Genomic DNA, 72,089 nt, shown 5'->3' with positions numbered 1-72,089 from the left:
ACTGCACACACACATTTTTTAAAAATGTACCTAGAATAATTTTTTACCACTTACCTTTAAAAAATATTATATATTTCTTTAAGTCAATGCAGTGGTATGAGATGACATGTGTTTGAGCAATTACTAGCTAGCAGAGCATCTTTTTATCTTTTTTTTTTCTTAGTTAGATTTAACATTTATGCAAACCTAATGACTTTATGACTAATAAGTTTAAGTTCTAACCTGTAAGTTCAATTTGTTACTGATTACCTCAATTTCTTTTAGTTAGGATGCAGCCAAAGTAGTCTGCTGTATATGAAATGGACAGCACGGCAGAAGAGAGGCCACACAAGACTGATATAGGCCTAGGCACATGTTTGACACATTAACCAACATGATTTCCTGCGTTTGTTTCTTTAATGGTGAACATACTTGGGGGCTGACTTTAACAAATATTTTTACATCTTTCCGAAATCTCCAGCAGCTGTGTGTGTTTCCTGAGCTCTGTCTGAGGATACCTTGGGCCAATTTTAATGGAGAGGGATTTGCTGGCATTCAAAGCCCCCACAAAGTAAATGTTTGTCATTTTGACTTCATTGAGAAACTGGAAGAAACAGATTGGAACATCTTTTTTTCAGTCCCTTCTCTCTCGGAGAGATCTCATGTCTCTGGTAAACCTCAATGCATTTTCCATCAGGGTAAGACTAAGAGGCAACCCTTTCTGCCCCCACCCTTCCTTATAAAAATCCTGGGGTTATTTTTATTCGTCTTTCTCCTCTGTCACAAAGGGTCAGAGCTCCACTCGTGTACCCGCGATTCTTCTCTGGTTTAATGCATTGGCATATTAGCATTTAGATAACCCTCCTGAATATGGGAGGACAGGGAATTGAAGGCAGGAACAGAATAAATACAGTGAATAATATATCGTACATTTAAAATGAATGGCACAGGAGGTTTTTTCCAGCCACGAATTTGGCAAGAATAAGAACCGGAAATTAACAGATGCCCCAAATTTTCAGCACTGAAGTGAGAATTGCCCAACACGATTTAATATATTCCTTGACCATTGTTTGGTTTTGGTTAAAATTAGCTGTCAGGAGCATGCAAACTACTGTGGATTTGCCTGTTATTATCACCGGATTGATTTCTGTTTATCCACATTAGTTCCTTCCACAGTCATTTTCCCAGTCATCAGCCCCGTATTGTGTTGATACTTAAACACTTTGAAACCCTTCAAATATGTATTTTCTTTTCAGAAAACGGGACATAAAATCAAAGATGCCCAACCAAACACCCACCGGCCTAATTAATGATTATATGCCTGTCAGTCCAGTAGCCCGCTGTCTTTTGTTGGAGCTCTGTTGGCCTCGTGGTTTATTAAACAGAGGTTCTGACTGGATGGAAATGACTCAGGTCCCGCAGGGCCCAATCACAGAGTCATCACGCTGGGAATGAGCTGAGAGCCCGTCTATGCAGATCAGTGTGTGTTAAGAGGCTACTCTGCAAATCTAATGGCCATTTAACCATCTGGGTTGAAGAGCAAAAAAAAGAGAGAGATAGAGAGAAAGGGAGAGAGAGGATCCCGCAGAGACAACTCCGGACCCATCAGTATTCTTGTCAGCATCTCCACATGTGGAAGCAGAAGCGAAATATTGGCCAACCTGCCCCTCCCGAACAGGTTTTATTGAAACAAATTGCGGGTCCCTTTACCAGCTGCACTTTAAGCGGTGCCTGGGTGTGTGCGGATGGGGTGGATGAAGAGGAAAGCACATGATTAAAACTCAGGGGAAAGGGTGGAGGTGTGTCCTGAGTCCTGGGTCAATCAACACGGAGTGATTTAGAGATGTGGGAAGATGCCGTATGGTGCTGGGTTGGGGTGGGGGCGTTTGGTTCACTGGGTGTCTAACAACACACCCTTTCAAATGGTGGAAAAGGGCAGAAAATGGCATGTCATGAAAGGCTTTCTTAAGCACAAATAACAGACTGTACCATTGGAGGGTATTTTGAGTCACAAACTGGGAAATAGCTAATGTTTGAAATCCCTGCTAAGGAAGTATGAAAAAGAATAGCAATGTGTATGTTGTAGAAACGTTCTATTTCGGCTGTGGGAAGGATGAAATGTTTTTACAGTTTTTCTCAGTCGGTTTTGTGCAGGGCTGGGCAATGTATTAATGCGCATCTCGTCAGCAAAGCCGGTTCTTCGAATAGCAGTAAATCTCGCCTGTTTTCAAAAGGAGTGCCAGTTAATGGTAGATCACTGACAAGCTACACAATATAACATTCAGTTTCGTGGGTGATATTGCGGAGCCTGTCAGTGATCTACGGCTCTGTCTATTAACTGCCGCTCCATTTGAAAACCAGTGATGGAAATTCACCGCTAATCAAAGAACCGGCTTTACTGACGAGATGTGCATGAAAATATTGCGGTCATACTTTGGTGCATTTCTTGTATCATCCTTAGTATTTGCAAAGAAGTACGTGCATTTCAGTGCCATCAGAATGAAAAGTTTGTGTGTCATTGTTCATAAACAAGATGTCAAAATGTTTAGTCGTGTTGTCAATAGAACACTTAGTATTAGTTAGTATTACCTGATGTAAACTATGCCACGATTTTAGAGGAGAGTTACTGTACTGAAATGCAGAAGGTTGCACTTCTTATGGATCTATTTCAAAAGTACAAATTTAGACATTGCTGAATGGGGGATAGCATTTAGCTGTACACTTCAGCTATTGTAAGGCCATGATTGACAACTTGCTCCACAATAGCTATTTTATCTGATATGCTCCTCTATCCTTGGCCTTTTCCTCTATGTCCTTACACCAAGCATCTTTACTCTTCTTCTTCCTATTGACTGCAGGTAGTTTTCTGGATGTTAATCTATCATCAGAATAACCCTGTTCAATTCCACTTTCACACTTCACACACCACTTTCATTTTATGTTCTTACATCTTATATTCATCTTAGCAGCATGAAAACAACATAAAAACTTCTTAGCAACACAGTAGAATCCACCCAGAAAATCCCATTTACATATACATAACAACACCCTAGCAACTGCATAGCAACAACCTGGGACCACCAAGATAAAACAGTACAAAAAGCCTGATAAGACCACTGAAATACCATAGCAACTTTTAGACAAAGTCCAGAACACCCTAGCAACTGCATAGCAACACACGGGATGAATGCATGATAACATTAAAGTAAAAGCACCAAAGAAACACCCTACAGCTTCATAGCAACAACACAGGAGCCACCAGTAACGCCCTGTATAAAAATGTAATTTTTACGGCTATGAGAAAAGAGAACCTAAGCGAAGAGAAAAACTTAAAAACAAAGAGGCAGAGTGGCAGGTAAAGAAGGAGAGAGAGGCTTGGGTTCACACCTGCACGCTTCACACCTGTGCTCAGACCTACAGCATCACAGGATCCTGCGCTCTACTGTAGCATGACAACCCCGCTGCATGTCAGCAGAAAGCCATTTTGTTTCTGACACATTTCCCTGCTCATAGATTTATAACCCTGGACACACAGGCACATTATTGGCCCAGACTGTATGCTCACCTCTCCACCCCCACCCATAATGCAATGTCCCATCAACGGGGGCCCTCAGCCAGGTCACCATGGCAACAGCACCAAAGCAAACAATGAGGCTGAATGAAAGAAGCGCGTGATAAGGTGCTTACCTAACCGAGAGGGATTGAGGATTGACGAGACCTCGAGTTAAAACTGTTACAGCACACCTCAGTAAACACACAGAATGAGGGGCGTGACTGTGGTCCTTCGATCTTGCTTTTACAGAATAAAAAGAGAGCGTTAACAGAATGAACAAAGAACCTGAACAATAAAGAACATCTCCAAGGAATAATAATGCTGCCATGTGTGGCTGAAGTGACTACCAATGTTTAACAGATTTTGCTCGGGTTCCAAAAAATATGAAGCAGCACAACATCGATTATAACAAGAAATGTTCTTGAGCAGCAAATGAGCATATTAGATTGATTTGTAAAAGAACACCAAAAGACTGCAGTAATGATGCTGCAAAAGGTTTAGCATCAGAGAAATAAATTACATTCTTAAATAAAATATATGAAAAATAGAAAACAGCTTTTTAAATTTTAAATAACAGTAGTATTTCACAATATTCAACCTCGATAGCATAAGAGATTTTTAAAACATTATATATTATATATATATATATATATATATATATATATATATATTTTTTTTTAATTTATATATTATTATTATTATTATTATTATTTTTTTATTTTTTTGTGTGTCTAATACTCATTTTAACAATTTTGTACCAAATATCCAAATACACATGATTTAAATGAGACAGAATCCCGCAGTGGTTAACAAACGCGTCTAATTCATTTCCATCTACATAGTCTTCTAAATTATAATAATTCCCCATCTTGTGTGTTCGCGTTATTCAGATTAGGCTTTGTTTGATGCTGAATTGGCCTACCCTCCTACTTTATATTCTGTAATTAACATATGCAAATAGTCACCTTGGAGACATGATTAGGTAAATGTGTGCAGATGTGACATTGAATGTGCACTGCATGAGCAACCCGACCATATTAATAAACAAATTCAGTCTCTCTCGTTACTCTACATACATGTCAATCAACGTAGCATAGCCAATTTATCATAATAAATTTGACACACTTTCATTAATGCCAACAAGGAAAATTAACAGTGTTTTTACTGTTAATATTTAAAAGCAATTTTGCGTTGGAGCCACTTACTGGTAAAGACCTTTCTGATGACTCTGCTGTAGTCTGTTTATTACAGGGTGTCTGTTTTGGACAAAGACCCCTCGGTAACCATGGAAACCTGCCAAATTGTTATGGATCACTGCAAATACCTGAAATAATATTCCATAAGCCCTGCCTGAATTCATTGCAAGCATATGAGCAACCAGGCAGGTTTGTGCAAAGAGTCGAGCTTTTTACCTCAATGTGAGCGTGCATATATTTTCAGGGAATAAACATATTTTCCTTTCTGTTGTAACTGATTTTCAGATTGCTGTGTAATTTGTGTCTAATTCTAATAACCTTCCAACGAGGGCTTCATGTGACCCCGACGGCCTTTGAAACCCTTTTGCTCAACCCCCCCCGAATCAGTTCCATTTCCTCCTTCAAACAAAGAATAAAACAACTTAAACTGACTTTAAGAGCCTCAATCCCTTCACAGACTACACGCCTCAAACCGGGGGATAATTCGGGCTTAGGGGTCCCAGGATGGTCCGCTGTCAGTTGGGCCCAGCGGCCCTGATATGCCCCAGCTCCCTCGTCAGCCCTCCTGGTCAGAGATCAAACGCCGCCCCCCGGGGCGAAAAGGGTCTGCTGGCTTAGGTCTGTTCATTCATCACGCTCGACAACAGACAGACGAAATCAGACTAAAGAGGCCAGCGTACCTCCTCTCTTTCCTGTCAGGAGAGGCAAACGCTTGAAAGCTTTACGTGCAGGAAGCGACAGAGTGACGTTGGAATGATTATGGGGCTGAAATGGAATAAAGTGCCCTAATCCTCAGTTAATGGACTCAAGATGAGGCCACACACCTGCAGAGCTTGTCCATCTTCTGTGGATAGCCTTTGTTCACTGGAGCAGGAGAAAGCAAGACTATTCAAATACACTTTAACACCCTAATCACAACTTATCCTATCCGTCTATCTATCTATCTATCTATCTATCTATTAGGGCTGAGCAATATGACCAAAGTCTTATATCGCAATATAAGTAATTTTATTTAATGCTAGCAATGTTTTATGTTTTCTACAATATTAACATATTATTGTTACAACATAGTTATTTATACTTTAAATGAGGTTTTTATGTTATGAAATTTTTAATGCCATATAAATTGTCAACCTGGTTTCATAAAAAATATGTACCTCTGTGCACTTTTTGTGCAACACCTTTTATGTACCTTACTGCACGTTTACGGCAGTTTCAAAGAGAAATGTCCACTAAATAATGCTAAAACACTGGTTCAATAAGTGACACTGGCACATTTTCATTACGTTAAGGTAAGTATTGCTGTGTTTTATTACGTTGCTTCAGTTACATATTGCGTCAGTTCAGAATTTAAATATTCGAGGGCTGTCGCTAAGTTAATCAAAAGACATTTGTGATGCAACCTTGCCATTTCAACTGCCTTTTACGCAGATTAAAACAGTTTTGTTGAACCGTTTTTGTTTAAAGTACAAAGCTGTGTCACGTGAGCTACCAAACAAACCTAACTTCTATGAAAACCCATATGAAGCAGGATATGTCTGATGCTAGCTTTCAAAGGCATCGGTTTTCAAGTCATAACATGTTGTGAAGTCATAACATGATATCTTTCAAGTAATTGTGCAAAAATTACTTTTTAATCGAAACTCTGTAAATTTATGAAAAGAATAAAATGTGTCAGTTTACTGCCTCTAGTGGTCATTTCTTTGGAAACTGCGATGATATGCATTTACTGGTAAGTATTTCATAGCTCACTAAAAATTGCACCCAGGTATATTTATGTCACAAGACACCAGTGTCAATATCACAAAAAAAGGGTTCCTAGCCTAAATGAAAAAAAAAAAAGCTAAAGTTCATTGAAGATAAGTAAACAGTCAATTATTAAGAATAGGAAACTAATCGCAAGCTATCTATCTATCTATCTATCTATCTATCTATCTATCTATCTATCTATCTATCTATCTATCTATCTATCTATCTATCTATCCAAAGTATGCAAAGCTTGGACCATTATCTTCAAAACTTGCATTTCAGATTCATGATTTAGTCTGTTATCGAGACATTCAATCTTACTTTACTGTGTTCAGCGTCTTTCTTCGCCGGTAAATTAAATCAAACAGCGACTGCAGTGAGAGCAGAAGTCAGTATCAGTGAAATCAATGTGAGCACACAGTGAGGTCTCCTGTTCCCTGACCTTTATGCAAAGGTCCAAATAACCAGTTCGACCCATTTCACCTTGTGAAAATGAAGAGGAATTGCCACAGATCGAGTCATTTAAAATTAGGCAACCAGATGATCATTGGCATTTAGCATTCTTCAACTTGGTGTGAGACTCAAGTCCCATCAGTCAATATGGGTTTTTAGCAGAAAAACAACATCACACATAACCTGTATCAAACTTTAACTCTCAAGTTGATACTGTCCAACACAAGAAATCTTTTTTTGAAGAAGTTTTTGGCAGGTGTTAGAAAATAAAATCATTTTCTTTCAAAAATCTCTTTATTTGCCCCAAATACATTGCACGCCAATCTCGCACAGAATCAATTGAAAATGTTTATTTACAACACTCAAACTAAAACTAAGACTAATTACCCAGACAAATGTTCTGACTGTAACTCCATTGGGATGCAGGACATGGCTTATTAAATCAGGGCTGTCCTAATTTTATGGGGATGTCTGGACACCCTTTTTAAAAACAGCCAAAAAATGCAGGATAGAGATTGCTAGATTGCTATGAGTGTTGCATAAGTCTTTGGGGGCAATTCTCTTGTTCTCTTTTGCTCTACTTGTCAGAGCTTGTGTGCAGTTCTAGCTTATACTAGAAACTTGGCATCGTGAACTGCAAATGTTGTTGCCTCCTATGACAAATTGCTTGCAGTGTTCCTCATTTGTAAGTACTTTTGGATAAAAACATCTGCTAAATGATAAATAAAAGAATAAACTGCATCCGCTGATATCAGCATTTGTTTGCACACACTATCTGCACTATTTTAGAAATTTACAATTATGCAAAACGGTTAACAATGTAAAACACTTGATCTTTGTTTCTTACATCTTTTTTTCTGCGGTACTTTGTGAAGGATGCAGCAGACTGCTAGGATCTGATGTGGTTTACTGCACTGCTTGTACGCCATTGCTACAAAACTGCATTCTAGGCATTAAAACAGTACCTCGCTTGATAATCATCTGATAAATTAAAGCTGCCACGATCACTGAAATATGCACAAACATCTCTTCTAAATAATATTCAGTGTACCGCCTCGCTTAATTACAACCCGAGCCAGCAGCGCTTGGGTTTTGTGAAAAATGCTAAATCTATAATGATCCTAATTTACATACAAATGTGGCATGATTGTGTTGAAAAAAAATCTATATATGAATATTCACAGCACTATTTTAGTGCATTTAGCAACTGGTTAGAATACACTTTTCCCAAATATATACATATACACACAATCTTCATTTTCAAATTCAGAAAATTTTAAGTACATGGTTATGGGTGTTTAGTAAACAAGAAAAATGTTTTCACACTAAAATGCAACATAATTCTTTGTGCAGCCACCTAACATTTTTGGGATATTAAAATGTTTAAAGGATATACAAAATGTATTACAACTTTCTAACTTTATTTTCTCCCAATATCAAATTATATTTGAGCATTTAGTTTGTTTTTTTAAGAATATTACAAATGTCCAGTTTTCTTTTTGTGATTAGAATGTTACATAGAGATTTCCAAAAGCTTTCTAACACGTGCTGACTTTATTTATTTGCTTGAAATGCTTTAAAATTGTTGTCTTGATTAGAACATTATCTAAATGTTCTTAAAATGTTCTTTAGAAAGTTTATTTTTAATCTTCTAAGAATGTTTTCTGGAGAATTCTAAAAAGGTTGAAGTACTGACATGCTGAGAATGATAATCTCAGAATGAAAGCATGCTCTCAACATCATAAGAACATTCACTGAATCAGACAACATGAGGATAATCTGAGAATGTTGTTCTAATATCTTTTTTCAACTTGATCAGAAAGTATGTGACAATTTAAAGTTACAAAGTTACAAGAACATACCATTAGCATTTTAAAGAACATTTTATATGTATATATAACTTACAGTAATGTTGAAAAGCAGTGAGAATGCTCCCTGCTCTCTCTCTTTCTTTCCCCCCCTGTTTTCTTGATGTCATACAGACATGCGTGATTGATACAAGCCTGCCAGTCTGTAGCATGTTGCTAATTTTAGCACAGCGAGCCCTCCTTTCTCCACTCTGATTTCCTCCTCTCTCTCTCTCTCTCTCTCTCTCTCTCTCTCTCTCTCTCTCTCTCTCTCTCTCTCTCTCTCTCTCTCTCTCTCTTATCTCTATCTTTTTGTCACCTGGGAGAAGAGTGGTAGCAGCAGATAAATTGGGTTCCTGCCCCAGAATCCATCTCTTAACGGCACTCAGTAAACTTGGTCATCTGTCAGACTTGCGTTCGCTCTGAGAGTGATGTAGTGTGTTGTATTCCAGAGGGCTGTCGATAAAAATAGAGCGTCGACATCGGTAAACACAGGAACGGATAGAGCGGAAGAGACAGCAGCCTAGTTGTGCTTTCCTGATACGATGCTAATTCTGCCCAGTCTTTCTGCTGTTAAGGCTATAAATACGGATTATGTGGGTTTGGTAAAGAACAGATATGATCAAACTGAACATATGGTCAGCTAAACTGATTAGAGGTGATATATATATATATATATATATATATATATATATATATATATATATATATATATATATAAGGAGGTTAGATATTTTGTCTCTCAGGAACTATATAGGTCACAGACCACTTTGCCTCATTCAGTCTTTCACCTTATTGCTGCCATTGCTGTCAAGAGTGATTAATATTCCAATGTCCTCATGCAAATTTATCCAAATAGGGTTGGTGTGATTGGTGCGACTGCGGTAACCGGTGTCCGAGGAGGCCATTTAGCGAGATCATGCATATGCATGAGCTAATTCATTTATCAGCTTGGCTGCAGTTAATCTTTGAACATAAATATGCAAGGATTTTTAATTTTCACAAAAAAAGAAAGAAAGAAAGAAACTGCAGACTTTGGCCATACTGGGCGACGTGAATTGACCACCTGTCTCTAATCAGGAAGAGATCATCAGATAAAGCATGAGTAAATGGAAATAGACATTATTGCTCTCTTCAAAAACCTAGTGAACTGCCCAAGAATGTCTATATAATAATAATAATAATAAATGTATGTATTAAGTACATTTTCTTGTATATATAGTTGATTATATCCCTGTATAGACTGTGTGTGTGTGTGTGTGTGTGTATATATATATATATATATATATATATATATATATATATATATATATATATATATATATATATATACAAAAGTAACCATATTGAAAATGTATTTCTATGATATGGACATATGCACAGTATGGGGTAGTGAAGCCCATTCATGATACTAAAATAACACTGGTTCCACGGCAATTGGGATGCTGTCTTATAAGACATCTACCTATAAAGGCAGTTAAGAAGCTCACCAGGTTATATGTGTGAGAGAGACAGAGATATGGGGAGTGAGAAGAAAAGACCCTGAGGGGAAAGAACAGAACTGAATCAAGGACAGCGGGAAGGAATATCTGTGCAAATCAGATCCAAGTCACTGCAATGAAGGTCTGAAATGAGAGCCAGTGCTGCACACGCTGAACTACAGATGATGGATCACACCTGTCTCACTTTGCAGCTTTCATGTCATTTTTTGCAGCACCTGACTGATGCATTGTGGCCATCCAACATGGTAAACTCATCGAAAATAGAGAGCTCATTCACAGTAGCGTTGGTGAAACTAATGCATATTGTGGAATGAGGTATCCTTCAGGATATTAAACCGACCTTAATGAGCACATGTTCAACACATTTCCATGTGGAAAAAAAAAAATCAAGGCCAGACAGGTGGTTTTTCAATGACAGTAACAGGTCTTCAGGTATTACATTAAAGCTGGTGATTGCAAGCACATTGCAGCATCACAGACACCCAAAGGAAAGAGAAAAATCTCAGATGAGGTCTCTTATAATGATATGTTATTAATTTTATATGCAGTTTATTATTAATAATATTATGATGAAGTTATAATATTTCATTATATCCTGCATAAATGGTTCGAGAATAGATGGATGGTTATATTAATATTACTTTTATAAATAATACATTTTTCCACAAGTATGCATAAAATTAGGCAGCAAAACATTTTTAATATCACAAAAATGTTTTTCAAATAAATGCATTAAAATCATGAAAAAATGTGCATGCAAAAAGCTTACTGAGATATACAAAAAGATAAATAAAGATAATTGCGTTTACGTGTGCAGTGTGTGTGTGTTATACACGATAATAGTTAAAATAAATAAATAATGAATCAAATGGGGAGAAAAACAACAAAACATGACATTAAAAATTAATCTAGTGATATACAGCTACCTAATATAGTTCATAAATAAAATAAAAAATAAATCAATAAAAGTTCAAACATTTTAGATACTGGGAAGAAAACATAATGCTTTAGTCAAGCGTTATATACAATTCCCGTTTTCCCAGAATGCTGTAGTCTAACATGACATTTCCAGAACATTCTTTGAAGTTCTGAGACGTCAACAAGCAACATCTCTTAGACCCACAATACATACATCATGCAGAACAAACAACTTCACTTCCGAGTCTCTTTGCGTCAGTATTTGTCCTTCCGTCGGATGTATCCAGCAGTGCTTGTGATAGTCCAAGAGTTAGCGCCGGGGTTACATTTAATTACAGGCCACGGTTCACGCGTGGAATGTTCCTACCCTCGTGAAAAGAAAATTAATTGCATGAAGCTTAAAGCTCATTATGAGGTTTATCCTGCCCAAAGCCATGCTTATCACCATCTATGATAATGAAGTATCCCATAATCCCTAGAATGATGGATATGGAGAATTCATTATGTTTTGCACAATGTTGACATGGGAGAGCCTCGTGTGAGGTGCACGGGAACACAAGACAATATTCTGCATGTGGAAACAAAGATCCGCATTCCTGATTAGATGTGTTGTCTGCATCTAAGTTGAGTTTTTTTTTCATTTCCTTGTAATTTCCTTCATGCTCTGTGAATATAGCCACATGTTTATTTTGAAATCTTTATTAATTTCTTTTTTGTGTCGGCTTGTTTTCACACTGGCGCATCGGGATGTAGACAAACACTAATAAACCTCGAATACCACTCAATCATCTCAGAACTAATCTAAGAATCCTTAAGAAGAGGGATCTGGATTTAGCTGAACCAGATGAGGACATCTTAAAGCAGCTTAAGGTGGTTAGCTGGAATCTAAGCCTAAAACAGCAAATTTTGATTCTTGAGCTGTGATTTGTAACTTAGGGTCAATCTGACAGGTATCCTGGTTCTTCAGTGGTAATAGTGAGATTAAACCAGGTTAAACCAGCTTAGATCGGCAAACCACCTGGTTTAAGATGTTTGTTTTCAGCAGGGTGAAGAACTGACACGGCTCACTAAAAGGATTTTCAAGGAAACCGCGATCTCACTGCATTCAAGTCAGAATTAATCCAATTTACTAATTCATCATTTTAAATGATTCATTAGTGCTTGTTATTCCAAAACAAAAAAAAATCAATAAAAACAGCAACAACTAACATTAGTTAATGTGCTACAAATAAACATGAACGAACAATATTGAGAAATCGATTTAAATCATACATCTGTTAATAGTAAAACTGTTGTTTCTGATACCAAACGCAATAGCAAATGCTGGCATGTTCAAGTTCTTGAAAGCTTTTTAATAAAATTATGCATTTGTAGAAACGTCTTTCCTTTTATTCTATCATCAATTATTTCTGACCGTCTATTCAGGGTTTCAAGGACAAAATCAAGTCTTGCACTTTTTGGAAATATGTTTTGGTAAATAAATTGGTTGTTGCTTTTAAACAGGAGCTCCAACAGATGTAGCTGTAATGACTTTCCCTGCTGCTACAGAAGTTGCATTTGCTCATTAAAAGGCAGTAAGGTTACTGAAAGCAAACAAATCAGATTAGTATTTTTAGAACTGTCTACGTTTCTAAGACAAAGGTTACAAAGGCGATATCACAGCATTAGTAATATGGAATCTGATGGTGCTTTTTGTGCTTGACAGCCTTTAAGAATATAGGTGCCAAAAAGAGGTTCAAGCAGCGATGCAGTAGAAGAACAATTTTCTAAGTTATTATAACGTTTTTTCCACTATAAGGAAACTTTTGTGGAATGGAAGAGTTCCTTGGATGATAATAGTTCTTAGAGAACATCATTAGCTATGTGTTCATCCACCTATTTTATTTATTTTTAGATAAAGGGATGGGGGGAGGGGGATTTTTAGATACTACATAAGTTTGTCATTTTGTCATAAATGTGCAAAGTTTGTCATTAAAATGATTTGATGTGATCACCTTCCATAACTTTTTCACAAGATTGCAAGATTGCATTCCCAGGCATCCAAACGCAAGCTAGCATGACAGCATTTATTATTGTGTTTCGCCTGTGCGCTCTGAGACACAACTTATTTATTATGTAGAGAAAAAAAAGCCACAGGCTTCCCTGTGTGGAGCAACTTGAATTTAAGTATTAATATTTTGCACTAGAAGTGACAGTTTTATTTTCTTAAACACGTGGGATGGAAACAGCGCTTTATTTGTCAAGGTTTTTGTGCATAAGTTAAATTTGCTACCTATTATTCCCCTTTTAACAATTTTTTTTTAGAAATCTCAGATGTTCACAGAATGTGTCTGTGAAGTTTCAGCTCAAAATACAAAATAGTTCATTAATTATATCATTTTGAAAAGGTCTAATTCTAGTAGAAGCAGAAATGTGCTGTTTTTGTGCACGCTTTTTTTATCATTATAGGGTGGTCGTATACACACAGTTCCAACACACATTTATATTCAAACCATGAGCATATTAGATGCCCTTTAACCAACCCGGTCTCGTAAAAATATGTACTTTTTGTGCACAACCTTTTTTACGTGCCTTACTGCATGTTTTGCTGCAGTTTCAAAAAGAAATATCCACTGAGTGGCACTAAAGCCCATGCCCAATATGTGAAACCTGGCACATTTTTATTACGTCAATATAAGTGCATATTGCTGTGTTTTTATTACGTTGCTTCAGGTACGTATTGCGTCGGTTCAGAATTCAAATATCCAGGGACTGCCACTAAAAGTTAATGTTCTGTCATGTTGTAAATAAGCCCTACACCAAATCCAACCCTAAACTTACCCGATAGTGTTAACAATGCAAAACTGATATAAAAATGTATTTGTTGATGCAACCGTGTCATTTCAACTTCCTTTTATGCAGATTTGAACAACTGTCAAACTGTAGTTTCATGGGATTTTAACCGAAGCTGCTCGCCTTTTAAATACATTTCTGTACTCTGTGAGCTTCCAAACAAATAGGAAGCTAGATATGTGTGATGCTAACATTAAAAGCATTACTTTTTAAATCTCCCAGCATATTAATATTATGTTAAAGTCATAACATGATATTAAGTAGTTGTGCAAAAATTAAGCTTTATTCATCAAAATTATGCCTGTAGTTTTCAACATATTTTCTAGACTGCAGTGATACGTACTTATTGGTACATATTTCATGTCTCTTTAAAAAGCTCACCCAGGTACGTTCATGCCGTGAGACCAGGCAGCATTTAACAGTGCAGCTATTAAAAATAGTCTCCTAAAACTGAAGTAAAACTGCTAATTCTGTGGATTCTCAAACCTTTGACCTTTGGCAAATATAATCTCTATTACGGGGCCATTACTATGGCATTGATAGAAATTTTCTTAACAAGTCCGTCTACATAGCTTGCCTCAGTGTGGCTTACGGGGAGGTGATTGGAAGTGACACACATGCTGCGGTGGACTTTCAGGTTGACATGTCGGGGTACGGAGCGGACAGGTGGCTCCAGTCTCCCAGCGGGAGCAGAGCGCTCTGAAAAAACCTTCATCTGGAAACAGCTGCTGTTTCCCACGACAACAACAACCTGCCCTTGAGAATCTCCGGTGGCCAGGCGGATCGAGTTCTCCTCACAACAGCTCCGGTCCAAACCCGATACCCCAGTGCTTTGTGCAAGCTTTTAGCGCACGAGGTCGAAGGGTAAATTAGCTTTAGTCAAATGCTAAACGGAGGGGAGTTTTCTTTCACTCCCTGGGAACAACAACTTGTACAAAGGTGCACAAGGAGTCAAATGTTACCTTGCCACTTAGGTGGTTACGCCGCCAGCCAACTGTAGTGAAAAACAGCAGCAAATAAAGCTATTCAGCCCAGCTGGAGCGAGGAGAAAGGGAGGATGTTTATGGAAACGTCAGCCGTTTGAAATGGAGCGGAACAGGTGATAGACAGCGGTGGGATTCAGGTGTAGGGGGTGGGGAGGATGGACACAAAAAAATGGAGGAGAAAGAGAGAGAGAAAGAGACAAGACAGAAAGACGCATCCTGCTGAAATTTCTGCCACACTCTGTAATAAGACTATAATCAATTACCGTACAACAAAAGAAGTCCAAGGAGCACCAAGAAGAATTCTCATATCGGAAGATATTCACAAAGGCTGAAACAAATATCTTCACTGTGAAATCTTAATGCTGCTCAAACAACGTAATGGGTTTGATTCCCAGAGAGGGCATGCACTCGAATGTGGTTTCTCTTCAGATAAAACCATGTACCGAATGCATAAATGTAAAATGTAAATATTTGAAAACTGCATTCTGTTGGGCTGATTTCAACCCTTATTTCAACAGTAATTTTTGCCCACGTGGTTCAAGAATTGGGGGAAAGTGCTATGAAAAAAGCAAAGAAAGGAACGGACGCAATGGGAATGAAGCTGATGAAATTGATTCTACGTTTGGCATGAATAATTTTGGTACACAATGCAACATTATGATTACAAGAAAATTAAGAAAGATAAGGAAACTCACTGTTTATATGCGCTGAAAGCTGTCAAGTAACATAAGTTTGAAGATGCACCTTGCATTATTGCATTATGTATGCAATTTTATAATCTGCTAAACTACTGACACCACAATCTGTAAACTGACAACCTGATCCATATATCACTTGAGAAATCAGACGAAAAGATCCAATCAGATTTTATTAGATTTTATTTAAATTAGAAATGAACAACCATCTCCTTTTCATTTTCTGAGTGTGAATTTCCTTGAATCCATCCATCCATCCTCAAAATGCAATTCATTAACATTTCCAACCTTCAAACAACTTCATAATTTGTCTTGACAAGCTTTTTTTTTTTTTACTTAAATACTTTCTAACATCAACTTGGAATTTCAATGAAGCGTCCTATATCAGTGCAGATGGAGCTTAAAAGTCATTGTCAGTTGGGTTCTGAATGGTATGATTATATAGAAGTGTGTAGGTATGACCGTACATGTGCATATAGTCATGTGTTGATCTTGCTGTAGGGCCTGTAGGGAGATTGAAGGAGCTGGGCAGTTGTGTGATTAAACTGGCAGAGCCCTGGAGAGGTTTCAGTCGGCCTCGATTGGCAGGGAGAGAGGTAGAATGGGTTATGACAGGAACAGCAGCGGTAACAGGGCTTTCATCTGGAAAAGGTCCTCATTAGAGAGGGAGATGAGTATGAGAGCGCAGCTGCGCTCTACCTCCACACACACACACACACTTGCTTGCTAACTACACTCAGCTATAGTGCACACCAATCCACTCAAACTCAATAAAACACTTTCCAAAGATGCAGATTCCAAAAGAAACGGGCATATAGGACTCCATCACTCTTGAAGAAACACACAGACTCTCTCTCTTCATCCCTCTCTCTGCAGGCACACACACACACACACACAGGTAAATAGATTTCCTCTGGGGATAGAAATGGGGTGGTCAGAACACTAATGATGGTGAGATGGTGAAAGGTGAGCGGTCAGGTTTCTCTCCGCTAGATTACACAAGCCATTAGGAAAACATTCAGTCACACAGACACAACTGTGTATGAGCCTACTAATGCAGACATGAATGTCAAAATCTAACAAGCTGAATTCTTACCCTTGTTTTGGTACATTATCACTCAAAAACTATATGTCTACATAGTCAGCATTTTTAAGCACTAGTAAGAAATGTAAAGAACTGCATAGTGGGAACAAGTAAGAAGATAGCATGCAAATGAGGCTGCCAAAACACGAAGGCAAGCTAAAAATGTAGACAGCATGATACAATACCTAAATGACTAAATAAGACAGCATTGCATGTATACAGTGCAAAAAAAGAAGAAGAAGCAGTGTACGATTTGTAATCCCACCTTATATTAAGTATGTTTACTTCCATGTACTTAAAATGTACTTACAGTGTACTTATTCAAGAACTGGTAATATAAGATGGGGTAGGGTTAGGTTTAGAGGGAAGTTCAGAATTACAACCTAGTTATTACCAAGTAATTATTACAATAAGTACATAGTACACAGTAGTATACACTCATAATGAACAGGACTCTTGCTCAAGTATCATATCATTAGCTTTTCAAGATGCAATAATAATAAATTGTGAGTAAATCCTCCTGAGCATTTTCATGTGAATAGAATTAGTTGTACAACACACGGATTGGTCACTTTTTTTGATGCTCAGTTTCTATTAGGATGCTGTACCATACATAAAGCAGCTCATTAGGTTTTCGAACAGAGCTACATCGTTGTCTCCGAGAATGGCTGCATGTTAACATTTTATAATTCACTTCATGACATTTTAGAATGATCAAATTTTAACAAGCAGGCATTCCCCGAGACATTCACTCCTAAAACTGCTACGGTCCGTAATCCAGTTGCATGCAGCGTACACTGAGTTATCTTTCCCCATCTCTGAAGAAAGACTCATCGGATCGCCGGGCTCTGAGCTCAGGTGGTTCTGGGAGGAAGATGAAAGGATTGAAGGGGGAAAGGTTAGCTGCCTTCCCTGTCTAAGCCAAGGTAACAAAAGCACCATTGTGAGGGTGTCAGGTGCATTGTGGCAGCCCTGCGAGGCTTTAAGTGAAGCAAATTCAAACAAAGCATTAAAGGACAGGAGAGCGAGAGAAAGGCAGTAGGGGAAAAAAAACAGCAGGGGCCATTTTAAACAGCCTCGACAACGGAGCATTAGATAGAGAAAATGCAGAGTGATTCGAAGGATGTTAGATTACCTGGAGGAATGCCATCGCTGGAATTAAACGACTTCCTGGATTTACATGCATATGAATTTCTACATCGAACCTTACTGTGTATCTGCAGTTTCATGAACTGACAGCTGGCACATGCACATATATATGAATGCATCTGCACATATTATGAGATTTTTGTATTGCCTGTGCAAAAGTGGTTTCTTGAGTGTTTTGGATAGTTGCCGCTACTCTATAAGGATGCTTAGCAGTCAGAACAGCCTCCGTGTTTCTATTCACACTGCAACAAAACATGGTCGTCACTTCTCTTTTTAGAGATGAATCTTGTTAGCTAGACACCACATTTGGGTTGTTTTAGTGATTTAAAAAAATCCTGGAACTGAATTAACTCAGGTTTTAGCATTCACACTTATTTTGTTTAGTGTTTCCAGCTGTTATTGTAGAGACATGTCATTTTCATATGTAATTCATTCACAAATTTTGGTACATTTGAAGCCATCTTTCTTCAACCAGCAACCATGCAGTTTTATAGCAAACTTATTATAACGGTCAATAGAGAATGAACCCCTTAAAAACAGCACATTAAAGAGCATACAAATCTCTGCCAGAAGTGGTTTACTAACAAACACTAAATGTTAATAGATCTCTGGTAAATAATGTGGGAGAAAAATATTAAACCGTGATTTTGTAAATACTTCTAATAGTGAAGTTTTGAGTTGTTTTTACGTTGTTGTTTTTACCCACTGAAATATATTTTTTCATCTCATTTTATTTACCATTAGCATGTGCCTTTAGAGTCTCTACGTGAAATAAAGCTGTAAAATAAAGACATATATTTAAGAAAGATTAATAAACACGAGAATACTTTTTGTACTCAAAGTATCAAAAGCATGCTGCATGTTCTGATGCATCGTTCGTACCTGTAGCAAAAAAGATCCAAGATGACACACTAAAGTTTAATACTTCAGGTTAGGGGCTTGCTCGAATTCCATAGCATTAGTAGGAGCCAAAGCAGTGATCCTTGCCTTATCAAGCACCACGTAAAGCCAGCTCACGTCACCGAGACACAATTGGGCCAATTAGGAGTTATTTTCAGGTGAAGTGTGCAAACAGGTCTGAGCACAGCGGGTAGGATTACGCTTCATTTTTCCTCAACGCTCAGAGAGCGACTTAAGTGACTTGTGCTTTCTGACATGTTAGGAATTCTTGCGCTGGCTTTGAGGCGTTAAAGAAATTCATCACGCTCGCTTGTGTAATTGCATATATGTGCCAGACAACACATTCACACACACACACACACACACAGAAAAAGCACTCACAGGCGTAACAGAGCAAAAATGAGAATGAATGAACGTGTCGCTGTTATTCTGCAGTTCTCTTCCTCCACTGATCCGGGTCTATGCTTCCAACCTCCCTGCCATATTGGAATATTAATAGCCTTCATTACACGAAATCTGATTTCATTGTGGTGCTGCAAAAGCTCGTAACATTTTAATTAACTTATTGAACATATGGCCCAGCTCGCTGAGACGCATCGTTTTGCAGGTATTACAGACCCGATTCAAAGGGTGAACATCAGCAGAGTGCAGTGTTGAAGAAGTTTTTTTTATAGTACATCTGCAGCATAAACACGTCTCCGCAACAGCAGGCATGAGATGTGTATTAGGAATTAATGCACGAGCGGAGAATTCGACCCAAAATGCCCTGCGCATCTCTAAAACCTCTGCATTTAAAACAATCGCACACGTTATCAACATCAGAAACACGCGCAGCAGAATAAATCAACTCATTCATGCGAGAACGGCAGCTCATTTTCATCATTTTGTGAAATAATGCAGCCAATCTGTGCAGCTTCAGTGCAGCGTGAGATAATGAAAGGGTATGTGTGTGTGAGTGTGTGTGCGTTATCGACCCGCTTGCTTTATTGGCTCCATTCAACACACACCCAGACAGTTGTGATCATTCCGTCAGGACCTTGGATGTGCACCACACAAATGCATGCACGTTATCTTTGAGGTAATATGCTAGTTTATGTAGCAAATTATTTTGGATATGAACATAAGAAACAACCGTTCTTCCATTACATACGCCTTGTTTATGTGTATTCTATTCAGAACGAACTCTATGGGAACAGATTTACCGTGTTCAAGTACTGCAAAACTGTGCAGTCCATACAACTTGCATGTGCTGTCTTCCAATGTTTTAGAGCAAAAAGCTTTGTATCGACTGAATTTTAAGTCATTACAGTAAAAAAAATATATATTTTTTTGCGTGTCTCATGATCAAATACTTTTTGCCACGTTTGATTCGAGAACTGAGGTGTAAGCTTTTCATTGAATAATAAATAATAATGCTTTTTAGAGAGGAAGGAAAAGCTTTGGAATTATATTAGACTCCAAGTAAATGACTTATTTTTATTTTCCATTAAACTGCTGCCTTAGGAAAACGCGCTTAGAAAATGATGGATTTGCAAACACGTAGCCCATTGTTTTCTTTTGTGTACCATAAGAGCCACCTTTTATATGCTCTAAGCCTTTTCTTCTGGTGTGGTTTGGGTTATTGTTTACTGTTTACTTTGAGATGATAGCGAGACTCAGCAGGAACGCAGCGAGGCAAACAAAAGAGACGCTGAGAAGTGCCTGCTGAAACCGTTCTTTGGTTTCCAGGAAGCAGGCTGGAGATTGTCCGTGAGATGCATGTAGAATAACACATTAACATGCAGTTTGATAAATTAAACATGTCATGAACATCAAACTGCTGAAAAACGCTTGAAATGGGGTGGTCTTAACTGATGGTCTATTACTGAGGTGGCTAAAGATGTTGTCACACTAGATTTTGAACAGACTGTCTTCCAGTGTCTTAAAAGAATTCTTCATATAATACATTCAAATATGATAACAGTATGTAGTCTACTTCAAATAACTGCAGTGCTGCAAATTTGCTCCGGATTCAGGTAATAGGCTATACAAATGCTATCTCGTGAAACAAATTGTATGTATTTTTTGAGGTGGCTAAATTGCATTTAATCTGTCGTGTGGCCTGGTTTTATAGGATTTTGTGTGAGGGGTAGGTTCAGGGGCCGGGTTAGGGGTGATTAATCTTAGGAATTTGCGCAAATATGCCACATCTTAAAATATAGCACGATACCTACAAGGTCAGACAAATTAACCTCGTCATGAAATATGCTGACATGGGATCAGGTTGGAGAAAAAAAATGTTGTTTATTTGTTGAATATATTTATATACTAATATAAAATATAAATGTATATACATGTAGATACTTTCAAAATAAATACTGTCGTGTATTTACAATGCATTTTTATACATAATAAAAATAGACAGTACACATATTATATAAACAAAAAAATATAATTTTTTTTGGATGTGATTAATCGTTTGACAGCACTATCTTAAACAGAGCTTTGACTAATGCTCTGGTCTAATGCTCTCTCAAAGTTATGAACACACATTTTTCCAACAACATTAATAGGTTGTTCATTCAAAAAGAAAGATGCATCATTCGTCTTGCTTATTGTTTTGCTTAACGTTTTATTAAAAAAAAAAAGGGGAGGTTCCTTTAACGTTAGTATAAAACCAAGAAAAAACTTTTTTAAAACCAAAACAAAACTTTTAAAAAATCATATAACTCACTGGGAATGCTCTGCATACAATTTAAGTTTTTAAATCGGCAAATATGCCAATGCCAATGTGAAAATGCCATCATGTAGCCACTCTCATAAATGTCACAGTATAGTCTTGGCTGGAGTCTTTAACTCTGATTTCCACAGACGTTCATTCCTGCGTGTCTGAAAAAAAACAAACCTGGCAGAGCCTGAACGGTTTGTTCGGAGCGCAATATGTTACCGAGAACCCACAGGACGACATCATGTAGAACGAGTTTAGCTTCCTGATTAGATTAGCACATATGCCACAGTGTTGGAAGTGAAGGCTGTTTGCGTCGACGGCACAGTGGTGAACTGGACAGAGAGTGAAGGAGACCAAAGGCATAGTAAGCGGTGAAAAATGACTTTTTCCCCTTCAAATCGAGCCCATAATCATCCTCATGTTGGAAATCGATAATGTAACCAGCAGGGATTAGACTTAATCTGTACCGTCGCACAGATCAATAAAAGAACAAGAAGCATGTCTTGAGAACACTGGAAGGAAAAAAGCAATGGAGAGAGGAAGAAATGAGGGATGGAAATGCTACAGCCACTTAACATTTTTGAGGTTGACAATGCACTACTACACCAAATGTACAGCCAGAAATGGACCTAATTATCAGTGAATGGTCACCTGCAGTGGCTGTTTAGTTTGATCCTGTTAACACCTGTTTTGGCATCTGTTTTGTGCAATCTTATTTCAAATGGTCAGATCTACAGTGAAAAATATATATATATTTTAAATATTTAAATGTTAGTATATGTATTTTATTATTCGTGATATAAAGATCTAAACATGCCTATAAAAGTATTATTATTATTTTCATTGTAAATGAATGAAGTAGATACAGGTTTAAATGGGGCACACAATGCATGGTACCCCTTAAACGTAAGGGCCTTTGTGCTTGGTGAATAAAATAAAAAAAGAACAATTTTAAAAACAGGAGGATGGACGATGCTGTGATCAGAGCTGTATTTTTGTTGTGCTTCGTGGGTTTCACAATAATGGACATGTAATGTCAAGTGATTGAAAGGACAGTAAGGAGGACTAAGAATCTAGGACATCAGCTGGCAATGCTACATGTCATTGAGGCCGATAGAAGCAGAAAACAAGGTTTGTCCGAAGACGAAATCCTCCAATCTTGAAGTTGATGCTATGTTTATACAGTATATGATTACACAGCGCTTTAAATCATGGAGGTTGAGGACATTTTTCGAACTCACTTAGCCAATCAGCATACACTTATGTCATTGATAGTTAGTACTTTTTTTAGACCCTACTCCAAGTGGAGTAACTAAAATCATTCCTTGTTCCTGGAGTATAAACACGACAAAAAGTATAATGTGGAGTTCCACAATTGTTTCGGGTACTACGAAATAGTTATTGTGGTACGAAAGGCCCTATAGTGCTGTAGCATTACCTCTGCAAACCCTGTTCAATACACAAGCTAAATGTAACGATTAAAAATCCAAGAAAGATAGCAGCGATTGCAACCGCAGAAAACTAACATTTATAAAGTGCTTTAAATCCAATTCGTCAGCTTCTGTTGACTGGCCTGTGATTAGAACCAGACCCGCGTATACAGAAGTCAGGTTATGCATCAAACTAATGCATGTGTGATGGCCGCAACAATATATCTCATTAAAAGTAAATGTTTCCCTTGGTCAGCAACCGCTTGTGCACTCATCAGTTTGTCAGCTCGAACCACTAAATCAGTTTGCAGCAACAGACACCATGCCGGTGCCATAGATCATTCATGAGCTAATGTGATTCCCTGTTCGGTACGGGCAGGCTTTCTCCAGACAAGGGTTGAATTAGCGCTGTTTAATGGATGGATATTAATTCCTTTGAGTCACAACAAAATTAAGTAATAATGTGACCATTAATATTTCAGTCAGAGAAGAAGAAGCTCCCCCCAAGATCTTCGGTCATTTGTAATATTGGATATACAGTAGCTGGAGGGGAAGAGGAACGTATCACCCGACTCTGCAACTCTCTAAACGATTCTGTCAACTCAAGGGGAACAGAGTAAAGGCAGAAACTCTGACGGAGCAGAAACTGTCCCGATAAGAGTCCTCCCGCTCCGTCCTGCTATGTACTGCATCATTTGGTGCTATAGAGAGCAGCGCCCCGTGGAGACTCCCGGTTGGATATGCCGCTGCATAATTGATGATGCCGATAAATCAGACAGTCATACCAAGGGAGAAACGGAGCCTGTCCTAATTTCTCATCCTGTCTTATGATGTAATGTTGCAGCATTATGAATGTAGCGCGGTAATGGCGCTGGATAAGCCCCGAAGAGTCACGCCACAGAGGACATTTATGACTCCATATCTACTGCTAATTTGTAAAATAGCCTTCTGATACACTTACAGGATTCAGATAACTGTTAAAAGAATCGTAACTCTGAAGAAGACATAATTTCAAAATTAAAGCAAACATTTCTAAAGCCGCTTTTCCACCTAACTGTTTTTGTTGCTGTCCATGCAGGGAAAGAACACTCTTGGATTTCATCCAAAATATTTGAATTTGTGTTCAAAGGTCTTTACTGGTTTGGAATTAATTAATAATAGAATTTGAATTTTTGGGTGTACTGTCCCTTTAAACGGAATAACGTATCTTTAAACCATTTAATCATTATTTATCATGTAATATTTACCTCGTTTGCCATGGAACACAAAATACATTGCCTTTTACGGCAAATCGAACAGTTCTTGCCTGCTTTGTTACAGATTTTGACATTTTAAAAGCTGAAATGAATCCAAATTCTACATTTCCGCAGCAATAAAAACCTATGTAAACAATGAGCCCAAAACAAATGACAGATTCTGAGTGGACAGATTACTTCACGTATTTTGCTGGCACAGTTCAGGTATAGTTATTCGCCGAATATCATAATTTTTGACAGTCAGACAATAAAAAAGTGGGAAAAAAAACTCTAGCAGTATCACAGCATTCACCTAAAGGGCCCCGAAAACCACCTATCAGTGCCGTAGCAACCATTAAGAACACCTAGCAACCGTCCCTTCAGACACAGCATCTCTCAGAGTGTTTATTTGAACTTTGAGATCTCATCACAAACAGCATCAGAGTCAGCAAGTCATTGTGTGCGGCGCGCAAACATCTGAAAGGTCACCTTAAAACACTGCTCTGCACCTGTTGCCCTCTACGTACGACAGCCCAAAATCTCCACCGGTACCAAAGGGGTCAAAAGTCCAGGCAATGTGGTGCTCAATAAGAAAGAAAAGCCACTAAGCCGAGTGCAAATTTACACAAAGCACATCTTCTTCACCACTTTCCGCTCGGATAAGCAGCAAGGTACGGCATTCTATTGAATTCCCTCTTTAAATAGACTTAATCCTCGGCGCTGGCAGAGGTTCACAGAGCTCTCCTCCACTTTTAATTAGACGTACAGTGGCTGGTGATGGTAGTTGTGCTGGAGGAACCCAGTGTCCACATTCCTGAAGGAATATAATTAATCAGAATAGAGGAAGGCCTTTTGTACTACAGCATGGTTGAGTGTGGCCTCTGCCCACGCTGTGGCAGGAAACACTGCTATCGATAGAAATCTTACTCTTGTGTTCCTCCCTGCAGGGAATACTAATGGTCTTTGTCATTACAGATTCTTACTTTATTACTTAGAGGGTTGCTATAATGTTTTCTCTCTCTCTCTCTCTCTCTCTAAAGCCTCAGTTAGATGACCCTGAGTCATCAAACAAATCAAACAGGGATACTACAGTAATCTGAAATGCAGTTAGCTGTGTGATAAGTCACCACTGAGAAATGAAAGCGTTCCCATCTAACAATCATGAGCGATAATAATGCATGCTTTGAAATCATAAATGGGTCATTCGTGTTCTGCAGTACAACTTAAACTAATTTGTATACCTAAAACATTAAAACATTCCAAAGAGGATGGAATATTATAAACCAATTAATAACAGACATCGCAGAACAGCATTACATTTATTGCTGAAAACTGGGATTTAAATAAGTTATGCCATAAAGTGGTTTTGCTTTTAAAGGAATACTACAAAATGGGTCTTTTTGAGTATACAGGAATAATTAACATATTAACGTGCATGTTCTGGTGAAAAGATGTATTGATGCTCAAGAAGGCCATAAAACGCGCGTAAAGAGAGGGGATTTAAACATTTAAATTGGATGATCAGGGTAAATTGTACTTATTGGAAAACGTAAATATTTATGTAGCTTCTGAAGCTTCTGAAGTCCAGTAATAGAGAAATATGATTGCTAAACAAAATGAGAAGACTTTACACATCATTGTCTTGTTCAAAAGTTTACATCCCCTAGCTCATAAGGCATTGTCTTGCCTTCTTGCGCACCTTTCTTATTGATTTTAGGTTTAAATTAAAACACACACACACACACACACACACATATATATATATATATATATATATATATATATATACACACACACACACACATTTATATAACTCAATTGCAGCAATATTTTATCCTCTAGATTACGTAACTGGTGATGAAATTTGGGAAAAGTGTAATAACAAATGTCTTAATAAATTTCCATTTATCATGTCGTATGCTTACAATAAATAAATAATTTGAAATAAAATAAGTATTCACCCTCTGTCAACTTAACTTATTTTAAGGTCTCCTTGTCAGACGTTTCATGTGCTTACTATTACGATATCAATAAATTATGCATAATTACATGCAAGCAAGCCAAACCCTAACAACATGGTTGATACATATATTTAATAAACATCGATCAGTACTTAAATGTATACTTACACTGTAACCTTAAAACAAACTGTAACCAAGAAGTAACATAATTGCATAAATACAAGTAAAGAAATAAAAATAAAGCAGCTCGCTTCCTAATCTAGTTCTCTAATGAACTGGCATTGTTGGCTCTTTGTCAAAATGCTTTAATTCCTCTCGGATAAATCTGTCTTGTAAGTGCACAGTAAAACGGACGTACCAGAGAAACAAAGACGTGGACATGAAAACATTCCGCATTGGACGCTTTCCTCAACGAATCTCGCAATACACAGCTGTGCCCCGCGCTCTATTTCTGGCAGGGCCACAGTGTAAGTGTGTTTACTGTATTGTTCTTAGGTCTTGTTATACAAGCTGCAGCACTCCAGAATACCCAATGACGTCATGCCAATTAGATGCTCCCCTGAGCTCACACAGACCCCCGGTGGTCGTACCGAGCTACTGCATGGATCAGGTGTCTCGCCTTAAACTAAGTTTCTGCCTAATTGCAGGGGTACGTGAGCTGCGAACATAATTTCCCATCTCTTGCAGGCAAGCTCTGAATCAATCATTTAATATAACCACACTTAATTTATTACAGAGATGTTCTGTGACAGACACGCTAGGCTATTATTAATGTGCGGGATGCAGAAATCAGCTGCTGCGCACCTGTGTCCCCCGAATCACGGGTCTCGAAAAACACAAAAAAATGCAAATTAGCCTTTTGTTTACCCAAAGATGAGTTAATTTGGCGACGCCTCATTACATGTCTTTCTTGGCCAGTGTGGGTTTTTGGAGCGGGTCGGATCCAGGACAGCGCAATCGAGCCAAGAGCCTGTCAGATAATGACCCTCCACCATTGCAGCTTTCACACAGGAGCAAGGCCACAGCAGGAGGAGCATAAAAGACCTGCAGGCTCAGAGCGAATTTACTGACATCTGAGCTGGGAGCCTTTTAGTTCTAGAAGACACACAATCCCTAATCTCATTCTAATTGCACTGGATATACTACAGGTCCTTATATGTAAATCACAGGCATGTTTAATGTCTCACCATACTTAACATCTAATCTTATGAAAAGTCATTATTATAAAAGAAGCTCAATTGATAACTGCATGATGAAATCAAAATGATGTCATTGTTTACTCATGAAAAATTCACACATATACATTATGTATTTTGAAAAAAATCACAAATATACATTTATATCACGTATATTATTATATTATATATAAATATATTTAATACATAATAAGACTTTTTTCTTAAATATATTTCTGCATTTGTTTGTTTTATGTATTTGCATAATAAATATACACAGCTCACACTTTACAGTGTTTTTTGATTCAATAAATCATGATTAATTATCTGAGACGTGTATTTTTAATCATGTCTCAAATGGGTTAAAAAAATCTAGAGCAAATAAATAATCAAGGTTTACAGTAGGGTTTCATTCAGCTGTTAGCATTAGTTACGAACCAACAATAAAAGCCAGAGCTAACATGAACTAACAATAAACAGATGTTTGTTTACTTTTGCAAAGGTTAATAAATACTAAAAATGTATTGCCCATTGTTAGGTAAATCTAACATTTACTAATTGGACCTTACCGTGAAATCTCCCTCTATTACTAGTATCCTTTAAGTCAAATTTCACTAAGTTTGTTTAACGCTTTCACAATGGTCTCTTTAGCAGCTTCACATTAAAATATAATGTAAAATGTCGCTCAAAATGAAAAAGTGAAAAAACAGGCTAATCGACAGTAAAATCGACTCCATGCCTCTGGCCCGCAGGTGCGCAGCATGGCATGTTTTCAAAGAACGAAGAGCCCATGCGCGCCGACGACTTTCTGTTTCCAACAATGACACGTGGGTAATCTGATCGCGTCACGTAATCTCGAACATACAAACTGGGCAGCTCCTCTGCGCCGTGAAGCCTCGCCAGAGCACATTGAAGCCCGGTATCTCACACCAAAGAAAGAAGTTTCTATGAATGTGAGATGACACTGAGGCGAGGGAAGAAATCCCGTGTAATAGTGTATCATCGCTGAATAGGCTGCAGTGGTCATTTTCCTTCATATTTTCCCAGAGGAGCGTTTGATATCGTTGAGCGAGAGCTGAGTCTGCTGACATTATGCAGTCGTGATTTTAAGCGCTTTTAAGAAACGGCTTTATTGGCATGTTAACAGATTTCCCCAGCGTGTAACGGTGCAGCATCTCCAGCTTATAAAGGTTTTGCCTATTGTTTTGTTATAAATTAAGTAATTACATTAAAAAAAAGTGTAGGAACCCAAGCACAACAAATACTAGGAAGCCATTTTGTTGTCATGTGACAGAAAAACCTTCTAAGGAAAATTCCCTTGGGCCCCCGCTAATGCTTTTTAATGTGTTTAATATTTCTGATCTCTAAATCATTTTTGTGGGAATGCATGTGAAACACGCATTGAAATCACAAGAACTTGCACGTTATTGAAATTCGATCACAGCTGTGTTTTTGTCCGGTTTAAAATAACGATAGTGACATCGCGTAGTGCGAATCACTGGTCTTCAGGATGAAGAAAAAAGCAGGACACATACGACACAAATAACTGCGAGCGCTTCTCCGGTGTGTTTTGCCACCACAAAGTAGTGCCTGGTGTCATTCCACTGCAGTGAACGGTCGCTGGTCGTCACCGGGAAACACGCTGGATCCGCTGCTCCTGACTTGGTTTGAAAAAGAGGCCCGCCCTCCCCTGCCTCTCCTGGGTACTTATAACCAGATGCCTGTTCTTCTTGAACTCACATACCCAGAAAGGCACCGAGACTTGGAAAGCGCAGTTACGGCCCCAGAGGCAGGCAAGAGAACAACTAATGGAATATGCGCGGTTCTCATTCGTTTGCTTTCTTGGGTATGAGTCTGAAGAACAGGCATCTGGTTATAAAGCTCAGGAGAGGCAGGGGGAGGCGGGGCTCTTTCAAACAAGTTTGTGACGGCAGATCCACAGCGTGTTTCTTCCCTAAACCAGCGACCGTTCCTGCAGTGGAATGACACCAGGCACTGCTTTGTGGTGGCAAAACACTGAGGCGCTCGGTAGTTATTTGTGTCGCATGTCCCACTGCTTTTCTTCATCCTGAAGACCAGTGATTCATAATCGTGCGATGTCACTATCGTTATTTTAAACCGGACAAAAGCATTGCGATCAATTTTAACAACGTACGATTCTTGTGATTTCTGAATGCGTGTCGGTTGCATGCATTCCAATAAAAAAATGATTTGAGACTCTGAAATATTAAAACACATTAAAACGTGGCGGGGCCTAAAGAAGTCTTCTCCTTTGTAGTTTCTTGTCTGCAGCATTAAAATGGCTTCCTAGTACTTGTTGTGCCTGTCTCCGACACTTTTTACAATGTAATTACTAATTTATAACAAAACCGGTAGCTTCTTTATATTTTGGAGATGGGTTGCACCGTTACGCTGGAAATCTGTTAACATGCCAATAAAGCTGCTTCTTAAGCGTTTAAAATCGCATTGCATAATGTCGGCAGACTCGGCTCTCGCTCAACGATCAAACGCTCCTCTGGGAAAATATGAAGGAAAGGCAGCCTGCAGCCTATTCAAGCGTTACACTATTACAGGATTTCTTCCCTCCTTACCGGTGTCATCTCATTCACAGAAGCAACTCTTTGGTGTGAGATACCGGGCTTTATTGTGCTTTCTGGCGAGGCTTCACAGGCGCGTGAGGGGAGCTGCCCAGTTTGTATGTGTTCGGGGATTGCGTGGCGCGATCAGATTACACGTGTGTCAGCTGGAAACAAGAGAGTCAGTGGCGCACATGATGCTGTTCTTTGAAAACATGCCATCACGCACACCTGCAGGCCAGAGGCATGGGTCGATTTGCTGTCGATTAGCCTGTTTTCCTTTCATTTGAGCATTTATTTGACCTGTTACAATGAGCTTCTTTGAGACCATTGAAGCGTTAAACAAACTTAGTGAGAATTTGACAAAGGATACTGGTAATAGAGGAGATTTACAGTAGATCCCATTAGTAAATGTTCGTTACTAACAATGGTAATACATTTGGAGTATTTATTAACAACTGTAAAAATGAAACAAACAATATTGTTAGTTCATATTAAGCTCTGGCTTTTATTGTTAGTTAAGTAACTAATGTGGCTTTGAATGAAACCCTGCAAATACTTGATTATTTATTTGCTCTAGATTTTTAACCCATTTGAGACATGATTGAAATACCGTCTAAATAATTGAAATCATGATTTATTGAATCCAAAAACACTTTTAAAGTAGGCCATGTATTTATATGCAAAATACATAAAAACAAACAAATGCAGAAATATATTTAAGAAAGATACATGTAACAGCCTATTTATATATAATATAATAATATACGTATATAAGTATATTTGTGATTTTTTTCAAAATACATAGTATATGTGTGAATTTTTCATGAGTAAACAATGACATCATTTTGATTTCATCTTACAATTATCAATTGAAGCTTCTTTTATAATAATGACTTTCATAAGATTAGATGTGGATATGGTGAACCTTAAACATGCCTGCTGATTTATATGCATAAAGGACTAGTATATCAGTGCAATTAGAGTGAGATTAAGGATTGTGTGTCTTCTAGGGCAAAGGCTCCAGCTCAGATGTCAGTAAATTAAACAAGGCCTGCAGGTCTTTGTAACTCCTCCTGCTGTGCTTGCTCCTGTGTGAAAGCTGCAATAGTGGAGGTGTATCATGAGCTCTTGGCTCGACCGCTGTCCTGGATCCGACCCATCCAAAGCCCACACTGGCCAAGAAAGACATGTAATGGCGTCGTAAAATTAACTCATCTTTGGGTAAACAAAGGCTAATTGCATTTTTACATCAGCTGCCGAGACCGTGATTGGGGACACAGGTGCTGACAGCGATTTTTCATCCCGCGCATTTAATAATAGCCCTGGCGTGTATCTGAACATCTCTGTAATAAATTAAGTGGTTATATTAAATGATTGATTCAGGCTTGCCTGCAGAGATGGGAAATTATGTTTCGCAATCCGCGTACTGCAATTAGGCAGAAACTTGGTTTGAGCGAGACACACAGTCCATGCAGCTCAGTACGACCACAGAGTCTGTGTGGCGAGCTCGAGCATGTTGGCATGACGTCATTACGTTATTCTGAGTGCTGCAGCAGCATAAGCGAGACCTGAACAATACAGTAAACACGCTTACACTGTGGCCTACCGAAATGAGGCGCGAGGCACAGCTGTGTTGAGATTCGTTGAGAGAAAGCGTCAATGCAGATATTTTCATGTCCGTCTTTGTTTCTGTAATCGTCCATTTTACTGTGCACTTACAAGACAGATTTATCGAGAGGAATTAAGCTTGTTGTGACAAGGAGCCAACAATGCCAGTTCATTAGAACTAGATTAGGAAGCGAGCTGCTTATTTTATTTCTTCCTTGTTATACAGATTATGTTGCTTCCAGTTTACCAGTTTGTTTTAAGGTTACAGTGCCAGTGTCATTTAAGTACTGGCGATGTTTATTAAATATATGTATCAACCATCTTGTTAAGGTTTGGCTTGTGCATGTAATTATGTAATTTATTGATCTAAGTATTAAGTAAGCATGAAAACGTCTGACAAGGAGACCCAAAATAAGTTCACAGAGGGATGAATACTTATTTTATTTCAAATTATTTATTTATTATCGCATCTGACGCCATTAAATGGGAAATTTATTAAGACGTATTTATTACACTTTTCCCCAAATTTCATCACCAGTTACGTAATCTAGAGGATAAAATGTGTACTAATTGGAGTTATATAAATGTGTGTGTGTGTGTATATATATATATATATATATATATATATATATATATGTGTGTGTGTGTGTGTGTGTGTGTTTTAATTTAAACCTAAAATCAATAAGAAGGTGCGCAAGAGAAGGAAAGAAGACAATGCCCAACTATGAGCTAGGGGATGTAAACTTTAGACAAGACAATGATGTATGAAGTCTTCTCATTTTGTTTTGCCAATGTATTTCTCTGGCCTGGACACAGAAGCTTCGAAGCTACATAAATATTCGTTTTCCAATAAGTACATTTACTAATCAAATTTAAATCTTCAATCCCCCTCTCTTTACAACGTTTATGGCCTTCTTGAGCATCAATACATCTTTTCACCAGAACATGCACGTTAATATGTTAATTATTCCTGTGCTCAAAAAGACCCATTTGTAAGTATTCCTTTAAAAACAAAACCACTTTATGGCATAACTTATTTTAAATCCCAGTTTTCAGCAATAAATGTAATGCTGTTCTGCGATGTCTATTATTAATTGGTTTATAATATTCCATCCTCTTTAGATGTTTTAATGTTTTAATTATACAAATTGGTTAAGTTGTACTGCCAGAACACGAATGACCCATTTATGATTTCAAAGCATGCATTGTTATAAGCTCTTGATTGTTAGATGGGAGCGCTTTCATTTCTCAGTGGTGACTTATCCACAGCTAACTGCATTTCAGATTACTGTAGTATCCCTATTTTGGTTGTTTGATGACTCAGGGTCATCTAACTGAGAACTTTAGAGAGAGAGAGAGAGAGAAAACATGCAGCATCCCTCTAAGTAATAAAAAGTAAGAATCTGTAATGACAAAAAGACCATTAGTATTCCCTGAGGAGGAACACAAGAGTAAGATTTCTATCGATAGCAGTGTTTTCCTGCTGGCGTGAGCAGAGCCACACTCAACCATGCTGTAGTACAAAAGGCCTTCCTCTATTCTGATTAATTATATTCCTTCAGAATGGACCTGAGTTCCTCCAGCACAACTACCATCACCAGCCACTGTCGTCTAATTAAAGTGGAGGAGGCTCTGAACCTCTGCCAGCGCTGAGATTAAGTCTGTTTGAGAATTCAATAGAGATGCCGTACCTTGCTCTGCTTATCAGCGGAAAGTGGTGAAGATGTGCTTGTAATTTGCACTCAGCCCGTAGCTTCTTTTTTCTTATTGGGCACCACATTGCCTGGACTGCATTGCCCACAGTGCGGTGGAGATTTTGGGCATCGTGCGTAGAGGGCAACAGGTGCAGAGCAGTGTTTTAGGTGACCTTTCAGATGTTTTGCGCGCGCACACAGGCTTGCTGACTCTGATGCTGTTTGTATTGAGATCTCAAGTTCAAATAAACCTCCTGAGAGATGCTGTGTCTGAAGGGACGGTTTGCTAGGTGTTCGCCAATGGTTGCTACGGCACTGATAGGTGGTTTTCGGGGGTTGCTTTAGGTGAATGCCAGCGATGCTGCTAGGTTTTTTCCCACTTTTTGTGTCACATTGTCAAAATTATGATATTAGTAGAATAACTATACCCTGAACTGTGTAGCAAAATCGTGAAATAATCTATCCTCAGAATCTATCATTTGTTTTGGGCTCATTGTTTACATAGGTTTTTATTGCTGCGAATGTAGAATTTGGATTCATTTCAGCTTTTAAAATGTCAAAATCTGTAACAAAGCGAATAAGAACATTCGATTGCCGTAAAATGCAATGTATTTGTGTTCCATAGCAAACGAATTAAATATTACATGATAAATAATGATTAAATGGTTAAAAAGATCCCGTTATTCCGTTTAAAGGACAGTACACCCAAAATTCAAATTCTATTATTAATTAATTCCAAACCAGTAAAGACAACACAGACACACAAATTCAAATATTTTGGATGCAAATCCAGAGTGTTCTTCCCTGCATGGACACCTTAAAACAGTTAGGTGGAAAAGCGACTAGAAATGTTTGCTTTAATTTTGAAATGTGTCTCTTCTTCAGATTCACGATTCTTTTAACAGTTATCTATATAGAGTGTATCAGAAGGCTATTTACAAATTAGTAGTAGATATGGAGTCATAAGTATCCTCTGTGGCGTGTTGACTCTTGAAGCTATCCAGAAGCGCCATTCTGTGCTACATTCATAATGCTGCAACATTACATCATAAGACAGGATGAGAATTGAGGACAGGCTCGTTTCTCCCACTTGGTATGACTGTCTGATTTATCAGCATCATCAATTGTGTGGCATATCAGCAGAGTCTCCACCAGGCGCTGCTCTCCTATAGCACCAAATGATGCAGTACATAGCAGGGTGGGCGGGAGGACTCTTGCCGGGACAGTTTCTGCTCCGTCAGAGTTTCTGCCTTTACTCTGTTCCCTTGAGTTGACAGAATCGTTTAGAGAGTTGCAGAGTCGGGTGATCGTTCCTCTTCCTCCAGCTATATTATATCAATATTACAAATGGCCGAAGATCTTGGGGGCTTTAACTTCTTCTCTGACTGAAGTATTAATGGTCACATTATTGTAATTTTGTTGTGACTCAGGAATTAATATCCATCCATTAAACAAGCGCTAATTCAGCACCAATGGAGAAAACTGCCGTGCAGACAGGGAATCACATTAGCTCATGAGATGATCTATGGCACCGCATAGTGTCTGTTGCTGCAAACTGATTTAGTGGTTGGGGCTGACAGACTGATGAATTACTGGCCAGTTGCTGACCCAGGGAAACATTTACTTTTAATGAGATATATTGTTGCAGCCATCACACATGCATTAGTTTGATGCATAACCTGACTTCTGTATACGCGGTCTGGATTTCTAATCACAGACCAGTCAACAGAAGCTGGCAATTAGTTTAAGCACTTTATAAATGTTAGTTTTCTACCCGGTTGCAATGCTGCATATCTTTCTTGGATTTTTAATCGTTACATTTAGCTTGTGCATTGAAATTAGGTTTGCCGCAGGTAATGCTACAGCACTATAGGGCCTTTCGATAATAACAACAATCTATTTCAGAGGTGCACCCAAAACAATTGTGGAACTCACATTATACTTTTTGGCGTGTTTATACTCCAGGAACAAGGAATGATTTTAGTTACTCCACTTGGAGTAGGGTCTATAAAAGTACTAACTATCAATGACATAAGTGTATGCTGATTGGCTAAGTGAGTTCTGAAAATGTCCCCTCAACCTCGCATGATTTAAAGCGCTGTGTAATCATATACTGTATAAACATAGCATCAACTTCTGAAGATTGGAGAGATTTCGTCTTCGGACAAACCTTGTTTTCTGCTTCTATCGACACTCAATGACATGTAGCATTGCCAGCTGATGTCCGAAGATTCTTAGAATCTCCCCACTGTCCTTTCAATCACTTGACATTACATGTCCATTATTGAATGAAACCTAGCTTCTGGCACAACAAAAATACAGCTCTGATCACAGCATCGATCCATCCTCCTGTTTTTAAATTGTTCTTTTTTATTTTATTCACTACACAAAGGCCTCTTACGTTTAAGGGTACCATGCATTGTGTGCCCCATTTAACCTGTATCTACTTCATTCATTTACAATGAAAATAATAATAATACTTTTATAGGCATGTTTAGATCTTTATGTCACGAATAATAAAATACATATACTAACATTTAAATATTTAAAATATATATATATTTTCACTGTAGATCTGACCATTTAAAGATAAGATTGCACAAAACAGATGCCAAACAGGTGTTAACAGGATCAAACTAAACAGCCACTGCAGGTGACCATTCACTGATAATTGTGTCCATTTCTGGCTGTACATTTGGTGTAGTAGTGCATTGTCAACCTCAAAAATGTTAAGTGGCTGTAGCATTTCCATCCTCATTTCTTCCTCTCTCCATTGCTTTTTCCTTCCAGTGTTCTCAAGACATGCTTCTTGTTCTTTTTATTGATCTTGCGGTGACGGTACAGATTAAGTCTAATCCTGCTGGTTACATTTTCATCGATTTCCAACATGAGGATGATTATGGGCTCGATTTGAAGGGAAAAAAGTCATTTTTCACCGCTTACTATGCCTTTTGGTCTCCTTCACTCTCTGTCCAGTTCACCACTGTGCCGTCGACGCAACCAGCCTTCACTTCCAACACTGTGGCATATGTGCTAATCTAATCAGGAAGCTAAACTCGTTCTACATGATGTCGTCCTGTGGGTTCTCGGTAACATATTGCGGCCCGAACAAACCGGGTTCAGGCTCTGCCAGGGTTTTTTTTTTCAGACACGCAGGAATGAACGTCTGTGGAAATCAGAGTTAAAGACTCCAGCCAAGACTATACTGTGACATTTATGAGAGTGGCTACATGATGGCATTTTCACATTGGCATTGGCATATTTGTTCATTTAAAACTTAAATTGTATGCAGAGCATTCCCAGTGAGTTATAATGATTTTTAAAAGTTTTGTTTTGGTTTTTTAAAAGTTTTTTCTTGGTTTTATACTAACGTTAAAGGAACCTCCCTTTTTTTTTTAATAAAACGTTAACAAAACAATAAGCAAGACGAATGATGCATCTTTCTTTTTGAATGAACAACCTATTAATGTTGTTGGAAAAATGTGTGTTCATAACTTTGAGAGAGCATTAGACCAGAGCATTAGTCAAAGTTCTGTTTAAGATAGTGCTGTCAAACGATTAATCACATCCAAAAAAAAATATTTTTTGTTTATATAATATGTGTACTGTCTATTTTTATTATGTATAAAAATGCATTGTAAATACACGTGCAGTATTTATTTTGAAAGTATCTACATGTATATACATTTATATTTTATATTAGTATATAAATATATTCAACAAATAAACAACATTTTTTTCTCCAACCTGATCCCATGTCAGCATATTTCAGCGACGAGGTTAATTTGTCTGACCTTGTAGGTATCGTGCTATATTTTAAGATGTGGCAAATTTGCGCAAATTCCAAGATTAATCACCCCTAACCCGGCCCCTGAACCTACCCTCACACAAAATCCTATAAACCAGGCCACACGAATTCGTACGAATTTAGCCACCTCAAAAAATACATACAATTTGTTTCGCGAGATAGCATTTGTATAGCCTATTACCTGAATCCAGAGCAAATTTGCAGCACTGCAGTTATTTGAAGTAGACTACATACTGTTATCATATTTGAATGTATTATATGAAGAATTCTTTTAAGACACTGGAAGACAGTCTGTTCAAAATCTAGTGTGACAACATCTTTAGCCACCTCAGTAATAGACCATCAGTTAAGACCACCCCATTTCAAGCGTTTTTCAGCAGTTTGATGTTCATGACATGTTTAATTTATCAAACTGCATGTTAATGTGTTATTCTACATGCATCTCACGGACAATCTCCAGCCTGCTTCCTGAAACCAAAGAACGGTTTCAGCAGGCACTTCTCAGCTGCCTCTTTTGTTTGCCTCGCTGCGTTCCTGCTGAGTCTCGCTATCATCTCAAAGTAAACAGTAAACAATAACCCAAACCACACCAGAAGAAAAGGCTTAGAGCATATAAAAGGTGGCTCTTATGGTACACAAAAAGAAAACAATGGCCACGTGTTTGCAAATCCATCATTTTCTAAGCGCTGTTTTTCCTAAGGCAGCAGTTTAATGGAAAATAAAAATAAGTCATTTACTTGGTCTAATATAATTCCAAAGCTTTTTCCTTCCTCTCTAAAAAGCATTATTATTTATTATTCAATGAAAAGCTTACACCTCAGTTCTCGAATCAAACGTGGCAAAAGTATTTGATCATGAGACGCGCAAAAAAATATATATTTTTACTGTAATGACTTAAAATTCAGTCGATACAAAAAGCTTTTTGCTCTAAAACATTGGAAGACAGCACATGCAAGTTGTATGGACTGCACAGTTTTGCAGTACTTGAACACGGTAAATCTGTTCCCATAGAGTTCGTTCTGAATAGAATACACATAAACAAGGCGTATGTAATGGAAGAACGGTTGTTTCTTATGTTCATATCCAAAATAATTTGCTACATAAACTAGCATATTACCTCAAAGATAACGTGCATGCATTTGTGTGGTGCACATCCAAGGTCCTGACGGAATGATCACAACTGTCTGGGTGTGTGTTGAATGGAGCCAATAAAGCAAGCGGGTCGATAACGCACACACACTCACACACACATACCCTTTCATTATCTCACGCTGCACTGAAGTTGCACAGATTGGCTGCATTATTTCACAAAATGATGAAAATGAGCTGCCGCTTCGCATGAATGAGTTGATTTATTCTGCTGCGCGTGTTTCTGATGTTGATAACGTGTGCGATTGTTTTAAATGCAGAGGTTTTAGAGATGCGCAGGGCATTTTGGGTCGAATTCTCCGCTCGTGCATTAATTCCTAATACACATCTCATGCCTGCTGTTGCGGAGACGTGTTTATGCTGCAGATGTACTATAAAAAAAACTTCTTCAACACTGCACTCTGCTGATGTTCACCCTTTGAATCGGGTTTATTTGTACCTAAAGGAGCGCAGAGGTCTGTAATACCTGCAAAGCGATGCGTCTCAGGGCCATATGTTCAATAAGTTAATTAAAATGTTACGAGCTTTGCAGCACCACAATGAAATCAGATTTCGTGTAATGAAGGCTATTAATATTCCAATATGGCAGGGAGGTTGGAAGCATAGACCCGGGATCAGTGGAGGGAAGAGAACTGCAGAATAACAGCGACACGCTCATTCATTCTCATTTTTGCTCTGTTACGCCTGTGAGTGCTTTTGTGTGTGTGTGTGTGTGTGTGAATGTGTTGTGAATGTGTTGTCACATATATGCAATTACACAGCGGCGTGATGAATTTCTTTAACGCCTCAAAGCCAGCGCAAGAATTCCTAACATGTCAGAAAGCACAAGTCACTTAAGTCGCTCTCTGAGCGTTGAGGAAAAATGAAGCGTAATCCTACCCGCTGTGCTCAGACCTGTTTGCACACTTCACCTGAAAATAACTCCTAATTGGCCCAATTGTGTCTCTCGGTGACGTGAGCTGGCTTTACGTGGTGCTTGATAAGGCAAGGATCACTGCTTTGGCTCCTACTAATGCTATGGAATTCGAGCAAGCCCCTAACCTGAAGTATTAAACTTTAGTGTGTCATCTTGGATCTTTTTTGCTACAGGTACGAACGATGCATCAGAACATGCAGCATGCTTTTGATACTTTGAGTACAAAAAGTATTCTCGTGTTTATTAATCTTCTTAAATATATGTCTTTATTTTACAGCTTTATTTCACGTAGAGACTCTAAAGGCACATGCTAATGGTAAATAAAATGAGATGAAAAAATATATTTCAGTGGGTAAGCGGTGCGTAAAAAACAACAACCAAAAACTTCACTCACAGAAGTATTTACAAAATCACGGTTTTAATATTTTTCTCCCACATTATTTACCAGAGATCTATTAACATTTAGTGTTTGTTAGTAAACCACTTCTGGCAGAGATTTGTATGCTCTTTAATGTGCTGTTTTAAGGGGTTCATTCTCTATTGACCGTTATAATAAGTTTGCTATAAAACTGCATGGTTGCTGGTTGAAGAAAGATGGCTTCAAATGTACCAAAATTTGTGAATGAATTACATATGAAAATGACATGTCTCTACAATAACAGCTGGAAACACTAAACAAAATAAGTGTGAATGCTAAAACCTGAGTTAATTCAGTTCCAGGATTTTTTTAAATCACTAAAACAACCCAAATGTGGTGTCTAGCTAACAAGATTCATCTCTAAAAAGAGAAGTGACGACCATGTTTTGTTGCAGTGTGAATAGAAACACGGAGGCTGTTCTGACTGCTAAGCATCCTTATAGAGTAGCGGCAACCATCCAAAACACTCAAGAAACCACTTTTGCACAGGCAATACAAAAATCTCATAATATGTGCAGATGCATTCATATATATGTGCATGTGCCAGCTGTCAGTTCATGAAACTGCAGATACACAGTAAGGTTCGATGTAGAAATTCATATGCATGTAAATCCAGGAAGTCGTTTAATTCCAGCGATGGCATTCCTCCAGGTAATCTAACATCCTTCGAATCACTCTGCATTTTCTCTATCTAATGCTCCGTTGTCGAGGCTGTTTAAAATGGCCCCTGCTGTTTTTTTTCCCCCTACTGCCTTTCTCTCGCTCTCCTGTCCTTTAATGCTTTGTTTGAATTTGCTTCACTTAAAGCCTCGCAGGGCTGCCACAATGCACCTGACACCCTCACAATGGTGCTTTTGTTACCTTGGCTTAGACAGGGAAGGCAGCTAACCTTTCCCCCTTCAATCCTTTCATCTTCCTCCCAGAACCACCTGAGCTCAGAGCCCGGCGATCCGATGAGTCTTTCTTCAGAGATGGGGAAAGATAACTCAGTGTACGCTGCATGCAACTGGATTACGGACCGTAGCAGTTTTAGGAGTGAATGTCTCGGGGAATGCCTGCTTGTTAAAATTTGATCATTCTAAAATGTCATGAAGTGAATTATAAAATGTTAACATGCAGCCATTCTCGGAGACAACGATGTAGCTCTGTTCGAAAACCTAATGAGCTGCTTTATGTATGGTACAGCATCCTAATAGAAACTGAGCATCAAAAAAAGTGACCAATCCGTGTGTTGTACAACTAATTCTATTCACATGAAAATGCTCAGGAGGATTTACTCACAATTTATTATTATTGCATCTTGAAAAGCTAATGATATGATACTTGAGCAAGAGTCCTGTTCATTATGAGTGTATACTACTGTGTACTATGTACTTATTGTAATAATTACTTGGTAATAACTAGGTTGTAATTCTGAACTTCCCTCTAAACCTAACCCTACCCCATCTTATATTACCAGTTCTTGAATAAGTACACTGTAAGTACATTTTAAGTACATGGAAGTAAACATACTTAATATAAGGTGGGATTACAAATCGTACACTGCTTCTTCTTCTTTTTGCACTGTATACATGCAATGCTGTCTTATTTAGTCATTTAGGTATTGTATCATGCTGTCTACATTTTTAGCTTGCCTTCGTGTTTTGGCAGCCTCATTTGCATGCTATCTTCTTACTTGTTCCCACTATGCAGTTCTTTACATTTCTTACTAGTGCTTAAAAATGCTGACTATGTAGACATATAGTTTTTGAGTGATAATGTACCAAAACAAGGGTAAGAATTCAGCTTGTTAGATTTTGACATTCATGTCTGCATTAGTAGGCTCATACACAGTTGTGTCTGTGTGACTGAATGTTTTCCTAATGGCTTGTGTAATCTAGCGGAGAGAAACCTGACCGCTCACCTTTCACCATCTCACCATCATTAGTGTTCTGACCACCCCATTTCTATGCCCAGAGGAAATCTATTTACCTGTGTGTGTGTGTGTGTGTGCCTGCAGAGAGAGGGATGAGAGAGAGAGAGTCTGTGTGTTTCTTCAAGAGTGATGGAGTCCTATATGCCCGTTTCTTTTGGAATCTGCATCTTTGGAAAGTGTTTTATTGAGTTTGAGTGGATTGGTGTGCACTATAGCTGAGTGTAGTTAGCAAGCAAGTGTGTGTGTGTGTGTGGAGGTAGAGCGCAGCTGCGCTCTCATACTCGTCTCCCTCTCTAATGAGGACCTTTTCCAGATGAAAGCCCTGTTACCGCTGCTGTTCCTGTCATAACCCATTCTACCTCTCTCCCTGCCAATCGAGGCCGACTGAAACCTCTCCAGGGCTCTGCCAGTTTAATCACACAACTGCCCAGCTCCTTCAATCTCCCTACAGGCCCTACAGCAAGATCAACACATGACTATATGCACATGTACGGTCATACCTACACACTTCTATATAATCATACCATTCAGAACCCAACTGACAATGACTTTTAAGCTCCATCTGCACTGATATAGGACGCTTCATTGAAATTCCAAGTTGATGTTAGAAAGTATTTAAGTAAAAAAAAAAAAGCTTGTCAAGACAAATTATGAAGTTGTTTGAAGGTTGGAAATGTTAATGAATTGCATTTTGAGGATGGATGGATGGATTCAAGGAAATTCACACTCAGAAAATGAAAAGGAGATGGTTGTTCATTTCTAATTTAAATAACATCTAATAAAATCTGATTGGATCTTTTCGTCTGATTTCTCAAGTGATATATGGATCAGGTTGTCAGTTTACAGATTGTGGTGTCAGTAGTTTAGCAGATTATAAAATTGCATACATAATGCAATAATGCAAGGTGCATCTTCAAACTTATGTTACTTGACAGCTTTCAGCGCATATAAACAGTGAGTTTTCTTATCTTAATGTTGCATTGTGTACCAAAATTATTCATGCCAAATGTAGAATCAATTTCATCAGCTTCATTCCCATTGCGTCCGTTCCTTTCTTTGCTTTTTTTTCATAGCACTTTTCCCCAATTCTTGAACCACGTGGGCAAAATTACTGTTGAAATAAGGGTTGAAATCAGCCCAACAGAATGCAGTTTTCAAATATTTACATTTTACATTTATGCATTCGGTACATGGTTTTATCTGAAGAGAAACCACATTCGAGTGCATGCCTTCTCTGGGAATCAAACCCATTACGTTGTTTGAGCAGCATTAAGATTTCACAGTGAAGATATTTGTTTCAGCCTTTGTGAATATCTTCCGATATGAGAATTCTTCTTGGTGCTCCTTGGACTTCTTTTGTTGTACGGTAATTGATTATAGTCTTATTACAGAGTGTGGCAGAAATTTCAGCAGGATGCGTCTTTCTGTCTTGTCTCTTTTCTCTCTCTTTCTCCTCCATTTTTTGTGTCCATCCTCCCCACCCCTACACCTGAATCCCACCGCTGTCTATCACCTGTTCCGCTCCATTTCAAACGGCTGACGTTTCCATAAACATCCTCCCTTTCTCCTCGCTCCAGCTGGGCTGAATAGCTTTATTTGCTGCTGTTTTTCACTACAGTTGGCTGGCGGCGTAACCACCTAAGTGGCAAGGTAACATTTGACTCCTTGTGCACCTTTGTACAAGTTGTTGTTCCCAGGGAGTGAAAGAAAACTCCCCTCCGTTTAGCATTTGACTAAAGCTAATTTACCCTTCGACCTCGTGCGCTAAAAGCTTGCACAAAGCACTGGGGTATCGGGTTTGGACCGGAGCTGTTGTGAGGAGAACTCGATCCGCCTGGCCACCGGAGATTCTCAAGGGCAGGTTGTTGTTGTCGTGGGAAACAGCAGCTGTTTCCAGATGAAGGTTTTTTCAGAGCGCTCTGCTCCCGCTGGGAGACTGGAGCCACCTGTCCGCTCCGTACCCCGACATGTCAACCTGAAAGTCCACCGCAGCATGTGTGTCACTTCCAATCACCTCCCCGTAAGCCACACTGAGGCAAGCTATGTAGACGGACTTGTTAAGAAAATTTCTATCAATGCCATAGTAATGGCCCCGTAATAGAGATTATATTTGCCAAAGGTCAAAGGTTTGAGAATCCACAGAATTAGCAGTTTTACTTCAGTTTTAGGAGACTATTTTTAATAGCTGCACTGTTAAATGCTGCCTGGTCTCACGGCATGAACGTACCTGGGTGAGCTTTTTAAAGAGACATGAAATATGTACCAATAAGTACGTATCACTGCAGTCTAGAAAATATGTTGAAAACTACAGGCATAATTTTGATTAATAAAGCTTAATTTTTGCACAACTACTTAATATCATGTTATGACTTTAACATAATATTAATATGCTGGGAGATTTAAAAAGTAATGCTTTTTAATGTTAGCATCACACATATCTAGCTTCCTATTTGTTTGGAAGCTCACAGAGTACAGAAATCCCATGAAACTACAGTTTGACAGTTGTTCAAATCTGCATAAAAGGAAGTTGAAATGACACGGTTGCATCAACAAATACATTTTTATATCAGTTTTGCATTGTTAACACTATCGGGTAAGTTTAGGGTTGGATTTGGTGTAGGGCTTATTTACAACATGACAGAACATTAACTTTTAGTGGCAGTCCCTGGATATTTGAATTCTGAACCGTCGCAATACGTACCTGAAGCAACGTAATAAAAACACAGCAATATGCACTTATATTGACGTAATAAAAATGTGCCAGGTTTCACATATTGGGCATGGGCTTTAGTGCCACTCAGTGGATATTTCTTTTTGAAACTGCAGCAAAACATGCAGTAAGGCACGTAAAAAGGTTGTGCACAAAAGTACATATTTTTACGAGACCGGGTTGGTTAAAGGGCATCTAATATGCTCATGGTTTGAATATAAATGTGTGTTGGAACTGTGTGTATACGACCACCCTATAATGATAAAAAAAGCGTGCACAAAAACAGCACATTTCTGCTTCTACTAGAATTAGACCTTTTCAAAATGATATAATTAATGAACTATTTTGTATTTTGAGCTGAAACTTCACAGACACATTCTGTGAACATCTGAGATTTCTAAAAAAAAATTGTTAAAAGGGGAATAATAGGTAGCAAATTTAACTTATGCACAAAAACCTTGACAAATAAAGCGCTGTTTCCATCCCACGTGTTTAAGAAAATAAAACTGTCACTTCTAGTGCAAAATATTAATACTTAAATTCAAGTTGCTCCACACAGGAAGCCTGTATTTTTTTTTCTCTACATAATAAATAAGTTGTGTCTCAGAGCGCACAGGCGAAACACAATAATAAATGCTGTCATGCTAGCTTGCGTTTGGATGCCTGGGAATGCAATCTTGCAATCTTGTGAAAAAGTTATGGAAGGTGATCACATCAAATCATTTTAATGACAAACTTTGCACATTTATGACAAAATGACAAACTTATGTAGTATCTAAAAATCCCCCTCCCCCATCCCTTTATCTAAAAATAAATAAAATAGGTGGATGAACACATAGCTAATGATGTTCTCTAAGAACTATTATCATCCAAGGAACTCTTCCATTCCACAAAAGTTTCCTTATAGTGGAAAAAACGTTATAATAACTTAGAAAATTGTTCTTCTACTGCATCGCTGCTTGAACCTCTTTTTGGCACCTATATTCTTAAAGGCTGTCAAGCACAAAAGCACCATCAGATTCCATATTACTAATGCTGTGATATCGCCTTTGTAACCTTTGTCTTAGAAGCGTAGACAGTTCTAAAAATACTAATCTGATTTGTTTGCTTTTTCAGTAACCTTACTGCCTTTTAATGAGCAAATGCAACTTCTGTAGCAGCAGGGAAAGTCATTACAGCTACATCTGTTGGAGCTCCTGTTTAAAAGCAACAACCAATTTATTTACCAAAACATATTTCCAAAAAGTGCAAGACTTGATTTTGTCCTTGAAACCCTGAATAGACGGTCAGAAATAATTGATGATAGAATAAAAGGAAAGACGTTTCTACAAATGCATAATTTTATTAAAAAGCTTTCCAAGAACTTGAACATGCCAGCATTTGCTATTGCGTTTGGTATCAGAAACAACAGTTTTACTATTAACAGATGTATGATTTAAATCGATTTCTCAATATTGTTCGTTCATGTTTATTTGTAGCACATTAACTAATGTTAGTTGTTGCTGTTTTTATTGATTTTTTTTTGTTTTGGAATAACAAGCACTAATGAATCATTTAAAATGATGAATTAGTAAATTGGATTAATTCTGACTTGAATGCAGTGAGATACGCGGTTTCCTTGAAAATCCTTTTAGTGAGCCGTGTCAGTTCTTCACCCTGCTGAAAACAAACATCTTAAACCAGGTGGTTTGCCGATCTAAGCTGGTTTAACCCTGGTTTAATCCTCACTATTACCACTGAAGAACCAGGATACCTGTCAGATTGACCCTAAGTTACAAATCACAGCTCAAGAATCAAAATTTGCTGTTTTAGGCTTAGATTCCAGCTAACCACCTTAAGCTGCTTTAAGATGTCCTCATCTGGTTCAGCTAAATCCAGATCCCTCTTCTTAAGGATTCTTAGATTAGTTCTGAGATGATTGAGTGGTATTCGAGGTTTATTAGTGTTTGTCTACATCCCGATGCACCAGTGTGAAAACAAGCCGACACAAAAAAGAAAATTAATAAAGATTTCAAAATAAACATGTGGCTATATTCACAGAGCATGAAGGAAATTACAAGGAAATGAAAAAAAACAACTCAACTTAGATGCAGACAACACATCTAATCAGGAATGCGGATCTTTGTTTCCACATGCAGAATATTGTCTTGTGTTCCCGTGCACCTCACACGAGACTCTCCCATGTCAACATTGTGCAAAACATAATGAATTCTCCATATCCATCATTCTAGGGATTATGGGATACTTCATTATCATAGATGGTGATAAGCATGGCTTTGGGCAGGATAAACCTCATAATGAGCTTTAAGCTTCATGCAATTAATTTTCTTTTCACGAGGGTAGGAACATTCCACGCGTGGGGAACCGTGGCCTGTAATTAAATGTAACCCCGGCGCTAACTCTTGGACTATCACAAGCACTGCTGGATACATCCGACGGAAGGACAAATACTGACGCAAAGAGACTCGGAAGTGAAGTTGTTTGTTCTGCATGATGTATGTATTGTGGGTCTAAGAGATGTTGCTTGCTGACGTCTCAGAACTTCAAAGAATGTTCTGGAAATGTCATGTTAGACTACAGCATTCTGGGAAAACGGGAATTGTATATCGCTTGACTAAAGCATTATGTTTTCTTCCCAGTATCTAAAATGTTTGAACTTTTTATTGATTTATTTTTTATTTTATTTATGAACTATATTAGGGCGCTGTATATCACTAGATTAATTTTTAATGTCATGTTTTGTTGTTTTTTCTCCCCATTTGATTCATTATTTATTTATTTTAACTATTATCGTGTATAACACACACACTGCACACGTAAACGCAATTATCTTTATTTATCTTTTTGTATATCTCAGTAAGCTTTTTGCATGCACATTTTTTTCATGATTTTAATGCATTTATTTGAAAAACATTTTTTGTGATATTAAAAATGTTTTTGCCGCCTAATTTTATGCATACTTGTGGAAAAATGTGTTATTTATAAAAGTAATATTAATATAACCATCCATCTATTCTCCGAACCATTTATGCAGGATATAATGAAATATTATAACTTCATCATAATATTATTAATAATAAACTGCATATAAAATTAATAACATATCATTATAAGAGACCTCATCTGAGATTTTTCTCTTTCCTTTGGGTGTCTGTGATGCTGCAATGTGCTTGCAATCACCAGCTTTAATGTAATACCTGAAGACCTGTTACTGTCATTGAAAAACCACCTGTCTGGCCTTGATTTTTTTTTTTTTCCACATGGAAATGTGTTGAACATGTGCTCATTAAGGTCGGTTTAATATCCTGAAGGGATACCTCATTCCACAATATGCATTAGTTTCACCAACGCTACTGTGAATGAGCTCTCTATTTTCGATGAGTTTACCATGTTGGATGGCCACAATGCATCAGTCAGGTGCTGCAAAAAATGACATGAAAGCTGCAAAGTGAGACAGGTGTGATCCATCATCTGTAGTTCAGCGTGTGCAGCACTGGCTCTCATTTCAGACCTTCATTGCAGTGACTTGGATCTGATTTGCACAGATATTCCTTCCCGCTGTCCTTGATTCAGTTCTGTTCTTTCCCCTCAGGGTCTTTTCTTCTCACTCCCCATATCTCTGTCTCTCTCACACATATAACCTGGTGAGCTTCTTAACTGCCTTTATAGGTAGATGTCTTATAAGACAGCATCCCAATTGCCGTGGAACCAGTGTTATTTTAGTATCATGAATGGGCTTCACTACCCCATACTGTGCATATGTCCATATCATAGAAATACATTTTCAATATGGTTACTTTTTATATATATATATATATATATATATATATATATATATATATATATATATATATATATATATATATACACACACACACACACACACACACACAGTCTATACAGGGATATAATCAACTATATATACAAGAAAATGTACTTAATACATACATTTATTATTATTATTATTGTTATAGACATTCTTGGGCAGTTCACTAGGTTTTTGAAGAGAGCAATAATGTCTATTTCCATTTACTCATGCTTTATCTGATGATCTCTTCCTGATTAGAGACAGGTGGTCAATTCACGTCGCCCAGTATGGCCAAAGTCTGCAGTTTCTTTCTTTCTTTCTTTTTGTGAAAATTAAAAATCCTTGCATATTTATGTTCAAAGATTAACTGCAGCCAAGCTGATAAATGAATTAGCTCATGCATATGCATGATCTCGCTAAATGGCCTCCTCTGACACGGTTACATGAGTCGCACCAATCACACCAACCCTATTTGGATAAATTTGCATGAGGACATTGGAATATTAATCACTCTTGACAGCAATGGCAGCAATAAGGTGAAAGACTGAATGAGGCAAAGTGGTCTGTGACCTATATAGTTCCCGAGACCAAAATATCTAACCTCCTTATATATATATATATATATATATATATATATATATATATATATATATATATATATATATATATATAAAACATTACATCACCTCTAATCAGTTTAGCTGACCATATGTTCAGTTTGATCATATCTGTTCTTTACCAAACCCACATAATCCGTATTTATAGCCTTAACAGCAGAAAGACTGGGCAGAATTAGCATCGTATCAGGAAAGCACAACTAGGCTGCTGTCTCTTCCGCTCTATCCGTTCCTGTGTTTACCAATGTCGACGCTCTATTTTTATCGACAGCCCTCTGGAATACAACACACTACATCACTCTCAGAGCGAACGCAAGTCTGACAGATGACCAAGTTTACTGAGTGCCGTTAAGAGATGGATTCTGGGGCAGGAACCCAATTTATCTGCTGCTACCACTCTTCTCCCCAGGTGACAAAAAGATAGAGGATAAGAGAGAGAGAGAGAGAGAGAGAGAGAGAGAGAGAGAGAGAGAGAGAGAGAGAGAGGAGAGAGAGAGAGAGAGAGAGAGGAGGAAATCAGAGTGGAGAAAGGAGGGGCTCGCTGTGCTAAAATTAGCAACATGCTACAGACTGGCAGGCTTGTATCAATCACGCATGTCTGTATGACATCAAGAAAACAGGGGGGGAAAGAAGAGAGAGAGCAGGGAGCATTCTCACTGCTTTTCAACATTACTGTAAGTTATATATACATATAAAATGTTCTTTAAAATGCTAATGGTATGTTCTTGTAACTTTGTAACTTTAAATTGTCACATACTTTCTGATCAAGTTGAAAAAAGATATTAGAACAACATTCTCAGATTATCCTCATGTTGTCTGATTCAGTGAATGTTCTTATGATGTTGAGAGCATGCTTTCATTCTGAGATTATCATTCTCAGCATGTCAGTACTTCAACCTTTTTAGAATTCTCCAGAAAACATTCTTAGAAGATTAAAAATAAACTTTCTAAAGAACATTTTAAGAACATTTAGATAATGTTCTAATCAAGACAACAATTTTAAAGCATTTCAAGCAAATAAATAAAGTCAGCACGTGTTAGAAAGCTTTTGGAAATCTCTATGTAACATTCTAATCACAAAAAGAAAACTGGACATTTGTAATATTCTTAAAAAAACAAACTAAATGCTCAAATATAATTTGATATTGGGAGAAAATAAAGTTAGAAAGTTGTAATACATTTTGTATATCCTTTAAACATTTTAATATCCCAAAAATGTTAGGTGGCTGCACAAAGAATTATGTTGCATTTTAGTGTGAAAACATTTTTCTTGTTTACTAAACACCCATAACCATGTACTTAAAATTTTCTGAATTTGAAAATGAAGATTGTGTGTAGATGTATATATTTGGGAAAAGTGTATTCTAACCAGTTGCTAAATGCACTGAAATAGTGCTGTGAATATTCATATATAGATTTTTTTTTTTCAACACAATCATGCCACATTTGTATGTAAATTAGGATCATTATAGATTTAGCATTTTTCACAAAACCCAAGCGCTGCTGGCTCGGTGTAATTAAGCAGGCGGTACACTGAATATTATTTAGAAGAGATGTTTGTGCATATTTCAGTGATCGTGGCAGCTTTAATTTATCAGATGATTATCAAGCGAGGTACTGTTTTAATGCCTAGAATGCAGTTTTGTAGCAATGGCGTACAAGCAGTGCAGTAAACTACATCCTTCACAAAGTACCGCAGAAAAAAAGATGTAAGAAACAAAGATCAAGTGTTTTACATTGTTAACCGTTTTGCATAATTGTAAATTTCTAAAATAGTGCAGATAGTGTGTGCAAACAAATGCTGATATCAGCGGATGCAGTTTATTCTTTTATTTATCATTTAGCAGATGTTTTTATCCAAAAGTACTTACAAATGAGGAACACTGCAAGCAATTTGTCATAGGAGGCAACAACATTTGCAGTTCACGATGCCAAGTTTCTAGTATAAGCTAGAACTGCACACAAGCTCTGACAAGTAGAGCAAAAGAGAACAAGAGAATTGCCCCCAAAGACTTATGCAACACTCATAGCAATCTAGCAATCTCTATCCTGCATTTTTTGGCTGTTTTTTAAAGGGGTCCAGACATCCCCATAAAATTAGGACAGCCCTGATTTAATAAGCCATGTCCTGCATCCCAATGGAGTTACAGTCAGAACATTTGTCTGGGTAATTAGTCTTAGTTTTAGTTTGAGTGTTGTAAATAAACATTTTCAATTGATTCTGTGCGAGATTGGCGTGCAATGTATTTGGGGCAAATAAAGAGATTTTTGAAAGAAAATGATTTTATTTTCTAACACCTGCCAAAAACTTCTTCAAAAAAGATTTCTTGTGTTGGACAGTATCAACTTGAGAGTTAAAGTTTGATACAGGTTATGTGTGATGTTGTTTTTCTGCTAAAAACCCATATTGACTGATGGGACTTGAGTCTCACACCAAGTTGAAGAATGCTAAATGCCAATGATCATCTGGTTGCCTAATTTTAAATGACTCGATCTGTGGCAATTCCTCTTCATTTTCACAAGGTGAAATGGGTCGAACTGGTTATTTGGACCTTTGCATAAAGGTCAGGGAACAGGAGACCTCACTGTGTGCTCACATTGATTTCACTGATACTGACTTCTGCTCTCACTGCAGTCGCTGTTTGATTTAATTTACCGGCGAAGAAAGACGCTGAACACAGTAAAGTAAGATTGAATGTCTCGATAACAGACTAAATCATGAATCTGAAATGCAAGTTTTGAAGATAATGGTCCAAGCTTTGCATACTTTGGATAGATAGATAGATAGATAGATAGATAGATAGATAGATAGATAGATAGATAGATAGATAGATAGATAGATAGATAGCTTGCGATTAGTTTCCTATTCTTAATAATTGACTGTTTACTTATCTTCAATGAACTTTAGCTTTTTTTTTTTTCATTTAGGCTAGGAACCCTTTTTTTGTGATATTGACACTGGTAACAAGTGTCTTGTGACATAAATATACCTGGGTGCAATTTTTAGTGAGCTATGAAATACTTACCAGTAAATGCATATCATCGCAGTTTCCAAAGAAATGACCACTAGAGGCAGTAAACTGACACATTTTATTCTTTTTCACGCAAATTTACAGAGTTTCGATTAAAAAAGTAATTTTTGCACAATTACTTGAAAGATATCATGTTATGACTTCACAACATGTTATGACTTGAAAACCGATGCCTTTGAAAGCTAGCATCAGACATATCCTGCTTCATATGGGTTTTCATAGAAGTTAGGTTTGTTTGGTAGCTCACGTGACACAGCTTTGTACTTTAAACAAAAACGGTTCAACAAAACTGTTTTAATCTGCGTAAAAGGCAGTTGAAATGGCAAGGTTGCATCACAAATGTCTTTTGATTAACTTAGCGACAGCCCTCGAATATTTAAATTCTGAACTGACGCAATATGTAACTGAAGCAACGTAATAAAAACACAGCAATACTTACCTTAACGTAATGAAAATGTGCCAGTGTCACTTATTGAACCAGTGTTTTAGCATTATTTAGTGGACATTTCTCTTTGAAACTGCCGTAAAACGTGCAGTAAGGTACATAAAAAGGTGTTGCACAAAAAGTGCACAGAGGTACATATTTTTTATGAAACCAGGTTGACAATTTATATGGCATTAAAAATTTCATAACATAAAAACCTCATTTAAAGTATAAATAACTATGTTGTAACAATAATATGTTAATATTGTAGAAAACATAAAACATTGCTAGCATTAAATAAAATTACTTATATTGCGATATAAGACTTTGGTCATATTGCTCAGCCCTAATAGATAGATAGATAGATAGATAGATAGACGGATAGGATAAGTTGTGATTAGGGTGTTAAAGTGTATTTGAATAGTCTTGCTTTCTCCTGCTCCAGTGAACAAAGGCTATCCACAGAAGATGGACAAGCTCTGCAGGTGTGTGGCCTCATCTTGAGTCCATTAACTGAGGATTAGGGCACTTTATTCCATTTCAGCCCCATAATCATTCCAACGTCACTCTGTCGCTTCCTGCACGTAAAGCTTTCAAGCGTTTGCCTCTCCTGACAGGAAAGAGAGGAGGTACGCTGGCCTCTTTAGTCTGATTTCGTCTGTCTGTTGTCGAGCGTGATGAATGAACAGACCTAAGCCAGCAGACCCTTCGCCGCCCCGGGGCGGCGTTTGATCTCTGACCAGGAGGGCTGACGAGGAGCTGGGGCATATCAGGGCCGCTGGGCCCAACTGACAGCGGACCATCCTGGGACCCCTAAGCCCGAATTATCCCCGGTTTGAGGCGTGTAGTCTGTGAAGGGATTGAGGCTCTTAAAGTCAGTTTAAGTTGTTTTATTCTTTGTTTGAAGGAGGAAATGGAACTGATTCGGGGGGGGTTGAGCAAAAGGGTTTCAAAGGCCGTCGGGGTCACATGAAGCCCTCGTTGGAAGGTTATTAGAATTAGACACAAATTACACAGCAATCTGAAAATCAGTTACAACAGAAAGGAAAATATGTTTATTCCCTGAAAATATATGCACGCTCACATTGAGGTAAAAAGCTCGACTCTTTGCACAAACCTGCCTGGTTGCTCATATGCTTGCAATGAATTCAGGCAGGGCTTATGGAATATTATTTCAGGTATTTGCAGTGATCCATAACAATTTGGCAGGTTTCCATGGTTACCGAGGGGTCTTTGTCCAAAACAGACACCCTGTAATAAACAGACTACAGCAGAGTCATCAGAAAGGTCTTTACCAGTAAGTGGCTCCAACGCAAAATTGCTTTTAAATATTAACAGTAAAAACACTGTTAATTTTCCTTGTTGGCATTAATGAAAGTGTGTCAAATTTATTATGATAAATTGGCTATGCTACGTTGATTGACATGTATGTAGAGTAACCGAGAGAGACTGAATTTGTTTATTAATATGGTCGGGTTGCTCATGCAGTGCACATTCAATGTCACATCTGCACACATTTACCTAATCATGTCTCCAAGGTGACTATTTGCATATGTTAATTACAGAATATAAAGTAGGAGGGTAGGCCAATTCAGCATCAAACAAAGCCTAATCTGAATAACGCGAACACACAAGATGGGGAATTATTATAATTTAGAAGACTATGTAGATGGAAATGAATTAGACGCGTTTGTTAACCACTGCGGGATTCTGTCTCATTTAAATCATGTGTATTTGGATATTTGGTACAAAATTGTTAAAATGAGTATTAGACACACAAAAAAAAAAATAATAATAATAATAATAATAAAATATATATATATATATATATATAAAATATAATATATATATATATATATATATATATATATATATATATATATATAAATAAATATGTTTTAAAAATCTCTTATGCTATCCGAGGTTGAATATTGTGAAATACTACTGTTATTTAAAATTTAAAAAGCTGTTTTCTATTTTTCATATATTTTATTTAAGAATGTAATTTATTTCTCTGATGCTAAACCTTTTGCAGCATCATTACTGCAGTCTTTTGGTGTTCTTTTACAAATCAATCTAATATGCTCATTTGCTGCTCAAGAACATTTCTTGTTATAATCGATGTTGTGCTGCTTCATATTTTTTGGAACCCGAGCAAAATCTGTTAAACATTGGTAGTCACTTCAGCCACACATGGCAGCATTATTATTCCTTGGAGATGTTCTTTATTGTTCAGGTTCTTTGTTCATTCTGTTAACGCTCTCTTTTTATTCTGTAAGCAAGATCGAAGGACCACAGTACGCCCTCATTCTGTGTGTTTACTGAGGTGTGCTGTAACAGTTTTAACTCGAGGTCTCGTCCAATCGGCCCTCTCGGTTAGGTAAGCACCTTATCACGCGCTTCTTTCATTCAGCCTCATTGTTTGCTTTGGTGCTGTTGCCATGGTGACCTGGCTGAGGGCCCCCGTTGATGGGACATTGCATTATGGGTGGGGGTGGAGAGGTGAGCATACAGTCTGGGCCAATAATGTGCCTGTGTGTCCAGGGTTATAAATCTATGAGCAGGGAAATGTGTCAGAAACAAAATGGCTTTCTGCTGACATGCAGCGGGGTTGTCATGCTACAGTAGAGCGCAGGATCCTGTGATGCTGTAGGTCTGAGCACAGGTGTGAAGCGTGCAGGTGTGAACCCAAGCCTCTCTCTCCTTCTTTACCTGCCACTCTGCCTCTTTGTTTTTAAGTTTTTCTCTTCGCTTAGGTTCTCTTTTCTCATAGCCGTAAAAATTACATTTTTATACAGGGCGTTACTGGTGGCTCCTGTGTTGTTGCTATGAAGCTGTAGGGTGTTTCTTTGGTGCTTTTACTTTAATGTTATCATGCATTCATCCAGTGTGTTGCTATGCAGTTGCTAGGGTGTTCTGGACTTTGTCTAAAAGTTGCTATGGTATTTCAGTGGTCTTATCAGGCTTTTTGTACTGTTTTATCTTGGTGGTCCCAGGTTGTTGCTATGCAGTTGCTAGGGTGTTGTTATGTATATGTAAATGGGATTTTCTGGGTGGATTCTACTGTGTTGCTAAGAAGTTTTTATGTTGTTAATGCTGCTAAGATGAATATAAGATGTAAGAACATAAAATGAAAGTGGTGTGTGAAGTGTGAAAGTGGAATTGAACAGGGTTATTCTGATGATAGATTAACATCCAGAAAACTACCTGCAGTCAATAGGAAGAAGAAGAGTAAAGATGCTTGGTGTAAGGACATAGAGGAAAAGGCCAAGGATAGAGGAGCATATCAGATAAAATAGCTATTGTGGAGCAAGTTGTCAATCATGGCCTTACAATAGCTGAAGTGTACAGCTAAATGCTATCCCCCATTCAGCAATGTCTAAAATTGTACTTTTGAAATGGATATATGATACACATAAGAAGTGCAACCTTCTGCATTTCAGTACAGTAACTTTCCTCTAAAATCGTGGCATAGTTTATATCAGGTAATACTAACTAATACTAAGTGTTCTATTGACAACACGACTAAACATTTTGACATCTTGTTTATGAACAATGACACACAAACTTTTCATTCTGATGGCACTGAAATGCACGTACTTCTTTGCAAATACTAAGGATGATACAAGAAATGCACCAAAGTATGAGCGCAATATTTTCATGCACATTTCGTCAGTACAGCCGGTTCTTCGATTAGCGGTGAATCTCCATCACCGGTTTTCAAATGGAGCGGCAGTTAATACACAGAGCCGTAGATCACTGACAGGCTCCGCAATATCACCCACGAAACTGAATGTTATATTGTGTAGCTTGTCAGTGATCTACCATTAACTGGCACTCCTTTTGAAAACAGGCGAGATTTACTGCTATTCGAAGAACCGGCTTTGCTGACGAGATGCGCATTAATACATTGCCCAGGCCTGCACCAAACCGACTGAGAAAAACTGTAAAAACGTTTCATCATTCCCACAGCCGAAATAGAACGTTTCTACAACATACACATTGCTATTCTTTTTCATACTTCCTTAGCAGGGATTTCAAACATTAGCTATTTCCCAGTTTGTGACTCAAAATACCCTCCAATGGTACAGTCTGTTATTTGTGCTTAAGAAAGCCTTTCATGACATGCCATTTTCTGCCCTTTTCCACCATTTGAAAGGGTGTGTTGTTAGACACCCAGTGAACCAAACGCCCCCACCCCAACCCAGCACCATACGGCATCTTCCCACATCTCTAAATCACTCCGTGTTGATTGACCCAGGACTCAGGACACACCTCCACCCTTTCCCCTGAGTTTTAATCATGTGCTTTCCTCTTCATCCACCCCATCCGCACACACCCAGGCACCGCTTAAAGTGCAGCTGGTAAAGGGACCCGCAATTTGTTTCAATAAAACCTGTTCGGGAGGGGCAGGTTGGCCAATATTTCGCTTCTGCTTCCACATGTGGAGATGCTGACAAGAATACTGATGGGTCCGGAGTTGTCTCTGCGGGATCCTCTCTCTCCCTTTCTCTCTATCTCTCTCTTTTTTTTGCTCTTCAACCCAGATGGTTAAATGGCCATTAGATTTGCAGAGTAGCCTCTTAACACACACTGATCTGCATAGACGGGCTCTCAGCTCATTCCCAGCGTGATGACTCTGTGATTGGGCCCTCATGGACCTGAGTCATTTCCATCCAGTCAGAACCTCTGTTTAATAAAACCACGAGGCCAACAGAGCTCCAACAAAAGACAGCGGGCTACTGGACTGACAGGCATATAATCATTAATTAGGCCGGTGGGTGTTTGGTTGGGCATCTTTGATTTTATGTCCCGTTTTCTGAAAAGAAAATACATATTTGAAGGGTTTCAAAGTGTTTAAGTATCAACACAATACGGGGCTGATGACTGGGAAAATGACTGTGGAAGGAACTAATGTGGATAAACAGAAATCAATCCGGTGATAATAACAGGCAAATCCACAGTAGTTTGCATGCTCCTGACAGCTAATTTTAACCAAAACCAAACAATGGTCAAGGAATATATTAAATCGTGTTGGGCAATTCTCACTTCAGTGCTGAAAATTTGGGGCATCTGTTAATTTCCGGTTCTTATTCTTGCCAAATTCGTGGCTGGAAAAAACCTCCTGTGCCATTCATTTTAAATGTACGATATATTATTCACTGTATTTATTCTGTTCCTGCCTTCAATTCCCTGTCCTCCCATATTCAGGAGGGTTATCTAAATGCTAATATGCCAATGCATTAAACCAGAGAAGAATCGCGGGTACACGAGTGGAGCTCTGACCCTTTGTGACAGAGGAGAAAGACGAATAAAAATAACCCCAGGATTTTTATAAGGAAGGGTGGGGGCAGAAAGGGTTGCCTCTTAGTCTTACCCTGATGGAAAATGCATTGAGGTTTACCAGAGACATGAGATCTCTCCGAGAGAGAAGGGACTGAAAAAAAGATGTTCCAATCTGTTTCTTCCAGTTTCTCAATGAAGTCAAAATGACAAACATTTACTTTGTGGGGGCTTTGAATGCCAGCAAATCCCTCTCCATTAAAATTGGCCCAAGGTATCCTCAGACAGAGCTCAGGAAACACACACAGCTGCTGGAGATTTCGGAAAGATGTAAAAATATTTGTTAAAGTCAGCCCCCAAGTATGTTCACCATTAAAGAAACAAACGCAGGAAATCATGTTGGTTAATGTGTCAAACATGTGCCTAGGCCTATATCAGTCTTGTGTGGCCTCTCTTCTGCCGTGCTGTCCATTTCATATACAGCAGACTACTTTGGCTGCATCCTAACTAAAAGAAATTGAGGTAATCAGTAACAAATTGAACTTACAGGTTAGAACTTAAACTCATTAGTCATAAAGTCATTAGGTTTGCATAAATGTTAAATCTAACTAAGAAAAAAAAAAGATAAAAAAGATGCTCTGCTAGCTAGTAATTGCTCGCTTACATGTCATCTCATACCACTGCATTGACTTAAAGAAATATATAATATTTTTTAAAGGTAAGTGGTAAAAAATTATTCTAGGTACATTTTTAAAAAATGTGTGTGTGCAGTACATCTCACAATACACTGATACAAGAAATATCACAGATTGACTTTTACCACTTTCTCGCAAGCAAAACAGCAACAGAACACCTTATGAATACCAGCAAAACCTAACATTAAACAGTAATACACTCTCTCTCTCTCTCTCTCTCTCCCTAAATTAATCTTGTGCAAAAACAGACAAATCACACTTAATTACAATGTTTATTCTCCTAGATGGAAACAAAGCATGCTGGGAACTAGAAATCTGATGCAACTCAGTCAAAGTTCAGCGTAATATTATCAAGTGCAATAAACTTTCATAAATGACTGACATGAATTAATTTAGTTAATTAAGTTGATTGCAGTGTTGCATTAACAGTATCTAAAACCCACCATAAATTATTTAAATGTATGCTGCAGAAAATGTTATGCCTTAAATTTAAGTACATTTTTTCTCTATGCACTGGTATTTTTTTCTTCACTACTTTTTTATAATATTTACCAATATTTCAACAAGAAAACAAGACAAAAATATTAATTGATTTTATTTTTTTGTGCATCATTATAGTAGCAGACTGGACCAAATACTAATTTTAAAACATATTTTTAGAGTGAATGAGATTATATATATATATATATATATATATATATATATATATATATATATATATATATATATATTACATTGTTAATGTCTTGACTGAAACTTTTAATAAGATTAAAGCATCCAGATAAAAGTTTTAATTTCTTCAGAATAGAACTGATGGTAGTGTGTTTCAGATGGTATTGTGTGCTGCTTACTGAGTTTTGGAAAAACCTAATTTTTACAGCGTCCAAAGTAAAGTTAGTAGTTTTATTCATGCAGAGAAGAAGCATTCCTCTGTGTGGGCATGTCTTCAAACCCTGATTAGCTTTGATGTTTTGTTCTCTGTGATTCTTGTTACTTTGCATTCCAGAAAAGAAGGGCCAGATTATGTTTCTATCCTGACAGCGAGCTGCATATTGCAGTATAATACCTTAACGTGCGCTGTCAGGTTTACAATAGCCAAAACGTAGTTTTGGGGGCCAGTAGCTAAAATTAAAAGGCATCAGGTTCCCTTCACTGCCAGAGCAAGGCTCATTGGTCTCAAACAACCTGAAACAAACATCTGAGGAATCTGATAAGAACTCCAGCAAATGTCTCTCATGAACGAAGGGAACAAAGAGGGATCTCTCTCTCTCTTTCTCTGTGGTTGTGCAGTTTCAGGATAGTTTAATGTGTTATCCTCAGGTTTTGACCTTCAAAATCCTCCCAATCTTGCCCTGCAGCTGTTCCAACAGAGTGTTTTTTTTTTCACCACGGCATGGAAGCATGGAGTGTAAGATCTTTTTCCTCCCATAGAGAGGATGGCTAATGTGATGATTCATGGCCTACCCAACTGCCGGCTCAGTGCAGGGCAGAGCTGTATTACGGTATTATCAAATGTGGCCTGGAGGCTGCGGCCTGCTCTCAGATCATGTCACACAGTATGAGCCCGGTATTTCTCATTTGCACCCTCACTGTACAGTACATGGGCAAAATGACTCTATACTCACAGACATTTCTGGTGCATGTAATCCGGTACAGCTTTGGGTCATCAGGTTTGCTGGATGTATTTGAAATTCCTTACCAATTTAATAGAAGGATATCCATTAAAAATTACACTAATGTTCAAATGTTTGGGGTCAATAAATATTCCTCCCCCAAAATATCCTAAAAAACTGTGCAAAGAATATATTAAATATAATATATAAACATTATTATATTATTTTCAACCTTGATAATAATAATAATAATAGTAAAAATAATAACTGTTTCTTGAAATTCTTTAAATCATCACATAAATAGATTTCTGAAGGATCATGTGACTAAAAACTGGAGTTATTATGAATTTGCATGACAGGAATAAATTTAATTTTAATATATTCAAACAGAAAACTAAACACAAACATTTGAATATCACCGTAAATATTAATTAGAGTTTGAAATACATGCTGTTTGGATTCTATACGCACTATAATTATATGCTATTCGGCGTGATTTATATCACGTATTCTGACAGATTCTTTTAATTTTGGGAAACAGTATGCTATAAGACATTTCAAATAGCAGCGTGTCATACTGAGATCTCATTACATTTTATGGTTAATCCCGTAAGTGTGTCCACTTATCTTCTCGGAAATAAGTATGGATATATTTACAGCAAATTTTGTATAGAAATGTCATCGTCTGAGCAAATAATGAGTCAAGAATGACACTGCAAATTGTAATAGATACGGTAACGCTGGAAATGAAAGGTCAAATCGAGCAAATTGCATTGAGATATTCTATAATATGGTGTGTCTTCTGCAAATATATTTTGTCATGCAGCTATTCCATGCATACAGAAAACTCTGTGGACACATCCTCTGCTGTCTTTCAAAATAGCATGTATTATGTCATTCTGAACATATCCTCTGACACTTCTAGTCGTGTGTTCTGTCTCCTTCTCTTGCTCTGTCACTCTTGCGAAACATAAGCATGTGTATAGGAAATATAATTTCAATCACGCTTGCATTGAATACCACGTTATATGTGACAGGTCATCTGTATAATTCCATCTGCTGTCATATTTGTATGCCGTGCACGTGTCAGCAGTGTATCTCCACTCGATTCAGGAGCACAAGCACCTGAGGGAAATTTCTGGGCATTTTGGGAAGCAAGAAATTACATGATCGAATGTCAGCAATGGCACTTACCTATTTACATATTTGGGAGAGGCGTGGGTGGTTTTTGGATAAGATCAACTTTGGCATACCTGTTGGAGGAGGTTAATGTTTCACGCACAGATAAACTATTCACAGAAACTGGCAGCTCAGAAATTTCTCTTCCTGAACGTAGGAATCTGATTGGCCAGGACACTTATAGAAGGCATAATCGCCTGTGACTGTACGCATCCTCAGACTTACAGAACAAGCAGCTTTTCGGAGTGATGGAGCTGATTCCTTTGTTCATATTGGAGCTGCACAAAAAGCCATTGATGCATTCCAAAGACACAGACGGAGCTGAATCTGCAACTCCACTTTTTTTCCCGGTTTTATTCGCCCACACTGTCCTGAAAACCCCACACAACCCTATTTGTGTCTAGAAAAAGGATCGGTGGCATTCTTATCTCTGCTGTAGATAATTTAAAGGATAACATAATGAATTATATATATATATATACACACACACACACACACACACACACATATACATACATATATACCCACTAGTACCTACTCATAAAAAAAGCATCATGAATTTTATCTGGTGTTTGAAAACACCAGTTTGGTTCGACTGTATATACAGTGCCACTCACTGATATTGGCACCCTTGATAAATAAGATCAAAGAAGGCTATGAAAATTAATGTTCATTGTTATTCCTTCACACAAATCTAACCTTTCATTGGAATTTAGAAGGGGGGAAAATATCATTATGAGATTCAGAGCTGTCAAACTGGCAAATGGAGGTTTTAAAAATATTGAATAAAAGGGTGCCTATAACTGTGCCCAATGTGTATTTGAGAGAAAAACATTTATTTCATAATTGAATACATTTTTTTAATAAAATATCAAAAGGATTAACAATGCAGATACATTTTCACAGCTTTTTTTGGTTATATTTACCAAGCGTGCCAATATCAATGAGCAGCACTGTAATTTTTATTAACAGTTTATTATAACTGTTACTATTGCTGGTAAATCATTTTTGTACATTCAGATATGACTGTCCACTTTTTGAAATAAATAAATAGCTAAACAATAAATAAAACATTGGAGGGATAATAATAATAATCAGAAGAAGAAGAAGGAGAACAGCACTTTTTTATGGGAATCTTTACATTTTCATTCACTAGTGCTCGCTCATTTCACAATCTTCCACCTGTCTAATCTTTAAGCTTTATCGCAGAGATATATGAATGCTTGAGGGCGAATGGAGTTAGCAAAACTTTCCAGAGAAAAGTAAAAACATCCACATTGGCCTTGGAAAAGAATCTGCAATGAGTAACAATGAGTGCAGTCTCACAGAGAGATTGGCCATGTTTTCAACGTGACAATGCTCTGTTTGTCACAAAACGGCTGTGCTAAGCAGAAATCCATTCTAAATCATTCTAGTTTCAATGCCGGTAAATTTTCAGAAATTCACTCAGCATTGGCAGGTGAGCTGTAAAGTTAATTTTGGACCTTATCTGTTGGCTATTTTGCCTGAAGCTGAAAAAGAAATGTGCATATTTGTTGAACAGAATTGCTAAACTACGACGGAGTTCCCAGCTTTGTGGAAAATCCATTATTTCAACTAGTATATACATCTCTGCCCGGAGCTGCTCTAGACTGTGTTCGGCATCACTTGGTGCTGAGCCGGAAATATTCACAGTAGCATTCAGCACATATCGACGTCTCTTGAGGATTTCAGGATGCTCTATCACTTCCCCCTCAAAGAACCTTAAAACAGGATCTCTCTCCATGACGCACAGTAGGTGTGAAATCCAACAGATTGCATATATTACAAACAACTTGTGTTCTAACTCAAAAACGTGACTAAACGTGGTCAGTTGCAGGAATAGTTCACCGCAAAATGAACATTTTGTCAATGACTCGTATGTCGCCCGTATGTTGTTGTTGTTGTTTTTTACTGTAGAGTCATACAGTATGAAACACTTCCATGATTCTTTGATATCATTTTTTGTACAGTAGCTTGACATGAAAAAAGGCCAGACATGATATGCTTTCAATTGGTTTATGCACTAAATAAGAGCGTTTGAAATTACATAAAGGTTGAATAAATAATGGACAGATTTTCAGCTAGAATTTGGGTGAACATTTACTTATTCATTTAACTGAAGCTTTTATCCAAAGCGAGTAACAATCATGAACTATTCACTTAACTTTGCAATTTAATCAAACAAGCTGATAAATATGGAAGCTTAATTGTTTCCATCACGCGAGAAAAAATAAAATGTATTATAACAATTGCAAGAAAAAAAAACGTGAGAGAATACTGACTTTTCATCTCGCATTTCAAACTATGTTTTCTCATAATTGTTAATTTATTCATAATTTTTTTTATGAATAAAAAAATTGTGGGATATAAACTCACAACTGAAAGACATAAACTTGCAATTCTCAAAAAAAAAAACCTGTACTGTAAGATGTAAACTCAAAATTCTGAGATAAAAAGTCAGAATTCTGATTTCTGATCTTGCAAATCTGACTTTTATTCTCAGAATTGTTTTTATAACTTGGAATTGTGAGAAACAAGTTAAAATTAAGAGATATAAAACCATAATTTCTTAATTTTCACTTCCAAAACCTCAGATCCATGTCCATATGGAGCTTAGCACAGTATGTGATTGTTTAAATTGTATGTAATTTTGGTACCGAGAGAGAAGCCGTGTTTTTTCTCACAGGGCTCAACATTCCTGTGGGTTGAGTCTCTCCTGCAGATTCCTGGAGAAACTCGCTGCCTTCCTCTTTCCGGACACACATCATCGCTGTTCAGGTTATTAAATTCCATCACACTCTGTCTAGGTGAATCAAATTACCGTGGCGAGCGGCTCCAGGCAGAGCTGTGGTTTGCTCAATGGGCCAACGGCTCTTTGTGAGCTCGTTCAATGCTGTTCGTAATTTAGCATGCAGCTAATGCTCGAATCATATTTTACGAAGCTGAAAGTGTTAAATGAACCTGTAAGGCAACATTAGCATGTGGGAAGAAGGGGCCGCGTTTCTAAATTATGGAAGAATTGTTCACCCAAAAATGAATATTCTACCATAATTCACTCACCCTCATATCACGCTAATACTTTCTTTCTTTTATGCAATATGAAAGGAAACATTTGATGCAGCTTTTTTCCATTTGCCACATAAACAGTACTTTATTCATGTCATACAATAACAATCTGAAAGTCACTGACGACCTAAAAAGAGTTGTTTTTATGAATATGTACATTTTTGTCTGTTTGTATATTTGTATATTTATTTATTTGTGCTTGCATTTTGAAGACATTATAAAAAGCCTAATGACTTTTTACAAACTTTTTATGAATAATGCTGGAAGAACATTTGATTATTGTTTTGTACCGTGTTATCTGCATCGTAAGTTCGGACTGAGTGTAGCTCAGTTTGTAGCGCATTGTTATATGATGAGATGTGATCATTATTAAATACAGGTTGTATAAGGCACTTGCACAGACGACCAATAGGGTGGTTTTTTTTTGCTGGAGGACAGGCTGAGTATTACAGCTTTACAGTTTAAAAGTGTTAATTCTGAAAAGACACCCCGAGTGACAGAATTTGAGTAGCGTCGCAAACATTATTTTGTAACCATATGTTATTGACTTGATCTGATGCAAATGCATTGTAACAGATTAGTAAAGAAAGAGCATGTTTCAGGGGACAGCAACTCATTCATTATATGACTTGCAGTGCGCACAATTCATAGCAAATGCCTTTTCATCCTTTCTGACAGATCACCAGTGACTGCATGGAAAGGAGCTGATATTCACAGCTCACTGGCATGTCATGACATGATTTTTTCATTAGTTTGCAAAAAAAAAAAAAATTAATACATCAATTTGTCCCATCACGAATACTAAAATGTCTTCACCTTTTCGCATTACAGAAAAGCTGAAAGCTAATATAATAAGAGTCCAAACGGTGGGTGACCGCAGTCTGTCACCTTTTATACAGCCAATTCTCTGTCTTCCATCTTCCATCGTATCATCACATTACAATCGCCGAAGCCCAGGGCTGTTCATTATGGCTATGATTAAAGGGCAGAGTGAAAGGAAAATGGCACTTGGCCAGCATAAACGCGATATGACAGAAGACCCAACTCTACACCTCCCCATCCTTTCACCGCTCATATTCGATATTATAGACCCGCCGATTGGCCAAACATGCAGCCGGGCCTTTATTTTCATTTCTCCTCACTGATCTCGAGTCACTCTATTTAGCCCGGGCCCTGTGCTCTGGGTTATTTATTGTGGGTGACGGCAGGCGTTCAGTCATAAAAGTCGCCGTCCAGCAGGGTTTGTTGAAGCCCTGAAGCACGAGCACCTGATGCTAAATGAATAAACGCTTCTGCGGGGCAGGAATAACTGACTGTTTCTGCTTGCTGAGGCTGAAGAGGATCAGGTTACACATCTGAGAAGCTGAATACAGGGAAACTTAATGTAATTTGCTCAGTCTAACTTAATTTGGCTAATTTAATGCTAACGCTATTTTAGCTAGCGGGATTCCAACAAAGAAAACCCAATACTGAATCTTAAAGGGGACATCGGATGCACATAAACATGAATGTGTGTTGGAAGTTTGTGTACACATCCATCCTATAATGATAAAACTGTGTCTTAGCTTAGACCCTCCCTGAGTGAGCTATCATGAGTCTGCCACTGAGTACAGGGGAAGACAGGAAGTCTCAGAGATTGAAGTTTTTAGTCGTAATATTGAATATAGTAGGCGTCATTTACTCCTATCATTTAAGCCCCTAGAGATTTACGCTACATTCATTTTGAAGGGAATGCGCCGATCACCGAACTTCATGAATGCGTTTATGTTCACGTAAATCATTTGTGATCCAGCTTCTTCTGCAGAAGAAGTGAGCATAAGGGTTTTATGAACCTTTGTAAATTGCCTTTCCTAATAATGAGCTAGTTCAGGGGTCAGCAGAGCTCATTAGCATTTAAAAGCAACAAACAGCTTGATGAAAACATAGCTGATTTCGACAGGGTAAAACATTTTTTTAGCTTTAAACTTTAACTTTTTTACCCAAAGTAAAATTTCTTAATGGTAGTTTAAAAAGTATTTTTTTATTAATACCCTAAAGAATCATATCAGTTTGTGTTGGCATTGAATGGCCTTTTAAAGGTGCGTTGTGGCAGAATTACTTTATGTTTTTTTCACTAGGCAATTGCTCCAAAATAGTATTTGAATTGTACTAAAAGTTTGTGAAAGTGTTGTCTACTTTTATTGACACCTTATTATCACACCACACGTAGTATGTAGGATTGGAAACACTGTCTGAAATCGTAAACAAACACAATGAACTGCAATGAATTGTAACTGGAGGAAAATGTTTACATAATGTGACAAAGGAAAGTACTATCATGACACAATAGCCAGGTTTACGCGTTTTTTTGTTATTCCGATTAAAATCTTTCAGATTGGACTGTTTACACGAGGTAATCTAATCTGATTTAGTGTTTACACGTGCCTGTGCTTTCAGTGTTGGGACATGCTATATTTAGCCTAACAACAATTGAAAAGAATTGTATTCTGATACTAAAAAGTGTCGTCTACCTAAATGGAAAAAATACACAATTTCTTACAGAGTTTCTGTACAATGAATCAAAGTAGAGTTGCTTTATGAACAGTGTTCGCAACAAGCTCTCTCTGTAAAAAAAACCTTGGCGTGAGCACTTATAAACCTAAGAAGAATCTATAACAAACATAAATACAAATGACAAATTTTGGTCGAGTTGTTTATTTTCATTGCACTATACTGTCATCACTGTGTTGTTGCTAAGCTGAAAAGCAGAAAATTGTGCTTCATTCGAGATTAGTTTTTTCACTCCGGTCATAAGAGAAGACATGGCAGTCCATAACACAGCAAGTGTTCTCCATTCCATTGTGTTTTTACTGTATAATTGAAGTGATAAACTTTATAGCTCCGCTATCAGTCAGTCTACTGTAGCGTCTGTGTCCCCAAATCACAGAATTGACCTGACTCCTTGACGTGACGACATAGACGCAAAGTAATTGGTTTAACACGTTTACATGGCAAAGGTTACATTTTGTTGAGTTTAAGCTTTATCCCAACCCTCTCAAACCAATTACTATTTGATTCAGTTTGGATATTTTCATTTATATATATATATATATATATATATATATATATATATATATATATATATATATATATATATATTTATATATGTGTGTGTGTGTGTGTGTTATTTTATGGGTTTTTTTTAAGCATCAGCTCTATGTTCTCTTGGCTTGAGAATGAATATAGCAGGTGTTACTTTCTGGTCACTGATGCGTGAGAAGTGATAGCAGCTCGCAAAGTATCCACCAGAGCAGCTTGCTCATAATTAGCATGGTCATTAGTTCGATTATTAGAGCAGTGGACAGTGTGACTGTCTGTGTAGGACTCGCAGTCCTCGCCTGTATTTTTCTAGTCAGTGGTTTCCCAAAGCCCTCTGTGTTCACCAGCCCCGACAAAAGAGAGATAATCAGAGCATGACGAGAGAGAGAGAGAGAGACAGAAAGAGAGAGAGAGAGGTTTTCTGTAATTTTTTCCAGCTTTTATATCCCCCAGAAACATTTCCTTCCTGTAAGTGGATCAGCTCTTATTGAAGGCAGATAAGATTAAGAATAAATGCACCATTTGAAAGGATTACAGAAAAAAATAAAAGGTTTTACGGTAAAGGAACCTATTTTTAAAAAACTTGCATCATCTTGGACAAGTAGGTTTCAAATTCAAATGAATGTATTTTCATTTTAAAATATGCTAGTTATTAACATCCCGTTATATAAGGATTGATTCCATTGTCATCCTGGAAAGTTTCTAATTATTAGTTCAGAATTCATATATTTGTTTGCCTTCAATTCCCAAAAATGACAGAGAGTGTTTTAGTACAGTGAGATGATGCAGGAAAGCTCAGCTAGTCAGGTAACATGCTTTCTCTGTATATTTCTGTGTTGCCGCTGTGAATGATGGGAAACGTAGTTTTGTCTGTCACCTCATAAATTAGCTAAATAAGCAGTGCTTTCTGACATAAAATTATGAAATGCATGGCATACATTGTCCAGTAGATATTTAGTATAAATAGTTAGATATTAAATAATTATTATCAAATGAGTATAACATGGAAATTTTCATTCTTCCAAACCTGCATGGCTTTGTTCTGTAGAACACCAAAAAACTTCAATATAATATTCCGGCCACAAGAATAGAATAGAATAGAATAGAATAGAATAGAGCTATTAATATTAATATTTTCTAATAACCCAAGGGATTTAAGAAGATCAAAGTAATGTACAGTGACTGAAGAATAGTGCTATCAATCTCCAAAACTAAGAAAAACAATTATTTATTCAGCTAGTTATTTACATTTTTGTTTCATTTTATTTATTTATTTATATCTTTTTTTTTTTTGTCGTTGTTCTTGATCTGTTCCTTTAAGAACTGCACTGACATTTGGATAACTTTTCCTCTCTTTAGAAGTCTGCCTCAGTCATGTTTTAAAACGCCAGTTGTTTCATGCATCTTATTTTGAAAGTTAACTTAACCACCGTCAGTCATAACAATTAAATATCAGGTTTTAATTAAATCAGCCACTCTCTTATTGTGTCTCAGGGCAACATTGCAGGTTCGGATTCCAACTTCATTTAAGAAGCATTTTGTCAGCGTGTTGAATTCTGGAGCAGTCCGATTTGAAGGTCAAGTCTTGCGTTTTGCATTTTTCTATTCATTAGAGTTTCACAGTTAATTGGATTTTTAATTAAGCTGCCACTTTAATTAAAGATGTCAATTTGATGACGGCTTAATACTCCTATGCCACGCGTTTCATTAACAGCAATAAAACTGTCAAACATGGAGTTCCAGAGGACATGTACCTCATATCTCTCTCTGTGCACATTACCATCGGTTATTATTACCCATGAGCCTTTCATTACAGTGCAACTGAATGTACGTGGGTGTGTTTATCAACATAATCTCTTCTCAACCTCTTTCTGAACGGAAATTAACTCTTAGGAGGTTTATCCAAACTAATTCATGCAAAGGAAGTGCTCGTGCATCTTCACAACTGTTTATGGCATATGATAACAGGTCAGACAGCAGCGAGTCTGCTCTTTTCCAGGGCTGTTAATATGACGAAGAGCTTTAGATTCAGCCACAGAGTTAAAAGAAAGAGCTGAAAGGTTTTTCATTTGTTTTTATTACACACCTAAAGTTATCAGCAACACTAACAACTCAGACTTTAAATAAAATGTCAGAAGGTTTTTTTTTTACACCATAGTCGCATTTTTACTGAATTTATGGAAGGGAGCAATATTACAGCAAATGATTCATTTCTACATGAATGCACTCACTGTCCACAATATGTACATTTATATATTTAAAAAAAAATGCAACTGTTCGGCACATGTCAAATTTAACACAGGTCTCAAGCTAGTTGGTATCGGGGGATGTTTACAATGGTGTAGCATCTCCTCTTCTTTTAAAACATTCTGAAGGTGGCAGGGCATTCAGGTTTTGAGTTTCTGGACTTTTGCTGTTAGAATTTGGTCACATTCCTGCTTGATATAGGTTTCCAGCGGTTGAAGAGTTTGTGGTCATCTTTGACATTTTTTTGTTTGTTTTTTTTAATGACGCACCAATAGATGAAAGATCTGGACGGCAGGCAGAAATAGATATTGTCTGGAGGGGAGCATATGTTGCTCAAAAACCTTTATGCACCTTTCAGCATTCAAATGCTTTCAAAAGCATGCAAGCTGCCCATACTATATGCACTTGTGCACACTGGGATAGAGCTAGATTTGAGCTTTAGTTGGCATCTGCAGATGGCAAAGAGGATTGTGTTTTACCAACACTGGTTTCTGGAAGTATTTAATAACGTCAATGACAGAATCAAGCAGATGAGTGATGCAGTGTCGCCTGAAGGCAACAAAGGTCTTCAACCTTGCTCCTTAAGTCTCTTTAGGAGATTTCTTCAGCTTCTCTGAACCTTTTAATGATGTTATGCACTGTAAATGATGAGATTCTTTGAGATGAAGATGAGGCCTTTGCAATTTGACTTTGATGAACATTGTTTTAAAGCAGCTCCAACTTGCCTTAACACACCTGCCTGGAAGTTTCAAGTAAACCTAGTAAGACCTTGATTAGCTACTTCAGATATGTTTGATTAAGGTTAAAGCTAAACTGTTCAGGGGCACCAGACCTCCACGACCGAACTTGATGACCCCTGGGTTAAGGTATTCCACAGTCTTTTTACACTGCATCTCTAAGACATCCCTTTTATGTTACAGACCTGATGTTAATTAACTTAATTAATTACTCCCAGCTGAATCTTTTTAAAAAATTAAGAGATATTTTAGCTCTTTGTTGGCCCCGTGCCAACTTTTTTTTGAAACCTGTATCAGGCATAACATTTGAAATAAGCTAATTTAGTTGATAAAACCGTAAACTTTCTCAGTTTAATTTTTTTTATTATCTATGCTCTGTTGTAAATAAAATATTGGTTCATGTGTTTTGACATGCTTTTAGTTTATATTTTATTCAATTTAAAATGAAACAATAAAAACGTCCAAGCATTTTAGGAATTTGGGTTGTATGATTATGATATTATTGTGATATTTTCATATGTAGCATGCATTGAAATAAATTGATAGACAATAATAAATATACTATTGAATACGGAAAAATTACCTGAATTTAAATTATTAAAGCATGTTATGTAATAGCACTGAATCAATATAAATCTGTTAATTTATACCAGCAAAACACATTTTTATAGGTTAAATCAAGCAAAATGTTTTTTTTTTTTTTTCTGTTAACCACCTTTTTACAGCAAACATGGCAATCATCCACTACAAGGGTACCTTATCAAAATACCATGGTATTACCACCCGATGCCCTCATTGTGACACGTTACCAGTACAGTACTTTTGTACTGCATATGTAAGCATAACTTTCTGTTCACAGCAGTTGTATTATTTGTGTGAAAGCATTTCTCCTTTGCTTTTGATGTATTATACAAACACACCCGTACAATATGACTGTGCTGTTATGGTAGGACGTTTGCCATATTCTTGCATGGCAAATGAATCACACATGTGAGCGGCAAATACGGACTCATTCCCTCCCTGAACAGCAGACAGTAATCTGTCTGTATGAAAAGACCATTACATTAGTCACCCATAAAGACCTTAAAGTTCAGCATAATATTCTCAGCTTATAATAAAGACAAATTGGAACAGGAAGGTGTTAGAAAATTCCAGAGAGCTGGGTCTCCAAATGCTGTCAGTTAGGATCTGCTGTGTAATTTCATCTGTATCCTGTGGGTAAACATGACTTCCGATCTCCCAGAAGTCTCAAGGCCTCTCCATTCATAAAAATGGCTTTCTTTGGTCTTAAATTCAGGACAAATTTTTCCTTTAGCATTTCTCTAAGGGCTCCTCTGTCTGCAGCTGGCAAACAGGCAGCCGAATTCGGATGGCAGCGCTGGTTGTTTGCACTTCACTGCTGACGCTCTTAAGCTTGTGCCAAAGTGTGGCCATTTGGCTTCTACAACCCACTAGTAAATTCCACACAGATGTTCACTTATAAACCCTGCTGCTCCATAAAACATGAGAAATGCACTGAGCTTGAACTGTAAGTGTAAGTTAGTGTCAGGGAGTCAAAAGTATAGTCAATCTTACTATAGTCTTTTTTAAAGTTATTATAGTAGTATAGTGGCTTTTTTTTTAAATTGCAGTTTTTTGTCACTGCATTGTGCATGCCATGTTCTGTAACAGTTATGATAATAATTCATTCAATAATTGTGAAGAAAGACAAAGACTAGAAAACAGTTCCATTTGTTATGTACAGCATGTATTTTTATGTATTTTTATTGCAGTTTCACTACGGTAAAAAAAGTAGCAATTTTGTTTTTGTGCAGCTGAAATGGGTGATTGCAACCACTTAAAAAATACTGTAAAATTAACAACCAATTCTTTATTCACAACACTACTCATATGTGGAAAACCTGAGAGTGAATTGGTACATTTACTGTATATAAGCTGCATTTTACATTTTATTTTATAATAAATATTAAATTAATGATCTTTGAACTCATTATATATATATTTTTTGCTTTAAGAAAACGCATGTGTTTAATTGTCACCCTAATTAATACACAGAAATGTCATACATGATCTTATTAATACATAATTAATAATATGATTTATAAGACTAAAACCTTCATTACTGTATGCTATACTCAGGT

The sequence above is a fragment of the Puntigrus tetrazona genome, chromosome 14 (assembly GCF_018831695.1).
Source record: "Puntigrus tetrazona isolate hp1 chromosome 14, ASM1883169v1, whole genome shotgun sequence".
Taxonomy (NCBI): domain Eukaryota; kingdom Metazoa; phylum Chordata; class Actinopteri; order Cypriniformes; family Cyprinidae; genus Puntigrus; species Puntigrus tetrazona.
The sequence above is the reverse complement of the archived record's forward strand: the minus strand, read 5'-3'. Positions refer to the sequence as shown.